This window comes from Dendrobium catenatum, unplaced genomic scaffold (assembly GCF_001605985.2).
Source record: "Dendrobium catenatum unplaced genomic scaffold, ASM160598v2 fragScaff_scaffold_1284, whole genome shotgun sequence".
Taxonomy (NCBI): domain Eukaryota; kingdom Viridiplantae; phylum Streptophyta; class Magnoliopsida; order Asparagales; family Orchidaceae; genus Dendrobium; species Dendrobium catenatum.
In genome coordinates, this window is record NW_021319746.1 from 2,257,093 (window position 1) to 2,329,181 (window position 72,089).

The 72,089-nt window shown below is 34.6% G+C and overlaps 3 protein-coding genes across 3 annotated transcripts in view; 2 read left to right on the plus strand and 1 right to left on the minus strand.

Moving 5' to 3' along the window:
- The window catches only part of LOC110094833, a 5,034-nt gene extending 1,804 nt beyond the window's left edge, over window positions 1-3,230 (plus strand). Inside the window, exons 2-6 of the mRNA XM_028699421.1 lie at window positions 242-481; window positions 571-702; window positions 2,469-2,588; window positions 2,668-2,754; window positions 2,826-3,230. Of these exons, the coding sequence (XP_028555254.1) occupies window positions 242-481; window positions 571-702; window positions 2,469-2,588; window positions 2,668-2,754; window positions 2,826-3,230 (984 nt within the window). The remainder of the gene's footprint in view (window positions 1-241; window positions 482-570; window positions 703-2,468; window positions 2,589-2,667; window positions 2,755-2,825) is intronic.
- A 16,653-nt stretch (window positions 3,231-19,883) lies between these two features.
- LOC110094829 (ras-related protein RABA4d) lies at window positions 19,884-47,770 on the plus strand. The gene is made up of 2 exons (XM_020820163.2): window positions 19,884-20,421; window positions 47,118-47,770. The coding sequence occupies exons 1-2, from the start codon at window positions 20,192-20,194 to the stop codon at window positions 47,557-47,559; spliced, it is 672 nt and encodes a 223-aa protein (XP_020675822.1). The 5' UTR covers window positions 19,884-20,191; the 3' UTR covers window positions 47,560-47,770.
- A 15,500-nt stretch (window positions 47,771-63,270) lies between these two features.
- Window positions 63,271-72,089, minus strand: part of LOC110094832 (probably inactive leucine-rich repeat receptor-like protein kinase At5g06940) — a 14,696-nt gene continuing 5,877 nt past the window's right edge. Inside the window, exon 2 of the mRNA XM_020820164.2 lies at window positions 63,271-63,740. Within this exon, the coding sequence (XP_020675823.1) occupies window positions 63,394-63,740 (347 nt within the window). The 3' untranslated portion in view covers window positions 63,271-63,393. The remainder of the gene's footprint in view (window positions 63,741-72,089) is intronic.

Genomic DNA, 72,089 nt, shown 5'->3' on the forward strand with positions numbered 1-72,089 from the left:
GCGATTTTTATATAGCACCGGATGTCCTTTTCGTCTCTAGTTCAGAGCAAGATCGAAGTTTTTGGCTTTTTTTGAATTTGAAGCATCAGGTTTTTCCTTGCTTGTAATTTATAAGCATACATGGTCGGCCCGCATGTGACGTAGGATGAATTATGTGTCATTCATTTGAATAAATTTCTTCCGATGCTATACTTTTCTTAGAACAGACATGAATTGTTAGCCTTTTGCATCTCATGAATAGGATGAGATGCTAAAGAACATGCAGATGAAACTTGATAATTTGTTGGAGCAAATGAGCTTTGTGAAAGATCATTCTCCATCATCAGGCTGCAACTTTCCGTTCAAAAATGAGCAGATTACTATTGCAGAAATGCTAAAGAAAAATGGAGCTAAATTCTTTCATGGCAGTAGTCGGGTTGCTCATTTCAACCTAGATGATGGCATTCTTCCTATCTGTCATAACCAACCCATTAAAGCAAAGGTACAGGCTTTCACAGTAGGCTTTGTGATTACTTATTTTCTTGTTTGATGCTTCTGATTAAATAATATCTAACCGATATTTGTCCATAGGATGTTTGCATGACTGAGCCGAGCAAAGAAAGATCTATCGAGAAGAATTATGAGATAGTAACTGAGCAAGAGGAACGTCGAATGTCTGATCTATCTGATTTTTGGAGTGTTGCATCTTCTGTAGATACTCAGGTGAGGCAACTAAAACATTTTTGTTCTATTCACGAATGAGATATAAATTACCTTTGGTTGGCCAGTTTTAGTGCTTAGTATTTATTTCTGTTGCTGTCAATCTGTTTTGTTTTGTTTTTTTTTCTTCTTCTTCTTTTCCTTTTTTCATCTTGTTATTCAAATTTGTGTCTTCCGCAACTGTTCCTCTCGCTTAGACATGGATTATCAATCCTTGTATTTTGGTTTATGTTATTTTGTCAACAACTATATTATTTGCAGCATTGTGATCGTCATTGAGAATATTTGTGAAAATGTTTGTGCATTGGTCTAGACAAGAGCTTTTATATTAATGTATGGCACAAGTACTTGTCTATACATAAGTCAAAGTACAAACTATACACATTATTCACATCTAATGCAAATCATAATTCTTTGCATAAAACTTTTGCCCTCCATTATAGCTCTAATTTACAGGAGATAGTGTGGAGGGCTGGCATGTAATAATAGAACATAATACCATGGTGTATTTGGCTTGACATGGCATTAACAATATAAAATGTTAAGAGAATAGTATGCTTAATTTTATGCTGCATAAATGTTTATTTAGTAGAATTCAAATTGGATGGTTGAAGTGGATGAATGCATTGGGCATGTTGTGTTATAGAAAACTACCTCTCAAACTTAAGTAAAAATTCTATAAGATTGTGGTGATACCTACATTGTTTTACGGCGTAGAATGTTGGCCATTAAAAGAGAAGCATAAAATTAAGTCAAGTGTTAAAGAGAAGAGGATAAACTGCTGTTGCCAGGTCCCATGTCCTGGATGAGAAAAGTGGAGGGTTGTGTTAGGTAGTCGACAGTCAGCATAAAACTTTTCAAATAATCATGACATTAATCTTTTAAAAAATTATGTTAAAGAGAGCAGGATGGTCAGGTGGATGAGTTGTTTTACTCTTAGAGACAAAATGCAAAACAATTATATACATAAAAAGGTTGGAGTAGCTCTAGTGTCAATAAGACTAGAGAGAATCGCCTTAAATGATTTGGTCACATAATGTTGACGTTTCGATGAACCGGTTAGAATATTAAATATGTTAGATCTGTTGGATCCTATGTAGTTCGGTGGATGATGATTGACAGTACTTGCCTTCACATGTGAGTTGAAAGCTGCTAGGGAGAATGTAATAAAGTTTGAGTATAGGATATGAAAGAGAATGAGTTTGAAAAATGTATATTAGGCAAAATCTTTATTATCCAAATCAGGAATACAAGAATAGAGAAAAAACAGTAGATTTTGAATGATAGAGCTTGTGCTGTATAGAAGGAATAATGCAAGGCATTAAGGATATTTCTTTGATGATCATAGTTTTTTGACTTTTTTCTCCTTTTTCTCTCTAATGTGTGAACTCTTCTTAGTGATGAAAATTAGAATTCCGTTGGACTTCATTCCTCTATCCAAGACAAAAAATCCAGAGACCCCATTTTCCCCTTCCCCCTCCTTTTATAGGGTTCAAAAAGTGGGGAGGAGTTAAATCTCAACATGTAGTTCTCCCATCAATCGATGGTAATGCGGTATAGGTGTCGAGTTGGTCGGTGACTGTAGATGAGTTAGGTGAAGTTGGACGAGGATAAATTTCTCAAATCCATCCGTCTTTTCTTTACTTTCTTTCCTAAACACATAAATTGATCTTCACTTGCTTTTGATGCATATTTATCTTTTGAGATAACTGGGGATCATAACCAAATAATTTATAACAATTGTTTTTTGAATTTGTTAGCCTGTACAGCTGAGCACATTGGCAACCGAACAGGAGCTTTACAATCTTAGAAAGGAATGTGAAGAGAAGGACGACACCATTAAGGAACTGACAACTGCTGCTCATGCTTCCAATGTTACCTACTCTAAGGTTGTCTTTTAATACAAAATTCTGCATTTTCTGTTTGTTAAACCTTTCTCTTACGTTGATTTTATTTCTTCTTAAATAGAGGATTACAGAACTGGAAGAAATTATAAGAAGAAAAAACATGATAATCACAAAGTTGAAAAAGGATATGCTGCTTTTAGAGCAACAGGTAAGACCCTCCATAAACTTCAAAAGTACAATGTTTTACTGAAACTTAGCGTCAGTGCAAACTTGTTGCAGATTGTCAAATTCACGAGGCTTCGAAGACCATCATATAGGGCCTCTTCACAGTCAACCACTTATCATCCACCGCTTATGACTGACAATATTCTCTATGATATGAGCAGCACTAGCCCATCATCTTCAGACTCTGATTCTCCTCAGAAGGGTGGTGTGAATCTTTCATGTATTCCAACTAATGAAATTCTTCATAAGCTTGATATAACAAAGCTTATGGGCTCTTCTGTCTCAACGCTACAGAAAGCAATGAGCCCTTTCAAGGAAAATTGTGTGAGCATGAAAGATGAAACAAATGCTTCGGTAAGACCAAGGAAGATTGCTTCTTCTATCACAGATCAGAAAAAGTATCGAAGGAGAAACTTGCAGGAAGAGAAGATGATGACTGCGGCAAAGAAATGGGTTTAGATATGCAGAGTCCTTCCAGTGAGCTTGTATTGTTTCAGATCTTAGCATATGCAGAGAACTTGCTAATTAATGTTACGCCTGTAAAACTTCAAGGCATATTTTATTTTATTTAGGTTAAAATCCTTTTCAATGAATCAATGAAGTTGATTTTTTTATAGTCAGTTGGTCATAATTATATTGCCCTTTATCTGAAAATGAAATAAATTCTTCAGGAAAAGGGTCATTTCAAGCTGTAGTTTTAATTCAGCTGGGTGGTGTTTGATTTCATTCAAAATCGATGTGTCATAGTAGTGATTGTAAATGAAGCATATGAGATCACAGAAAAATTCTTGAATTTCTAAAAGTGGTCAAAATTGCTATCACAGATCGATTACTTTGCGCTAACAAAAAGGTCAACGTTCCGGTACTTCTGTGCTATGTAGCAGAGTTACTTCTATTTACGAGACATCCTATATTGGACACATGTTGGATACAGCTTTGTCGTGTCCAATTAAAATATTTTTTAAATTTGCTCGAACACGTATCAGATATGATATGTGTGTCCATATGTGTGTCCTACTAAGAAATAATAAAAAAAAAGTGTCCTAACTCGGTACCGCTCAGTACCTCTCCGCAATGTTCGGTATCATGCTCAGTATCAAACAGCACAAATAAGCTAGAGAAAGGTTTAACACAACTCTTATAATAATAATTTGTTCCGGGAGAGCGCTGCCGTCGGAAATCCCAGCAGGAGCGTTGCCCCTTGATCCTGCGACCTGACCGGGCAGATCGAAATCGCTAAGGGCCCCAGCATATCTGCTACATATCTACACTTTTACTTAAAAATTTTTATGTTTTAAATTCATGTGATTTAATTGTGTCGATCCTTCGTAGGATAATGAACTCTAGTGGCGTAGGAATTGGATTTGATGATGGTCCATCAGAGACCAATTCAAATTTTTTTTTTTTCATTTCAAATATTACGCTTTGATTACTTTCTTAATTTTTATGTATGATTTATATATTATAATGTCGTATCTACATCATATTCGTATGCTTTATTTTTAAGAATTGACGTGTCTCATATTCGTACCGTGTCGTATCCGTGTCGCCATATCTATATCGGTGCAACATTGATTCTGCGTTGTGATAGTCATTTTATAATTTTAATATATGGAAGAGAATTTTAAGTGAGAATTTTACAAGGCTTTAGCAATTGGTGGTGAAAGTTAAGGCAATTTGGACTTATAGGGTGTCAAAATGGGTATTCGGGTCGGGTCGAGTCGGATTAGGTTTGGATCGAACTCGAAACTAACGCCCTTTCAACTCGAATCCGACCTGATTAGGAAAAGAGGTTAAGAATTCAGACTCGGATTTAAGTCGATGAGTTATCGAGTTGACCCAACCCTACTCACTAATGGCTAACTTGAGTTGCGAACAATAGCAAGTGAGCATGTACTGTGCTGCACATGTACGAGGTGTGCAATGTAAGAGGGCGAGGGTGAGGGTGACGGCGAGGACAAGGTGCTAGCATGAGCTGTGCAACGTTAACATGAGTGCTAGGTTCGATTCAAGCACAGGTATAGGGATGCGAGGTGTGAGCGCGAGCTGCTCGAATGTGAGTGCGAGTGCGAGTGCGAGTGCGGATTGGGTTTGGATCGAACTCGAAACTAACACCCTTTCAACTCGAACCCGACCTGTTTAGGAAAAGGGGTTAAGAATTCAGACCCAGATTTAAGTCGATGAGTTATTGGGCTGACCCAAACCTACTCGCTAATGACTAATTCGAGTTGCGAACAATAGCAAGTGAGCAAGGTGAGGGTATGGATTGTGTTGCACATGTACGAGGTGTGCAATGCAAGAGGGCGAGGGTGAGGATGATGGCGAGGACAAGGTGCTAGCACAAGCTGCGCAACGTTAACATGAGTGCTAGGTTTGATTCAAGCACAGGTACAGGGATTTGAGGTGTGAGCGCGAGCTACTCAAAATGCGAGTGCAAGTTCGAGTGCGAGTGCAAAGCAAATGTGCATGCAGTAAAGCACGAAGCAAGCGAAGTAGTGTGGGTGCATAAGTAGAATGTGAATGGGCAACCAGATATCGAGTCAATTTTGGGTTAGCGGATTGACCTAGACTTGACTCAATTTTTCAAACAGGTTATAAACTGGACCCATTCGTTAAACGGGTTGACTCGAAACTTGATTTTTTGAGTCTTCTTCGGTTGGATAATTGGCTCGGGTCAATAATTGACACCTCTAACTTAAAGCACTAATGTGAATTGATTAAATTACAATATTTGTGTTTTAAAAATCAGGTAAAAGTAATAAAATATTCTAATTATGTGTGTGTGTGTGTGCGCCTATAGGAAAATAATTCTACATTTTAAACAGGTACTCCTGAATACTCATACACATATTTCTTGGCGTGGTGAGATTGAAGAGTTCAGCCGAGGTGTCGTCTAACACCTATCATACACACCTTTCTTGGCGTAGTGGAAAGGCTCAAAATCTTGGAATATCTCACAAATAGGGAATATGCTAGGAGGCTACCAAAATTTTTAGTGAACAGCGGTCTTGAAATTGGATCAAATGACAATGAACTGGGTATAAAAAATGAACAAATAAGGGATTTGAACTCGACTCGAACAAGGACAGCAGGGAACCAAACTAAAATGATAAGCATGGAACTATATTTTAATTTTTAAAACACTCAATCGCATAAAAACCAATTCTAACTAATAATCTTAATCATCCAAATAAGCATAAACAAACAAGACACGACGCAAGTGGAAAATAAACTCCCAATTCATATGATTGGTGGAGAATGAACATTAAATTGGCTTATAATCTTCAATCTACCAAGTTGCAAATAGTAGCAGGTGATTCATAGGCACTACGAAGGAGGAATTTTCCATGGACACATCAATATGCTTATGAGTAAAAGTAGAGGATGTGTGACAAATGTGGTTGCATTTTAATCAATGTGCTTACAATCAATAGCATGAAGCTTTTAATAAATATTGAAAACCTTCATGCCAATCAAAATGCAAATGTTAGCAAAGATGTACATGGTATGATATATGATGAATGTAAGCTTACAGTGATAGTTCATCTATAGGCAAGAATCAAGAACTATCATGCATAAAACAATCCATACAAAAAGCAATAATAGGCAATGCATAAGTGTATTATATACATAGAGCATGCGAATGCTAACAAGCATCAATAACAACAAATGAGTTACATATGTGATAGTCTTCCTATATACAACATCAGATAGATTACTAAATGAATGCATTAGCCTACTTATTGATGATGACGGTAGATAAGCTGTGAAAGAAACGATATCCCTACAACTGACATCAGGTGTCTTATAGACCCACACGACAATTCCCACAAGAGCAGAAGGGCATCCAAGCATATATAGCAAGTTTGTCAACTAGCATGCAAGGAAAATTTAATAATGATTGTGACTCAATCCTACTGTCAATATCAACTAGTTAGAAAATGAAAGCTATAGCCCCTTAGAAGCACTGAAAATTAACATGCGATGAATGTAGAGACTTGCTGCTCAATATACATGAAGAAATCGACGATGAATGTGACTTAACCTACATTCAACATCAGAACATAAATAAATGCAATAGCTCACAATTCAACAGTAGGTAAATACACTAATCCACTATAAGGAAAGGTGGATGAAGAGAAGCACATACCAAACACCAATAAGTTGCATGGCAAGAGGTAATAAATGCTACAATACTTTTATTGCCCATAACTATGTAATAGCAGTAAGAACCCTCGATATTCTACAACCAAGGGAAGATAATATGCAACAAATGCATGTATTTGTGAGTTGTTGCAAGTGGCCCGTCATTAATTCAATACGCCATCAACAAGCAGATACGAAAGAACTGCAGTAGATAATTAGCATGTACGAGCTGCCACATGAGGATTGTTAGTGCACGTCAGTCTACATGTATAAAGTGACAATGAACTGCAATACAACGCCACACCACCAAATCAGCAACATGCATACAAGAAAACATAAGGTATGTGCAAAATTTTAAGTGAAATCTTATGCATTTCTCAACAATAACCCATCTGCATGAAGAAACAAAAAATTTAAGCTGTAGTGTCATGCCACCAGATACATAACATGTATACAACCAGACAAAAGGTATTTACCAATTCCAATGCACAACATATCAACAAAGACAAGATGTAGATGATGAAATTAAATTCGTAATGCCATGCCACCGGATTTGCAACATCCATACAAGAGAATATAAGATGTGTGTAAATTCTTAAGTGAAATATTGTGCATTTCTCAACAACAACAACATGATGCAACAAATAACTTATTATGTAGTATCATGCCATCTAATCTATAACATGTATACAAGTGGATAGAAAGTGTTTACCAATTCTAATACATAGCACAACAGCAAATACAACATGTAGAAGATGAAACTTAATTTGCAATGTCACACCATCAAATCTGCAACATGCATACAAGCAGACATAAGGCGTGTGCAAATTCTCAAGCGCAATCTTATGCATTTTTCAACAACAACCCATATGCATAAAGTAGCAAACAACTTATGATGTAGTATCATGTCACTGGATCTGCAACATGTTACAAGCAGACAAAAAGTGTCTACTAATTTTAATACACAACATATCAGCGAAGACAACATGTAGAAGATGAAATTCAATTCGTAATGTCAAGCCACCAGATCCACAATACTCATATCAATAGAAGATATCTGCGGACTTTCAAGTAGAACATTACGCATTTACACACATTTAAATAATAGTCTCCAGTACAAATGATTTATGCAAAAGATTTTAAAATGCCCCCTCATGCGTCGAAAGAGTGATGACGCATTCATGCATGCATAAACATAAATATGTTGTACACACTTATGTCATTGCATACATATAATTACTACACAAATACATCTTGCAAAATATATGCAAAATCATATACCCGCATGGGCCCCGATGATCGTGTTATAGGGGCACATGTGATGCCTGAGGATGTTGTGCGAGTTAAGTAATAAACTTAGGCTCGAGCGCCGGCCAAGATATTTATTTTAATACATTTATATTAGGCCTTCAAGGCCTATTACTATGAAAACTTATTAACAAAGGTATAAAGCCTACAACGAGCCTGATCCTTCTATATGAATATATAAGAGTAAATATGGCTCGAACCGTCAAGCAAATATACGGTTGTAGTGCCAATCAGGATTTTTATTTTGTACATTCATATTAGGCTTTCAAGTTATATAACAAGAAAGATTCAATAATAAAAACATAAAGTTGGAAACAAACTCGATTCTCTGTCAGCAAGTAGATAGAGTCAATATGTTTCAACAGAGAAAATGAAATGCCTATAAAAAATTTGATGATGGTCATGTTGATGGAAAATATAAACTAGAAGGCACCCCAAATATTTAGAATACCTTCTAAAAGCACATTAAATTTTTATTTAAAATATTTAAAATTAAAATTAACCATCCAATATTTTAAGCAAAATCCATCCATTCTCCGTAATAATTTATCAAGATGGATAAATTTTAAAATTTCTTTAGCTTACAAAGAGTCAATATATGCTCGAGATTATCACTAGGACTCATTTCATTTATTGCTAGTAAGGACATAGAATTGGTCCTTTGATTGGTGGTTTGGAAAGATAGCTCCGCAAAGAACTCGTGGTTTTTTTGGATGAATCTGCGTGCTTAATGATTATGGACGCGCCCCTCTGACTTGGTGGCTTGATCAAACGACTCCATTGTATTATGGTTACGATCATATCCCATATGTTCCCTAATGGATTCAAATCCTTAATATATGAATCATGAATGAATAGGATATAATCAATAGGATACAAAGTCCTATGTTAGCTAATGTGGATTCAGATTTATTCCCTTAGATAAATATTCACCCCAAGTCTATAAGGTTCTCTTGGATGATGCAACCCATGATTTCCATCAAGGATCCTTCTATTAGGCTGGATCGACTACCTCCGCTGACTAAGTAGACCAACGATAATGATTATTTGGGATGACGGAACCATGGAATCTTGTTCGGGTCCATCATAATCCCCCCATCATCTTTTTTAAGCGCGAGATGATGAAATTTTCAATTTTAAATATCAAGTCTCAAACGTTAAATTCATGCTGCTATTATACACTAGACTACATATCTCTATGTATATGTTTGACGATTAGTCCTAATAAAAAATTCTCTCCCATTATCGAAATGGGAGATTAACTATAGGGGCTTGCGCCTATAGGAAACCTGAATCAAGATTATAAAGTTCTCGCAAACTCCCTAGGTAGTGTCTTATTCAAAATCTAATCTACCTTATGAAAATTTACCCAAAAACCTACTCGTTAAAACTTTCCTCGACGACTTGAAATAGAAAGGGGCCCGCGGAGAGACTGTGGTGAGAATTTTTGAAGCCTATACAAAAAAATCTTTATTCATATAATTAATAACTACATACCACTCGTAAAATGTCCCAAACTAGCCTAAATTATTTAGCTAATTCATTACCCAAATAATTAAGATATTCGTAAATTGTTTAATTTCTTAATTAATTGTTAAATGACTAATTAAAATATGTTATTTACTTAACCAATTACTAATTATCTTATTGAACAAACTAATAGTTAATTATTTGATTGATACTTAATTAATTTAATATTATATCTTGCTTATTGTCATTTAAAATCTAATTAGCCTGATAATTATTTATTAAACAATTTAAACTATTCATTAATTATTTACAAACTAAACAGAATTATTATTCTAATAGTTATCTAATGATTATATATTCTTAATCATTAATTAACTTGATTGATCATATTATTTTCAAATTAAAATTAATATTATTTAGCCTTATTGCACGCAAGAAATTAAGCAGAGAGTGAGGATCAGTGCAAATTTTCTTAGCTTTTCTTGATCTCACATATAATAAAGAAAGAATGTGAACAAAAGATTTTTTATATGGATAATTTAAAAGGAAAAGAAAAAAAAAAAAAAACAATTTGTCCAATTAAACCCCTACAATTATAAAAACATTTATCTTTATATCTATATAATTTTGTTATATTATTTGTATATATATAAACAATCACAGAGCCAAACTAAAGAACAAATGTCAGCATGAGCAGAAAAAAGATAAAGGAGAAGGAAAAAAATTCAAAATCTTATGATCTGATATAGAGCTTTTGAATCAATTCAAGAAGTTCATCTTTAAACTTCCATTTTCTTCTTGAAACATAGTTTTTATACCTCTAATAACAGCTTTCTAAGCAAATATAGCAAATTTAATTGCTTTGAATCATATGTGATTGCTCCAATTGACCTTAGGAGAGTTGGAAAGAAAACCAAGTGAGCATATTTTTATAGGAAAATCTGTCAACTCCCCATGGGTAGCACTATAAAGAGGTGTTATGTATTTGTATGTCCTAATTTGTTGAATTTGTAAGTTACCATTGGCACCTAATGAATTGATTAACAGTGGCACCTTTGTCATAGTTAAGCCAAGTAAGAAGTAAATCACCATGGTCACTAATTAATGATTGGACATTTATCCATGGGTCATGAAAGAAGTAAAGCTAGTTCTCTTGATTGGCTTTATATTGGAGCCAATTATAAATTTGAGTGCAACTTCACATGTGGTTGTCCATGATTTGTTGTAGAATGTGCCATAGTGGTTGTATAACAATTAAGCAAAGCAGGATTTAATATTTAGAAGCCTAAAAATTAGTTTTGCTTTGTTCATAATAATTAAGGTATCTAGTGATGGGAGACGCAAGCGAATGTTCACTTTAGATAAAGTAGTGGTGTTTTAGAAAAACGGTGTAAATTTCATTTCTTATTCCTATTGCGTGTCAGAACATTCATGACATTAGAAAGATATAGGGTTTAACATCCTAGCTTTGTACAGAGATCCAACACACACACATATATAAGAAAGATGTGTGCAAGAGTCATAAGAGATACTATATTTTTTGTGGAAACCCTAAAAAGGAGAAAATTATGGAACCTTGCCCAGTTAAAATCGTTTCACTAGTGTTTATTATTGGTTATAAAGGAAAACATTTGTCGGGGGAAGGCATTGACACAACGTATAAATATACATCATGTAGAGCATATTATATGGTTGGACTTGGCAGAATCAAATGGCATGAGAATTTTGCTTAAGAGAAGGCTGGCCTAACTTTGGTTGGTAAGATTTTAATCTAGCGATAGAGGTTAGACGGATCACAGTTGATGGGCTATGATGCTCAGAGGGACTGTAGTCAAGAAACGAAGATTGATGGTATTTTAATCGAGCGACTGAGGTCGAGAGGACCATTGTCTGATGAAAGAGGGTTGAGCGACTAATGTTGAAGGATCAATGTATGGTGATGCAGGTCAGAGGGATCGTAGTCAATAGGTGAAGGTGGTCGAAGAGATCGTAGTTAGGTGATGGATATTGGAGGGATTTTAGTCAGGCTATTGAGGTAAAGGGTACCATTGTCAGGTAATAAAGGTTATAAGGACTGTAATCATGTGATGGAGGTCTAAGGAACTTTAGTTGGGACTGTAGTCGAGTGATTGAGGTTGAAGGGATCGTAGTTAGTTGGCGACAGAGATTGGAGGCACTGTAGTTGGTGGAGGACAAAGGTATAAGGGATCGTAGTTAGTGGGTGATGGAGGTTGGAGGGACTCTAGTCGATAGAGGATAGAGGTCGGAGGGACTATAATTAGATGATTGAGGTTGATGTCACTATTCTTAGGTGATAGAGGTTTAAGGGACCTTAATCAGTGGGCGAATGAGGTTAAAAGTACTATATTAGGCAGGTTGTAGAGGTCGTAGGGGTTATAGTTGGGTGACTAAGGTCAATGGAACAATTGTCAAGTGATAGAGGTTAGATGGACTATAATTTGCGATCAATAAAGGTCAGATGGACTATAGATGGTACATGACAATGGTCTTAGGGGTCATAGTGAGGCAAATGAGGTCAAAGGGACTATTTTGGGTGATAGAGGTTAGAGGGAGCATAGTTGGGTGATAGAGGTTAGGTACCATTGTCGGGTAAAGGAGGTTAAAGGTATTAGAGCTGGCGGGCGATTGTAGTCAAAGGGACCATAGCCGGGTGATAGAAATGGGGGGACAGTGGTGGTGTTATTGAGGTTGAATGAATAGTTATTGGGTGATAAAGGTTAGAATGATCTTAGTTGGGGGATTAAGGTTGAAGAGACCATTATTCAGAGATAGAGGATATAGAGACGGTTGTTAGCTGACAGAGGTAGGAAGAATTATAGTTAACGGGCGATAGGGTTGGGTGGGGACCTAGCTATAGTGGATGGGTGGAGGTCTGATGGAGATGTTCAGGGGAAGATCCACCAACGATTGCTGATCTATTAAGATTTGCTAGCGGTGGCTCCTGAGTGGAGTTTTGGGACTCTTCGAGCTTCAAAGCTCTCTTAAGTCTCTACCGCACGGTCCAAGCCTCCAAAAGTCCCCTTCATGCTCTATAAATATGGAGAAGATCCAGGAAAATTTTGGAGTGCTTTATCCGATGACCCATACTGATTCCCTTGATCATAGAGTGCTTATTCAACATTTAAGTACCTTAATAATATCAAAATTAAGCGATCTTGGGCCTGTTGGATTTGTCTCGTAGAGATGCTCGGTTTGCTTATAAGCATATCATAATTTGAGATCATTTGGTCATCTAATTAAGTATTTGAAGCATCCAAATATACTTCTATCCCTTAATTTAATAGGCCCATTTGGGCTCATATTGAACTGATTTTGGTGTTGCTGAGTTCATCTCACTGAAATGTTCAATTTGAATATAAGTTTGTTGAAATTAGAGTTTGGATAATCCTAAATTTAATTTTGAAAGTTTTTTAATTCAAATATACATCAAGATTTACTCTCGATCAAAGTGTTTTTTGGTGATGTATCAATACCATTATTGTGCAAAAACTATTGTAAGGCTTGAATTTTTTTATAAGGTCCCTAGGAAAAGTTGTAGATTAGAACCATTAGTGAATATAGCTCTAAATGGTTAATCAAACCAATTGAAACCTACCTACAAGGGAAAGTATTTTTTTTGCTTCTTTCCACTCAACCAATTTTATAGTTTCTCCATAATTTTGAGGCAATAACTTGCTTTGATTTTAGTGGTAGAAAGCATAATACCAAGATAATCTTATGCGAGGGTATTCAAAGTGAATCCCAAGATATTATAAGTATCATTTTTAAGGTTAGTCTCAAAGAAGAAAACATCAAATTTATTGATATTAACATAGAAACACGAGGAAATTTTGAGAGTTTCAAGGGTTCTATTAATGTACCATATCATTTGTATATAGATAATCAAGAAAAATCATGATTACAAGAGTTAAGAATAAAGCCAGAGAAAATATTAACAAAAAAAAAAAGATAAAGAAAAGGACCAATTACAAGAACACATAATTTAGAATATCATAAATATAATTTATATTTTATTTTCCATATAGAAACTCTCATGGCCAAGCATGACTTGGTTTGATATGGATGAAGGATTAAAAGAAGGTGGTTGGAACTCTTACTCATTAATGGCAACAAACCCTTCTATTTCCTTCTATTTTTTCCCTCTTTTTTTATCAGCTAAAAGTGCTTATCTAAGAGTCTTGTAATGCCTATAAATATGAGAAAAAATAATCTATATTTTTTATTAATGAATGATCTATTTTGGTTGAGAAATGTTCTTCATTTACTTGGTGGATTGTAGCTTCAAATAGTTTGACTATCTTCACTAAGTTAGATAGTTATCTTTATATTTTTATTTAAGTTACTTATTATCCCTCTTACTCTAAATTCTTTAATCTCTTCATCCATCCACTATATCAACTACTCTAAAAAAATCAAGTCATGATTGAGGAAGTATGGGGGTAAACTCAGCTACGACCTAAAAAAAACAACAATTTAAGAATTGTTAAGTTTGGAAAACTCCACCTTTCTGTCATCTATTGTTAAATTAGTTTAATAGGAAGCAATTCAAGGCTAAGGGGAAGTCTTAACTATAGCCTTGAAAAGGCATTCATGCTAAAATCCAAAGCAAAATTAAAGATGGGAAAATCCTTTTATTTATCATTCTTATATTCATCTAAAATAACTCTATTAACAATTATCATTCTCAAAGCTTCCTATGAATATAAGAAATCTCATAAGAAAGTTTTAAGTGAATTTTGATCTTTATATGTAGTCCCTAGTAGTACTAGTTGTACAAGTTTACATCAATGATCTCGAAAAGTACATAATGCTCATAGATCAACTTCGAGTTTTCATGGAATTAAAAAATGTTCATAAATGTTCTACCCTATCAAAAGATAATTTTTTTTTTGTGAAAAAAAAATCATTGAAGAATCCAAATATGTCAACAATATTAGGAAAAAAAAGAATAAAACTTTTGATGATTGGCATGATGGCAAAAATTCAATGATGATAAATATGATATAGTTCTAAATTTAGGCCATTTAAAAATCAAAATTATGTTAAAAATTAAAATGATAGAATATTGCAACAAAAATCATTTTGAAACATACACACATACTCATGATCGACAAAAAAAAATCATACTAAAGTATAATAAAAATAAGCATGAAAGAGCTAAAAATAGAAAAATCAAGCAACTAAACAAAATTATTTGAACTATCTTAATTGATTTTTGTTGAGTTTTTAAAAGTAATATTTTAAGTGTGTAAGTTTAGATAGAAAGTTTCATAATTTCATTATTTTGTGCAGAAAATCTGAGAAGAATTAAAACATAAAAGAATTCAACTTAGCGCCATAATGCCTTCATCTCAGTGTCACAATGCTCCTAGAGGGAATTTTTAGGGTTCAAACAAAGAAGTAAGCACCGTAGTGCAATATCCAATGTTGAGAAACTTATTTTGTGTTAAGCTAGCAAGCTTGATGTTGTTGAGCCAAAGTTTTAGTACCACAAAATTAAAATTCCAGTACCTAAACACTAAAATTCTAACAACATGACACTTTCAAGAGAATATTTTTTGTTTAATACAAGGAGTAGCATTGTAAATCCATCAATTCAAAGTTCTAGAGCTAATTTACCTTAGCAATTCCATACCAAATTGCCCAAGCACCACGATGTTGTATATGGATATGCACATACACAGAGACACGATGATTCATGAAGCACCATGATAATTAACATAGAGTATTGTAGTGCTACGATCATAATTAATTAATGTAGCACTACACATTTTATGTTGTGGTGTTGTAAGCAGTTAGGAAGTTAAAATATAAATAGGAAGTCAAAATTCTTATAAAGGGGACTCTTTTCTTTTATTTTTATGCATGTTACAATAGTTTAGGGAATGAAAGTGGGAGAGTTTGAAAGTAGATTTGAGAGCAACCCTTCAGAGGAAGGTAAGACATGATTTGTAGCATGGATTCATGGTTATATCTTTCTCCTCTTATAGTTATTACATAAATGATAAGAGAAAAAGTATGAACTATAAATTGTAACTTTTATTATTATTATTACTACTACTACTACTACTACTACTACTATGCCCTTAATTCCTATCTTTTTGTGCAAAAAATGGGTCAACATTATAAAAAGGCTCCAACACCACAAGGCTACATATATAGTGCCGTAGGGCTACAATTTACCCAAGCGCCACAATGCTACCAGAATGGTGTCATAGTGATCGAAATCCCCAATGATTGTTGGAGAGCTTAGAGCTGAGGAACTACTCATGGAGTGACACAGCTCCAAATGAGGCGACACAGTGCAAAATTTCCCCAACGATGCACTGGAAGATAGTTGGAGATGATTAAACTAAAAAATGGATGCAACGAGTGGTGAACTGAAATATCATATCAACAGCACTGCAAAGCTACTTGGTCAGTGCCATGATGCTAGTTCTAGTATTTTGGATTTCTATAAATATGAAGCTTATATTACATTGGCATGTTGAAGAGACATGAGGGTGTGTGTGTGTGTGTGTGAGGCTAGTTCTAGTGGAGGTTATTCCTTTTGTACCTATTATGTTAGAGAAGAAAGGAGTCTATATTGCTTACAAAAAGATTTATGGGTCATTTCTATCCATATTTTGTACCATGCACTTTTATATTATTCAATGAAATGAAGATGTTTGTTATGTTTGTTTTTACCTCCATGCTTCATGTAGTTTGTATAAGCCTTGTATAAACTTTAAATCTATAGTGATATATAACCTTGATGGAGAAGTAGATGAATATATAGAGTATTTAAAGCATAATCTTGCCATGGTTAAACATATGGCGGTTAGGGCTATGGAATCCTAAGGAGATATTAAAAGTGTAGTTGGGAGGAATCTTAGCTAAAACTCCAATGAGCCCAATAGAGATAAGGAGTGCTTATGCTCTAATTCATAGAACCATTAGGAAGAAATCTTTCTATTACAAGCATGTGTTTTTAAATATCATATGTTCAAATCCTTAAAATAATTGAATTTGTATTGGAGAATCTCTATTTTTTTTCTTTAAATTGCATCACTCATTGTTAATAGTCTGATAGGATAAATATAAGAGTTTTATTAAGTAATACTAAAGTGATTTAAGGATAATTCCATTCCTTGCAAAATTAGTACTCATGTCGTCATTTTATTCCTTAACAAGACACATATACTTGTGTAGAATAGGAGTTACACTATAATATAGTATACCATATTTATAAAGATAAGTAGTAGGGTGGAGTCCTACAGTGTCATTGCCAAGAAATTGAAGTTAATTATCCTATCTTGTATTTTATATTGTGGAACAAACTATTAATTTAATCTGCTCCTTATTTTTATTTTACTTGCTCTACATTGCCACTAATAGAATATTTTGTTGAAAATTAATATTATTATTTTATTAATTGTTAATAATTTTATGTTTACATATTGTATTATTTACTATTGCATGTGTGGCAAGAAATAACTAGTAGACATTTTGTATGACACTGAAATTGAAAAAGACTATTATTAAAAAAAATTACAAGAAGGTTTAAAAATGGCTAAACAAATTCAAGAGAATGATCAACCTAGACTGCTTAGGGATTATGCTAATCTAATGGTTTAAGGCATTTACCAAAGCATTAATAGACAAAGTATTTAGGATAACAATTTCAAGCTGAAACTTGCAATAATTCAAATGATACAAAATTCTCAATTTGAGAGAACCCTTATAAACGATCCTAAGTATATAACTAGTTTATTGGAAATATGTTCCACCTTTAAATACAATAGTGTGTCTGATGATGCCATTAAGACTTAGATTATTTCAATTTTTAATAAAAGACAAAGCAAAAATGTTGTTAAACTCATTACCCCCATGCTCAATCACTGCCTAAAATGACTTAGCTCGCAAATTTTTAGCTAAATAATTGTCCCCATCTAAAATAGTTAAGCTTAGAAATATATCACCTAATTTACCCAGTTAGGTGGTGAGTCCATTTACAAAGCTTAGGAAAGAATTAAATAATCACTTAGGAAGTGTCCCCACCATGCATAAACTGATTGACTCATTATTTAGATTTTTTGTAATGGTTTGGTATTAATGTGGCTATTGATGGATTGTTGACGTCCAAACCCTTCAATAAATCTTACACTTTGATTAAAAAATGGCCACCAAAAATTTTTAATAGCTTTCTAAAAGAGTTAACCCTAGAAAAGTAACTAGTGTTCATGAATTAAAAGCTCTATAAATTTTAATTATACAGGTAACATTATACCTAGGAAGCAAGATAATATTGGAGTCAATTCATCCTAGAGTATGTCTTCTCATATAGAGGATAGTATGTTTGGATCTTCTAGTGACTCAAATGCATCAGGAGTAGAATCACATAATGCCATCAGCATTAGACCTAATAACCCTTTCTCAAATACTTATAATACTGGTTGGAAAAATCACCATAATTTTAACTGGAGTAATAATTAAAATGGAAATAATAATGGGAACTCTAGGTAGCCAAATCAAGTAGGAAAATGGAACCAACCTCCTCAAAATTATGCAATTACAATGCCTAATTATCCACTTGAATTTAATTCAAATAATCAAAGTAAGGATAAAAATCCTTCATTAGAAGGCTTACTTTGTAGATGGGTACTTAGTTGAAAAGACAGGCTATTACAATTAGAAATATTAGAAATTAGTTAGGGTAGTTAGCTAGCTCCTTAAATATGCCTGGTATTGTAATTGCATATTACAGTTAGCTAGCCCCAAGGAACCTTGCCTGGTAACACTGAAATGAATCTAAAAGAAAAAGGCAAGGAACATAAATAAATTCAATTGAGTGAAAATAATTAGAAGAAGTGGTTAGGAAAGAGGAGAAACCCATAAATAAAATTCTTGAGTAAGCCCCATTGAAAGCAACAAACTCTAAGGAGCCATCTCAACCCACTAAGTAAATAGAGAATCCTATTAGGAAGATAATTGAGAGACCCTCACCAACTTCTCCATAGAGATTGTTAAAAAAAACTTAGATAGGAAGTTCTCTAAATTTTTATAGATACTTATAAATTTAACAATTAATATCACCTTTTTTAAATCCTTAGAAAAAATGCCTATACAAGAAAAATTAATTAAAGATATTTTAAGTAAAGAGAAAAAATTAAGAGACTTTGAAATAGTAGCCCTTACCAAGGAATTTAACATGATCAATCAAAAGAAAACCCTACAAAAGCTTAAGGATCCTTATAAATTCACCATACTAATGGCTATAGGAGATATGTTTTATGGGAGAGCATTATTTGGCTTGGGTTATGACATTTATATCATGCACTTATCCATCTTTAAAATATTAAATCAAGGAGAAGTCCATTCCATCACTGTTACCTAGTACTTAGTTGACTGTTCATTCACTAATCCTAAGGGGTAATATTAGATGTTTTAGTGAAGGTTGATAAGTTCATTTTTCCTATAGATTTTATTATTTTAGATAAGGAGGAAGATATGGAAATACCTATCATCCTAGTAAGATATTCTTAGTCTTAAGTAAGGCCATGATTGATGTTAGAAGGGAGAGCTAATCATAAGAGTTTAGGATCAAGGAGTCACCTTCAATGTCCTAAAATTTTTGAAGTTTCTTAAGGATCAGGGTGAAGATTATCAAAGAGTGGATTCAATTAATTCTTGTGTCGAGAAAGTTATGGAGGAATTGCTGAGTGATAGACGTTGGATATGTCTTTATGTAAGGACATAGAAGAATTAAATTGTTGAATGTGTTCAACCAAATTGATACATCACATGTAACTTTAAATTAAATTTGATTTTATATATCCATATCACTTTGTATATAAGATCAATGAGACCTGATTGACTTCTTTCCATTCTGCTTTATACAATATAAGAATATTAATATTTGATTCACTTTAAGAAAATAATTTGTTAATATATAACATATGTTTAATGACTTAACTGGAATGTCTTCTTCCAATATATTAAACGTTTTTTTAATTTGAAAAAACCTTTAACTTATATATATATATATATATATATATAAATATAATTATATTCCTCAATTTTCAAAATTATGAAGCATGTAAATTAAAATATTTCTTATTTCATTATATATCACTAAAAATTTCTTTTTAAAATTTAAAAGATTTTTGAAAGAAAAGAACAAGTAGTTTAGGCAGCGCACGAACGGTTTCCATTTGTCCGCGCCCCTCCTTGTTTCTCGGCCTGTAACGTTTTCCAGTTCTCTCCTTCCCCTGAGCTCTTTCTCTACCTGACGGCATGTAGAGAATCCAGATGAGAGATCGAATTCTGGTAGTATAACAAAGCTGCCAGAGGTCAACGAGCAGGATTAGAAGCTAGATTGGATAAATAGGGATGAAGATCTCATGAGAGGCGAGTCTTCCATTCTCCTGTCTTGATCTGCTCCGTTTTGCTAGTCTGAGGATCTATTAGGGCTCATTGGATCGATCGGATTGATTATGATGGCGAACAAGCATGGGGAGTTCAGCCAGAAGGTCGATTACGTCTTCAAGGTAGTGCTGATTGGGGACTCCGCTGTGGGCAAGTCGCAGCTGCTGGCAAGGTTCTCGAGGAACGAGTTCAGCCTAGACTCCAAGGCCACCATCGGAGTGGAGTTCCAGACGCGGACGCTCACCATCGATAACAAGACCATCAAGGCACAGATTTGGGACACCGCCGGTCAAGAGAGGTATATAGATGTTTGCGATTCCTTTTTTGGTGGCCTCCTTTCCTCCTCCTTTCTGATTTATACATGTCGATCCATGATTTTCTTGTGGAAAAATTAGATTTTTTTTAACGTTAGATATATGTTGATTTTGACTTATATTTTGTACTGCTTGACGGATATAATGTGTGATTCATTGATTTTGGTGCATAACTTTATATTTTGGTATTTGTTGGATTTATTGCATAGCTTATACCGTGTGGTTTAGGACTGGATGGGCGGGAAACTATATTATGCTTCGTTTTTCTAACTTTTATTTTGAACGGTCTTTTATTGTGTAATTGGACCTACAATTTTGGGTCTTTTCTATTTTGGGTTTCAGGTCGTGTAACTGATGATATTAGTAAATAATCAATTATCTTATGTTCTATGATGCAAAATAGATTTCGTTGTTTTCATACATCTACCATATCCGTTCAAGTTCTTGGTCTTCTTCCCCTGATTCCTGGAAATCTTTCTTTCCTAGCCGGTGAGAGGAGAAGGTATTTGTTTCTGAAGAAAATATGAATTCTGCTTCAAACACATGGGAACCTTCAGTAAGCTATTGCGTTGACAAGTGATCCTTCTATGCTGCAGTAACATACTTTGTGAAGAAATTGTGGTGAGTGAAGGGTGAGGCGATTACAGTAGTCATAGAAAATGAGTTTTTTTGCCTGTTATGTAGCTCGGAGCAGGGTCTTCAACATGGGTGAGCTATAGTCGAGCACTAGGGGTTTTTGCCTCCATTATCCCAGCTTAGTTCGACCTAGGAAATTTTTTTTAATAAAAACCAAAGAACTAAATTCACTTGTCTTGTGTCCGTGCTCGTAGCCATAATGCAATAGAATCTAGCGAAATGTTATCATCGTTGATTTGTACAACTACATCTCCCACCCTAACTTGGGAGTTTAAGGTTCCAAAATGGTGCCCTGTGATTGTAGCCGATAGCTTTACCATTGAATTTTTTTTTTTTGGGGTTAGAGAGCCTATTTCAAATCAGTAACTCCTTTAATGTCAATTTGAAATGATGTTCTGAGATTTTGTCATCAATCAAGGTAATCAAGCCTCCGCGTTATCTGGGATTCAAAAATTCTTGCTAAGAATATGATGTTCTCATCAAAAATTTGTGTGTGAACATCAAAGAGAAGGTTGGTTGGTTATACAAGTCCAAAATCGATCATGGTGAAGTCTAGGGATAGATGCAGATTCTTGATGAATAAAATGATTGAATAGTTTGGTGGTTCCTATATTTATCGAGACATACCTACATATGATGGACACAATATCTTTTTCATTGTTGAATATCTTCTGTTAAAATCAGAAATTTCATGCTACAATTCAAAAAGCAGTAGTTTATAATCTAGAGTTGGAGTGAGGAATCAATCCTTGATGAGGATTTGTCTGGATTGTTTAAAATAGAGGCTTCTTTTCAAGTTTTTCATTCATTGTATTGTCTCATTGTTAGTTGGTGTTATTATTTTTATTTTTATTTTCAACTTGAAGTACATAGATTTGATCTTTTTGTTGTTTTTTGCAATTAAATGTACGTAGATAGGTTATCATTTGTCAAGTGATGAGTTCATCATTTTGTATTTGTATAGGTGTATATATGTTCAGGAAAATCTTATTTTATTGTGTTAAAATAAAAATTTCTAACAAACGATACCCACCCAACTCCTTAACCCTGCATGAAACTACAAAGTCTCAGCCTTTCTCATTCTCAACTATAAAGATTGTAAAAAGTTTGCTTTCACAATTATATGAAGACTTTTAGATAAATGATTGTCAATGGATTTTGACTTAAGCATGTTTATGAAGTTGCAAATGACTATCACTTTGAAATAAGTACCATATGAAGCTTTACTACTCTTTGGATTGATTCTGGGTCTTTGTTTTTTTTTTGATAGACTAGGTGAAGAACAAGTGACTGAGCAGGATGGGTGGAGGAAACTAGTGCTATGTTGCTAAACAAATAGGACCTAGTACTGCACATTTAGGCTAAAAATAGTTGAGTCACTCTACATGGACTCTACTTCAAGAATAGGGCTTGAAAGTAGCCTTTTATGACCTTTTCTTCCATAGATGGACATATTTGTTATATATCTGATATGGGGTTCAATGGTGTCATTTTACAAAATTCTCTCTCATTGATTGAATAGTGCTACACATTTTTTCTTTGTAGAATGAATGATGCAGGACTTAAATGATTAGGCAATGTTAGATAAGGATTTTGCACGCTTTAATTTAGAGAGCAATATTAATTAGTAAACTTGTAGTGATTTAAACGATGAAATAAAACAAACAAGGGGTGATACTAGCTTAGGCCAAGTCACACAACTAAAGGTTAAGATCACAAAATAATTAATTACTCAAGCATAACATACATGAAATATTTTCAACGAAAAATTTCTAAGTTAACAATGAGACTAGTCACTATGAAATAGATCCCTCACTCAACTTTCTAAATTACTAGACTTAACAAATGGAGTTAACACAACCTTTATGAATCAACTAAGACCACAAGTTAAGGTAAGACTTAGAAAAAAAAAGATTTTGGAGAAGAACTTCACCTTTGCCAGAGTTTAGAACTTCGGGACAGCAAGTAGTGGATTTCCGGAGACTCTTCTTGCTGGAATTCCCTGGACAACAATCTAACAATGTCCAGGAAAGTCTGTACAGCGAACGGTGTCGTTCCGGAGGACTGGACAGTGAAACTCCTCTCTGAAATTCTCTGGACAACAACCTACAATGTTTGGAAAAGTCTTGGACAGCAACTATAGGATGTTGGGAGCTTTTGGACAGCAAGTCGTGACCTTCATGGGTGCAGGACATCAAGAAGATCTGCTGAAATATGTGGATAGCTAGCATGAATTTCAGAGAAAGAGAGGGAAATGTGAGGGAGAACTTGGGAGGAGGCGGTTAGGGTTGGGAAAGATTAGGGAGGGTTGATTTGAGAGTTTAAGGGAATAATTTAATTAGGTAGGAGAGATGAAGGGGGGGGGTGGGCAGCTTTGATTGGGATTGAATGGGAATTAATGTGGGTTAATTGAATTGGAGAGGGGGTGGGCCGGCCATGCATGGGGTTTGATTGAGGAATTTTAAAATTCTTTCCAAACTTAGGATATTAATTAAGGAAAGAGGATTAAAGGAGAATCCCTAATTAATTTCAGATTTGAGAAGATTGAAAAGTTTTCAAATTAAATCAATCTTATTTTAGGAAAGGATTCCAAATTCAAATTAATTTGAATTTGAAAATTTGAAAACTTTCCTAAATTAAGACATTTAATATAGGAAAAGTATTAAATAGGAATTTGAATTTTGGAAGCCAAGGGAGGGGATGGGGGCCGGCGGTTAGAGGAGTAGTGGGGGCTTTATGGCTAGCGGTTTGGTGGAGGGGGAGGTTGCCGGCCGTTGTTGTTGGGGGAAGGGGGTTTGGCCGAGAGGTAGAGAAGAGGAGAGTTGTGCGGGCTTGGCCAGCGGCTATGGACGAGAGAGTTTGGCCGGTGGGCAAGAGAGGAGGAGGGGAGAAAGAAGGAATAAGGTAACCACGAGCTCGGACGCTTCCTGTGGCTGGTGCGTGATCCAATTCCCTCACATAGGGTTCTCACCAAAACGATCTCTCTCAAGCACTCAAGGAGCCATTGCTGAAATCTTTCATAATATTATTCATTAACCCTCAAAGGAGGGGGAGGCTTTTAATAGCCAATACAATGAAGAAAACTACAAAAACCAACTTGTCCCTTGGGCATACACATGACTAGTCCCTCAAGTGGGGGCAAAAAAGGAAAATATAATAAAATACATAAATAAGTACATCAATAATAACTCTAATACAATGATAATCAACAGTAAAGCGGCGCAATCATGGCCGTAGATCGATGGCCACACCTCTGGTAGACTCTCCAAGGTCGGATGTCTCGGGGTGAAAAAAATCTCGACTCCATCGAGTACGCATCCCGGGTACCCTCATAAATCTCTAATGCATTTGGATCAATCCATTGGAGCTTCTCGCTCTCTAGATAGGTGTCCTCTGACTCTGAATTGCCTTTCCACCTGATCAAATATCTTCTTCATCCACCTTCTTTTGTGAAAATAATATCATCACTCAGGATCATGTCAACCTTCTCCGCAGTAGGTATTTTGGGAATATTTGGGAGTGGAGGTAGGCTTGGGTTCTCATAGGGTGGGGTCACACAAGGCTCATTTTGCAGTGGTGTTGACCCCTTAGCTACAACCAAGAAGTAACAGACAAAAGAAATAAAAAAAATATACAAATCATTTCCTGTGGCCAAGACCTGCTGCAAATCCCTGGCAAAATCGCGCCCCACGCCTCTGGAAACGGTGTCGAATCCATTCTCCCATCCCTCACATGCGTAAGTCAGTTGGATTGCCACCAGTTTATGTCCATAAAAGGAGAAGAATCGCTGCTTCTTCGACTCTCTCGCGTAAAAGCTCCCACTCGATCCAAACCTTCTCCTCCTCCTCCCCAAGCAGCCAAGCTCCTCAACCCATCATCCCGTAGCCTCCGTCAACTCTAGTCCACGCCAAACCCCATCAACATATCGAAGCCCTTCCTCCCTCTTTCGACCGAGCTCAAGCTTTTGATCTCTTCCCATTTTCTATTGAAGCCCGACTCTAGCTCTTGCCCGAGTCGTTCGGTCCATACACAGAGAGAGAGAGAGAGAAAGAGTGAGAGAACCGACCTTTCTTGCTCCTCCAAAGCCGAATCCTTCATTGCCCTAGATCTCCTGCTCGATCTCCTTACCTGTAGCCGAACCGAACCCAAACTCCTCAATCCCGTAAGCCTCTTCAAGCCGCTTCTGCCTCAAATCCTTGCCCGACTCCATATCTATTATTGTTAGTAATTAGTATTAGTTTATAATTTTGTTTTATCTTATTGTTAGTAATTAGTATTAGTTATTATGTTAGTAATTAGGTATCATTCTGTTAGTATTAGTATTAGTAATTAGATATAATTATGTTTTATCTTATTTGGTTAGTAGTTAGTTTTATTAGTATTATTATTATTATTATTATTTTAAAAAGAGATTTAAAAAAGAGAAAAAGAGATAATTATTTTGCACTTCGCCGTCACCCCGTCGCCCCCGTGCAAAGGTATAATCTCTAAACTCATATTTTCATTCTCGTCTTTGGCAGCGAACTAGCAAACCCCGTACGCGCTCACGTAGCGTTGTGGGGAGGGAAGCTAGTGCGACGCCTATGACGAGGCGGGCCTTCTTCAATGCTAGCGATGGGCCGGCAAATCCCCTACGCGTTCACGTAGCATTGCAGGGAGGGAAACCGGCGCGGCACTTGCGGCGAGGGGGATAAAAAAAAAAGTTTAATAAGTACCCCCAAACGTTCATGTAGTGCAGAGCGGGAAAATTTGTGCTCTTTTCAAAATGTGCTCGGAACCCTTAAATGCTCACGTAGTGGGCGGGGATTTTAATAAAAATATGCAACCGCGGTGTCTTTTGACACCTACCTTAAGCGCTCACATAGTGTCGAGGGGAAGGCTGCCTCTTGGTTTTTCCCCTAAACGAGGGAGACGCCGGGAGGCTGCCGAATTTTTGTCCGAAAAAGACAAGGACTTGAACAAAAAAATGAGCTCGGACTTGTATTTGGACACAAATTGAACCATACAATACTTGAATAAATTATGAACTCAATTTGGACTTGATTGAATGAAAATAACTTAAGTGAAACTCAAACTCAAGCAGTAATGACTTGAATAATTTGGATATGAAATTGAACTTGCAAGGACAACAGGGGACTCGAACGGAAGAGGCTCATTTTGAGCGTGAACTCTATTTGAACATGCTTTTGGACTTGAACATTTGAACTCAAGAGGACATAACTTCAACTACAAGGAGAATAATATAATATTCAAAATAAAGCTATAATTTTTGAGATAGCAAAGTACAGATTAAATGCAAAAGAAGGGTACACAAGACTGTAATGAATACAGAACTTGTAAATATCATTCATTCACTAAATGATGATGAAGACTCATGCAACTGTCTAACTTGTACTCAAATGAAATAAATACAATCTTGATTTGGACTCGAATGTGATATGAGCTACAATGACATTGAGTTCAAACTTGGATTAAAGTTTGAACTTGACAGAGAAATCAAACTTGAATCATATGCAAAATGATGAACTTCTAATTTGAGTGCAAGTAGAATGAGTTTCCAATATGACATACTTTCAATCAATGAGACAAAGTCTTCAATTAATTTCAAGGTATTATTATGTCAACCAAAATACAAATGCTAATGGGCAAACAAAAGACTTGTCTAATACAAAGAACGATAAGTGCATCGTTTATGAGCAAAAGCAGCGGGCATGTCAATAACAACCACCAATAATGATCAATGGTGAATGAATTCCCTATATCTCATTTAAAAGCAACAAACACAATGACATATCCACGAGTGCTGCAGTGATATGATCATAGGTAAAGTCTAAAGGTTTGATATCTCTATAAAGTATGAAGAATATAAGAGTTAATGACAATCATGATTGTTCAAGCCATAGTTTAAAATTGCGCTATTTGACGCGCGCCTTTACGCAATTTGCTTCAAAATAACCTCAAAGTCTATGCAATTCTCAGGCAACATGAGGCGTACGCCTTAGGTGGAGTGAGGCGCACCTCACTAGCGTTATTGCGCAATTTCCTTTGAGGCGTACGCCTCAAATATATGCTAAGTACCGCTCAGTACATGCTCGGTACCGCTCAGTATATGCTCGGTATAGCTAGGTACATGCTCGGTACAGCTAGGTATTTGCTCGGTACTGCTAGGTACATGCTCGGTACCGCTCAGTACTGCTAGTACATGCTTGGTACTGCTAAGGAACATGCTCGGTACCACTCGGTATCTTCCCATACAAACAACTTACGAACCAGGTCGAACCTCGCCAGGGGGCAGCGCCCCCTTGGACCCGCGACAGTTCGGCATATTGTTCTATTCATCATCTTTAGTAATAGTTGTTAGTGTTAGTCTACTTCTTCATGCGTGCATGCTTTGATTGGAAGACATTGGACTCTATAGGAGAGGAGGAAGGGGTGAGAAGATTCTCTTGAAGACCCATTTAGTGATGGGACATGATTGGATTATATATTTTCTTTCTTAATTGTACTTTGGGAGTTTTGATAGACTAATATTTTGTGGTTTTGTACTTTGTGACATGATTTTATTGCTTCTATTTTCTTACTTTCTCCTAATTTTAATTGTCATTTAGATGTTTTTATTGTATGATAGAATCTTACTTTTTTTACTTGCTAAAACTCTTAAATTCTCATTTACGCAATTTTTCGTCGGTTAGGCTTACGCCTCACACCGCCTCGAGGCTTACGCCTCACCTCACGGACGAAAAACGCCTCGAGGCTTATTTACGCAATTTTAAACCTTGTTTTAAGCGAAGATCGATTGAAGGATTTATGACTCACTCATAAGCAACAAATGAGTTCTATAAACAATGGAAGGAAGCATACGATGAACATAGTAGGTTCTTGACAAATGTATGTGAGAAAATTAATAACGATTGTAGTCATTCCGACAGTCAAAGATAAGCTACAAATACACACATCAATCTCTAATAGATTATTGAGATCTTTGTGCAACGAGTTCAACGAATCATTAGCAAATACAGAGGGGGAAAGTGTAGTGCATACAACTTACCTAGAGATCTATCATGAAAGCAGATATATCTATCTCCATCAAGGTGGAGAATCAGATATGTAACGAACACAACCTTCTTACAAACAAAGATCAAACTGAAAGGATAACAAGTGCTTGCGATCAATCGATAACATAAGAGTTCTCAATAATTCTTGGAGATCTTCTAGCTAATCAAAATTCGAAGAGTGTCAAAGGCATTTAGCAGATGAAACCATTGTTGTACAACACTCCGACAATCAATATCAAGATGCAAACAAGATATTAATCCGCTTGTAATCAATAGTATGAGGTTTTCATCCAATACTAAGAAATTATCAGGCTCACAAAGAAATGTTATCACCTGCATACAAAGTGAAACAGCAAATTCCTGATGAATTTGAACTCCTACTAATCACTGTAGGAAGCATCTTCTATGAAGTATGGTGTTTATGGGTAATAGTGAAAGATCTGCAATACATATAATCTCTCTACAAATACAAGATGTACGTGCCACATGTCACTGATGGGTAGATACAGAAAGAGTTCAGTAAATGCAGTATCATGTAGTTAACTTCAATATATAAATGAATACATTTGCCTGCAGTAGTAGTGGATGTGCTGTAACGACCAAGATTATAATAACTCCTACGAGCTGTTGTAGGAGATCCATTATACATCAAATATACTGCCTATAGACAAAATGCAAGAAAACCATAGCAATTGCAAGCACCTAGGGGTTAAAGTAGGAGATTAGTTAGTGTACTACCATCTACCTGCATAAGTCATGTAAGTAGTGCACGACAGTCTACCTATACAAAGCAGTAAATAACTCAATCCAAAAACTGTTACAACATGCCACTAGATCTGCAACCTTCGTACAAGCAGACATAAGGCATCAACAAAGTCTGAAATACATGCCCCTGCATATGTACTATAGTTTGTATACACGTAGGTACACAAAAAGTGCAAGTGCAATCATTCACTTGTATGGGCCCCGACGAGCGTATTGTAGGAAAACACGTGACGTCTAGGGATGTTGTGCGGGTAAATGAATTCGAACCCGATCCTCCTAAGTAGGTAAATAGGAGTTGACAAGGTTCATCAAATAATCATAAAATGCCCTCAAACACCCGTATGGGCCCTGACGAGCATGTTATTGGTACACACATGACATCTAGGGATGTTGCGCGGTTCAATAAGTGAATTCAAGATCGATCCTGATCCTTCTATGCGGATTAATAGGAGTCGACAGGGTTCGAACCTTCAAACAAATACACGGTTGTGGCAACCGGTGTATTTGTTTAAATACATTCATATTAGGCCTTCAAAGGCTATAATCAAGAGAATTCACTAATAAAGGGCATAAAGCCTACAAGACTCGATCCCCTATCGGCAAGTTGATAGGGTCAATAAGGTTCAAGCTTTAAATGGAAATAATCTCAAACACCCCGATGATGGCTGTGTTGAATGAAGATCTCAACCGGAGGGATTCACAAATACTTTCAAATGCCTCCCAAAAGTCCATTCCAAATAATCCAAAATTCCAAAATGCCCAAAATCCAAAATATTTAAAACTAAAATTCAACTATCAATCACTTAAAGTAAAATTCATCCACCCTCCGCAACAGTTTGCCGTGATGGACAAATTAAAATATACTTCAGCTCACATAGAGCTAATGCCTAGTCGAAAATATCACTAGGATCAATTCTCAAACAATCTCCTACCAGTAAGGACGTGATACGTGTCCTCTAACCGGCGATTTTGCCATCAAATGACACCGTAGGATAAACGATTATGACCCGGGGCCCTCTGAACCAAGTGGTTTTGCCGCCAAATGGTACCTTGAAATATCGGTTATGGCCAGAGCCAATATGCTCTTTAGTGGCATCAAATTCTTGAGATATGAATCAATAGGATATGATCGATAGGGCACAAAGCCCTCTGTTAGCTAAGGTGGATTCAAATTTATCCTCTTAGACAAATATTCACCCTTGGTCTACAAGGTCCCCTTGGACGAAGCAACCCATGGCTGCCGATAAGGATCCTTCTATCAGGTTGGGCCGACTACCTCCTCTAACTAAGTAGATCAGGAACCACGATGGCCCGGGACGACGGAACCATGGGATTTTGATCAGGTCCATCATCCATTCCCCTACCATCCGCTTTAAGTGCAAGATGGTAAAATTTCTATTTTAAATATCAAATTTTCAAATCTCCAAACTCTTTAAATACCTATACCCATGCTGCTACTATAGCCAGATACCATGTATTCTCTACGTATCTGATCGACGACTAGCCTTAATCAAAAGTTCTCTCTTGTAATCGGGTGGGGTAATTAATTATAGGGGCTTGCGCCTATAGGAAATCAGAACTCAGATCATAAAGTCCTTGCAAAAATGAGGGTGAAATCTCTGGGTAGTGTCTTATCTACAAACCCATATGCCTTCCAAAATTTACCCCAGAACTTAGTTCGTTAAAACTCCCTCGCCGAAGAAAAGCAACAACAACGGGTGTAGGCCGGGGCCGAATTTTTGGAGCCCACAAGTGGATTTTGTGGGTTGAACTTTGGACCTACATAAGCTACTAAATCTTCTATGTTAAAGAAGGGATTAATGTTGAATTTTATAAGCAGATCACCATGTAAGCATTGTCATTGATTTTCCTAATTGTTTTGAATGGTCCCGCACTCTTAGCATGTAATTTCTTATCTGTTTCTTGTGGGAACCGTTCTGGCCGAATCCGTACCATCACTGAATCACCATCCTCAAAAGTTTTAAATCTTCGCTTAAGATCAGCATGAGTTTATAATTAGTATTGCTTTGTTCAATTTGACGTGCAATTTTCTTATGTAGTTCATGCAAATGTGGTGCAAATGAGCATGCAAATGTGGTGCAAATGAGGATGCACATTGATAAATCCTATATTTAGAACACATGGGTATAAGGTCTAATGGTTGTCTAAGTTTGTACCCATAAACAATTTCTGCAGGGCTTAAGCTAGTGGTATGGTTCACAGAATTATTGCAGGCAAATTCAGCTGTGGAGAGTTTAGAATGCCAATCCTTAATGTGTTTACCTACTAGGGACCTTTATAAATTATCTAAACTCTTATTGACCACTTCAGTTTGGCCATCTGTTTGAGGATGAAAGGCTGTGGAGAATTACAACTTAGTGCTCATTTTCATCCAGAGAGTTTTCCAGAATTAATTAGTGAACTTAACATCCTTATCATATACAATGGTCTTGGGTAAACCATATAATCTGACGACCTCATTGAAGTACAATTTGGTAATATGGGAGGCGTCGGATGTCTTGGAGCAGGGTATGAAATGGGCCATTTTAGAAAAGCGACCAACTATAACATAGAAGACGTCATTCCTACGAAAAGGTTTGGGCAAACATAGGACAAAGTCCATGCTAACATCTTGCCATGGACAACTAGGAACAAGAAGAGTGTAGAGACCAGTGTTTTGTTTATGTTGCTTGGCCAGTTGGCAAGTGTGGCACCTACTGACCATTTTGCCAACATTCTTTTTCAGGCTGGGCTAGAAGAAGTGGTACTCTACGGCTTTTATAATCTTAACACGACCGAAGTGTCCGGCGAGACCTTCGTCGTGAAGTTCCCAAAGAAGGAATTCCCTAAAGGAAGTGCTAGGGATGCAATGTTTTTGGACTTTGAAAAGATATTCGTCCTCTAAGAGAAAATCATTCACAAGGCGTGTGTTACTTATGGACAAAAGGGAGTAAATCTCTTTAAAGTCGGGGCACTCCAAATAGTTTTCCTTAACTTGCGCAAACCTGATAACTTCTGCCCTCATTCAGTGGTAGTCATCATACGACAACTGAGGGCATAGGCAGCTTTATTTTTAACTCTTGTCTTATGCCTAATGGTATAATTGTATTCTTGTAAAAATTCTACCCATTGATCATGACGTGCATTCAATTTCTTCCAAGAGTTGATATAACGTAGAGCCTCGTGAACCAAAAAGATAACAAACTCTTGCGGGAGCAAGTAGTGTCACTAATAACGAAGAGATTGGATCACAACATAGAACTCTTTGTTATATGTGCAATAGCGTTGTCGAATGTCAATTAGCTTCTCGCTAAAATAAGCAACATGTTGACCTTCCTGGGATAGGATTCCTCTAATTCCGACACCTGAAGCATCGCAGGTAACTTCGGAGACTTTGGAGAAGTCAGGAAGTCTCATCACTGGGGCTTCCACCATTCTTTTCTTAATTTCTTCAAAGGCTTTGGTGGCAGCCGAGGTCCAGTGAAAGTCCCCTTTCTTGAAACAGTCAGTGATAGGAGATACAATGGTACTAAAGTTTCTAATGAATCTTCTATAGAAGGTGGTTAAACCGTGGAAGCTGTGGACTTCCCGGATGTTCTGAGGAACATGTCATTCTACAATGGCTTTCACGTTCTCGGGGTCTGCAGAGACCCCTTGGGCTAAAATAATAAAGCTCAGAAAGATAACACTGTCAACAAGGAAGGTGCACTTCTTAAAATTTGCATAAAATTGCTCCTTCCTTAAGATTTCACTGACCTGCCTTAAGTGGTTTAAGTGCTGACTCACAGATTGACTATAATAAAGATGTTGTTTAAGTAGACAATGACAAACATTTCCATGAAAGGGCGCAGCACTTCGGTCATGATCCTCATGAAAGTATTCGGGGCGTTACTCAACCCGAATAGTATGATCATCCACTTATATAGACCATCCTCGGTCTTAAAGGTAGTTTTCCACCCATCACCAGGTCAGATTCGAATCTGGTGCTACCCACTCTTAAGGTTGATTTTGGAGAATAGAGTGGCTTCCGTCATCACTTCAAGCATATCGTCTAACTTCGGGATAGGAGAACGATATTTGATAGTGATTTTGTTAATAGCACGGCTATCAACACACATTCTCTGTGTACCATCCTTCTTTGGCGTAAGAAGGGACAGTACAACACAAGGGCTAAGACTTTCTTTGATAACTCCCCGTTGTAGTAGCTCGTCTACTTGCTTCTTAAGTTCAACATGTTCCGTGGGGTTCATGTGATAGTAGGGCAGGTTAGGGAGGGAGGCTCCAGGGACGAGGTCTATGGTATGCTTAATGTCTCTAAGTGGAGGTAAATAATCAGGGAGATCATCAGGGAAGACATCAACAAAGTTACTTAGTATATTTCGGACCTGCTGAGGGATAAGTTCATCAAACTCAGTGGAGTCTCACGGCCAATTAGGGCTTACAGAGGAGCTCCTTAGGCAATCTCAAAATCCAAGACCTTGGCTGTCACAAGATTTAACCCCTTCTTGGGCTTGACTGGATTGGGTTTAGGATCATCCTTAACCCTGGGTTGCGATGACAAAAGCTTGATATTTTTACCCACATGTTCAAACAGGCAGGTGTTTGAACGCCCATAGATGTGAACTTCATTGTCAAATAGCCAGGGACTCCCTAGAATGATTTGTCCAACATCCATAATCAGCACGTCATACCATACATTCTCCTTATAGTCAACAAAAGAGATTGTTATGAGGCTTCGTTCCTTCACCTCTAATGCAGTGGAGTTGATCCAGGCTATCTTGTAGGGGTTGGGGTGAAGAATGGCAGATAGTCTAAGCTTAGACATCATGCTGGAGGAGAGAGCATTGATGCAGCTTCCACTATCCACCATGACTTTGCAGTTCTTATCATTTATTTTGGTATATGTGTGAAAGATTGCAGTCCTATGCCAGTCATCAATGGCAATAGGTTATGACAGTATGCATCTCACCACGCAGATGGGAGAGGTGTCTACTTTCTGAATGCAATGGATGACAGCAGTGTCATCATGCTCCTCAAAGAATTCACCCTCATCTTCAACTTGGTGAATTTGATCGGCCTCGGGTTCAGGTTCTTCTTCAGTGATCTCCTCAATAATAGTGACTTTGTAGGGGCTAGAACATTGAGAGGATATATGCCCATACCCCTGGCATCGAAAGCACTTGGTTCCTGGGTGGGAGGCTTACTCCTAAAGTCAGGACAGGGTGTGGTAGGACCAAAAGGTGGTCGGTCAGGGTTTCTCGGTGTTAAGATAACAAAATAATCAATTATTTAAGCATAACATACATGGAAGATTTTCAATGAAAAATCCCTAAGTTAACAATGAGACTAGTTACTATGAAAATAGATCCCTCATTCAACTCTCTAAATTACTAGGCTTAGCGTAGGGAGTTAACACAACCTTTATGAATCAACTAAAACCACAAGTTAAGGTAAGATTTTGAAGGGAAAAGATTTTGGAGAAGAGATTCACCTTTATTAGAGTTTGGAAGTTCGGGATAGCAAGTAGTGGATTTCCGGAGAGCAGGACAACAAATTTTCTTGCTGAAATTCCCTAGACAGCAATCCAACAATGTCCAGAAAAGTCTAGACAGCGAACGGTATCGTTCCGGAGGGCTAGACAGTAAAACTCCTTGCTGAAATTCTCTGGACAACAACCTACAATGTTTCGAAAAGTCTTGGACAGCAACTATAGGATGCTGGGAGCTGTTGGACAGCAAGTCGTGACCTTCAGGGATGCAGGACAGCAAGTAGATCTTGTTGAAATATGTGGACAGCTAGCAGAAATTTTAGGTAAAGAGAGGGGAAAATGAGGGAGAACTTGAGAGGAGATGGCTAGGGTTGGGAAAGTTTAAGGAGGGTTGATTTAAGAGTTTAAGGGCATAATTTAATTAGGTAGGAGGGATGAAGAAAGGGGGGGGGGGGAAGCTTTGATTTGGATTCAATGGTAGCTTTGATTTGGATTCAATGGGAATTAATGTGGGTTAATTGAATTAGAGAGAAGGGGGTAGGCCGGTCATGCATGAGGTTTGATTGGGGAATTTGAAATTCCTTTCCAAACTTAGGATGCTAATTAAGGAAAGAGGATTAAACGAGAATCCCTAATTAATTTCAGATATGAGAAGATTGGGAAGTTTCCAAATTAAATCAATCTTATTTTAGGAAAGGATTCTAAATTCAAATTAATTTGAAAATTTGAAAGGGGTTAGGCCGAGAGGTGGAGAAGGGGAGGGTTGTGTGGGTTTGGCCGACGGCTACATATAGAGTTTGGTTGGTGGGCAAGAGATGAGTGAAGAAAGAAGGAAGAAGGTAACCACAAGCTCGGACACTTCTTGCGGCTAGTGGGTAATCTGATTCCCTCACCTAGAGTTCTCACCAGAACGATCTCTCTTAAGCACTCAAGGAACCTTTGCTGAAATTTTTCATAATATTATGCATTAAGCCTCAAAGATGGAGGGAGAAACTTTAAATAGCCAATACAATGAAGAAAACCATTAAGACTAACTTGCCCTTAGGGCATACACATGACTAGGCGTTTAAGTGAGGGCAAAAAAGAAAAAAGTACAATAAAATTCATAAACTAATACATCAATAATAAATCTAATACAATGATAATAAAAAATAAAGCGGCGCAATCGTGGCCGTAGATCGACGGCCACGCCTCTGGTAGACTCTCCAATGTCAGATATCCTCATCAATGAGTTAAATTTTTTTATTGGCTTAGCTGTTAAATTGTTGTAGTCGATTATCTCTGTCGTAGATGTTGGTTAGCTATATCTCATTTTTTGTTATAATTTTTCCTAATTGTGGGAGCATTTATGCTATGCTAGATGGACACATGAAGTTGTAGTTAAAGCACAATTTTTCTTATACTTAATAATTAATAAGAGAAGTTTATGTCTTCTCTCGTATTGATAATAATATTTGATTTTTTGAAGTTATAGTTGATGGTTAGAGAGGCTTCAACGAAAATAAAGTATGGAAAAACTATTGGATCTGATGATATTCCAATATAAATATGGAAATTCTTAGGAGAAAAAGAAATTTGTTGGCTTACTAAACTTTTTAATATTATTTTTGAAGACTAAAAAGATGTCATATGTGTTGAAAATAAGTGTGTTGATTCCTATTTTTAAGAATAAAGTTGATGCACAAGATTTTGTGAATTATAAATGAGTTAAGTCAATATGTTATACTTTAAAATTATGGGAGAGAGTTATGGAGCATAGGTTAGATGTGTTACTAATATTTATCAAAATCAATTTGGATTCAAGTCGGGTAGGTCTACTATTGAAGCTATGCATTTATTGAGAGGTTTGATGGAGAAGTATATTGAGAATAAGGAGGATCTACATATGATATTTATTGATTTAGAGAAAGCATTTGATAAAGTTCCAAGAGAAGTGTTATGGAGAGTTACAGAAAAGGGGGTGGGCCGGCCATGCATAAGGTTTGATTGGGGAATTTGAAATTCCTTTCCAAACTTAGGATGCTAATTAAGGAAAGAGGATTAAACGAGAATCCCTAATTAATTTCAGATATGAGAAGATTGAGAAGTTTCCAAATTAAATCAATCTTATTTTAGGAAAGGATTCCAAATTCAAATTAATTTGAAAATTTGAAAGGGGTTTGGCCGAGAGGTGGAGAAGGGGAGGGTTGTGTGGGCTTGGCCGACGGCTACGGATAGAGTTTAGTTGGTGGGCAAGAGAGGAGTGAAGAAAGAAGGAAGAAGGTAACCATAAGCTCGGACACTTCTTGCGGCTGGTGGGTAATCTGATTCCCTCACCTAGAGTTCTCACCAGAACGATCTCTCTCAAGCACTCAAGGAACCTTTGCTGAAATTTTTCATAATATTATGCATTAACCCTCAAAGATGGAGGGATAAGCTTTAAATAGCCAATACAATGAAGAAAACTATTAAGACTAACTTGCCCTTAGGGCATACACATGACTAGGCGCTTAAGTGAGGGCAAAAAAGAAAAAAGTATTCATAAACTAATACATCAATAATAAATCTAATACAATGATAATAAAAAATAAAGCGGCGCAATCGTGGTCGTAGATCGACGGCCACGCCTCTGGTAGACTCTCCAAGGTCAGATATCCTCATCAATGAGTTAAATTTTTTTGTTGGCTTAGCTGTTAAATTGTTGTAGTCGATTATCTCTGTCGTAGATGTTGGTTAGCTATATCTCATTTTTTGTTAGAATTTTTCCTAATTGTGGGAGCATTTATGGTATGCTGGATGGACACATGAAGTTGTAGTTAAAGCACAATTTTTCTTATACTTAATAATTAATAAGAGAAGTTTATGTCTTCTCTCGTATTGATAATAATATTTGATTTTTTGAAGTTATAGTTGATGGTTAGAGAGGCTTCAAAGAAAATAAAGTATGGAAAAACTATTGGATCTGATGATATTCCAATATAGATATGAAAATTCTTAGGAGAAAAAGAAATTTCTTGGCTTACTAAACTTTTTAATATTATTTTTGAAGACTAAAAAGATGTCATATGTGTTGAAAATAAGTGTGTTGATTCTTATTTTTAAGAATAAAGTTGATTCACAAGATTTTGTGAATTATAAATGAGTTAAGTCAATATGTTATACTTTAAAATTATGGGAGAGAGTTATGGAGCATAGGTTAGATGTGTTACTAATATTTATCAAAATCAATTTGGATTCAAGTCAGGTAGGTCTACTTTGGAAGCTATACATATATTGAGAGGTTTGATGGAGAAGTATATTGAGAATAAGGAGGATCTACATATGATATTTATTGATTTAGAGAAAGCATTTGATAAAGTTCCAAGAGAAGTGCTATGGAGAGTTATAGAAAAGAAAGGGATTAATAATGCTTATGTTTAAGTCTTTAAGGATATGTATGTATGAGTTGTTACTTGTATTCAAATACAAGGTGGTTTGACCAAGTATTTTCCTAATTCTGTTGAATTACATCAAGGATTAGCCTTAAGCCCATATCTTTAGTCATGGATGTTCAAACTAGACATTTGTAAGAGGTTGTACCTTGATCTATGCTTTTTGTTGATGATATTCTTCTTGTTGATAAGACTAGAGAGGGAGTTGAAGGTAAACTTGAATTATGTTTGTCAACCTTAGAGTTTGAAGGCATTCATTTGTATAGATCTAAATCTGAATATATGGATGTAGGTCTCCGAAAAGACTCTGCTCGCGTGTAATAGAATACAAAGGGTATGACTGCACTATCACGTAGTACAAAACAATCATAGTTCTTTACACCCTATGCAAGTAGACCAATGGGATGACATATGAGATTATATATATGATTAACCATGGAGGATGGTGACTTTCACCTACACACCTCGATGGGTAATAATATATATAACCTAATCAAAAGCACGAGATTTCCCCCATTCGATACATTAGCTCAATTTGGTTTAATCAACATACGTGGCTCAATATCATCACCCGGCCGATCCAGAGAAGGGAAACTGGAGAAAAAGAAAAGATAATTGCATTCAAGCATGCGTGAGAGAAAGACAGAGGTGACGTCATCCATGTGATGCGGATATATAGAATTTATAGCCTCCGAAAGAATAGAGAGCTTACTCACGGATAAGGCGTATAACGGCACACTTGTACCACTAGCCTTAGATTCTAAATCTATAAGTGATGTAGTATCGTATACACTATAGTAACATCCACGATCTAATTAATGCAATATAGGCTTATACCTTGCCTGAAAAAGAAATCACCTAAAACCACCTAGTCGTATAAAATCCATGTTGTCTGGTCCATATGAAAGATGGGTAGGTGGATAAGTTTTTTGGAATTCGAGGCCAACATCTAAAGAGGTTCCTAAATAGCCTCGTACTTATGAGTGGTATTTGCATCTAAAACTAATGCAATTAAATTTTAATTTTAATTAGTTATTAATGCAATGCATGCTAATTTAAAGTATCCAAATCAGATATGCTTGAAATTTTAAAAAGGAGTTATAAAATATTTTTTAAGAAAGACTAAACTTCCCCAAGTTCAGAACCTCATCCTCATAGGTCGGATTATCTGAACTCTACCCGCACGCGGAGAAGTGTTTAAGCAAGGAAGAGAGGATGCATTGATATGCATACGACCCCGGATGATTTCGGCTATTTCATAGATCGTTATATTTCTATGTTTTTTAATTTTTAAAATTTATTATTAATTGCGAGTAAAAGAATTTTATCCCTAAGAGCCTAGCGAGTCAGCCACATGAACATGCAAAAAAAGAAATCTATGAAAAATATACCAATTCTACTGCGCAAATAGATTAAGCAAACCATCACAACAAAAACAACATAAAGAGCATCTAAAGTCCATGACAAGTGCTATATAATATACATCACAGAGTACAAAAAAGTAGTGGTGGCCGGGCTCCACTGACAACAATCCAGATTCTACTCCTAGGGAACGACGCAAATCCTAAAAAAAGCATTTTTATCTTGGTCTTTATATTCACTTTCTTGATTCTTTTATGGATTATCTTTCTTCCTTCGGGTTCCTCGTAGTGTGTCCTCCAAAAGGATGCCTAAATGAAAATGAAATTCTCTATAAGAGACTTTCTTTTCCTTTTGGACCCTCTATATTTAAAAAATGCCTCATTTTATAGATTTTCACAACTCTTGACATTAAATACATTACATCATAATTATAAAAATAAAATTTAAACTCTCCACCAGGGTTATCCTAAACAGTTATAATTAAACATCTCAAACAGTTATATATATGAAAATAAAAATGCTCAAACTAATCACATTTGACCGTGTTCTTTTTTATTTGGGGGCTAAGCAGCTGAAGCACCTGTGGTAGTTATATATATTTACTTTATTTTTAGCCCCCTTTAGCGCTGTTATGAGCACGACCATCTATAGGAAAACATCGTTAGTATCAAAAGCATTCTTAACATATGGGTAGTTTATCACTCACAACAAAGTACAAAAAAGAATTAGTAATCATCACAGAAAATATTATAGAAAGCTAAGACAAACAACAAAACAAACAACACATTTCCCATGCAAGGCGCCACAACATAGAGGCAAAAAGAAAGAAAAACACCAAACTAAGCTAAAGCTAGCAGTCGTGTTCTAATAAACAATTCTAGGTGTGTATAGCAGGCTGTGTAGTTTTAGTTATGTCCTATATAGGATCATTTAATTATAGTTGCTTTCTGTTTAATTTGTTAAAGGCCAAAAGAGAAATTTTAATTTAAGTTTAAATATTAGTATTTTAAGATTGATTTTAAAGGTTTTATTTTAGTATTTAGTTGATTACCATCTTTGTTGCTCACTGAGACCGTGAGGTTTATTTCACCCTTCTTAAGGCTAACTTAATAGTCTTGTAGGTCTGGGTTACCAAGTGGTAACCAATTTTGTTAAGTTAATTTAGTTGATTAAAAATTAAAAAAAATATGAACTAAGTGATTTATTAATTAAGAGGTTTGTTGATTGATTTTTAAAAGGTTAGCTTAAGGTTTGAGCTTTAGAAGTCTTTTATTCTAGCAAATTTTAGTTTATGTTTGCTCTCCTAATATAGTCTACATCTTTTAGATTTTAAGTGTGTTGAAGGATGATTAATAGATTGGTTAGACTTAATTTAAGTTTTGCATTTTAGTGATTATACACTTTAATTATGATTTGATTAAAAGTTAAATGTTTTAATATATTTTTGAGTTGGATTATAAAAATTATTTGGTTGGTTGATTATTAATAGATTAAGGCACACTAATCCTAGGAAAATGTGTCACTAAATTTTTTATGTTTAATGTCTCTATCCTTTAAAGAGCATGCATCTTAAGTCTATGTTATTTAAGACATGATTCTTAATTTTTGTCCTTAGGTGTCACTAGAGTTATGGGACAAAAATGAGTTTTGTTTCTAACCCTTTTGGACATACGTGTGTGTAAATATATTTAGGGATATAAAAGAAATTAGAATATCCTAATGAAATTGAAGTTTCTATAATGCCCTAAAAGGTGGGGAGCGTACAACCATGAGGGCTTCTAAAGGATTTCTAAGTTTTAAGAAGACTTACAGCACCGGGGGTTATGATCCGGTGGTTTTGCCCGTAGCGCCCCCACCATACTGAATGGGGGAGACTGATGCTCGGATCCGACTGTTCATGTTCCTTCGTCTAGTGCTCCAATGCTTCCTCCCTTTTGCTTTCCAAAAGCACCTCACAAAAAACACAAAAAAGAGAGAATGGTTATATCAGAGCACATTCATATATAATAAGCAGATAATAAAAAAAATGAAATTCAATAAATTAAGAACGTATTTTTTTCGGGCTTTTATAATGATTGAGTCATTTATCTTTTAGCTTTTTCCATTTTTGTAAGCATTTTTACCACATTTAATCTCAAAGCACAGGTAGAAAAATAGTAGAAAGAAGAGAAATAAAGAGAAATGCGACAAAAATGCTAAAAGAAATGAGTAAAAAAAAAAGTAAAAATAAAAATGTAAGCATCTCACTATTAGACATGCCTCTTTAAGGCTAAACATGCCTCTAAAACACCATTCACTCCAATTCAAAGCTCAAGCCAAACATGAATGAAAGAAAATGGGTCTTGATGCTATTTTACTCTTCCCACATTCCAAAAACAAGCACTCGAAACACCCACACTATTTCCCAAATAAAACTCAAAGTAACGAAGGGGAAACAAGTTTCCAAAACTAAAATCCAAACAAGTTTTTTTTTCGCATTTATCCAAACCTATCTTTAAAAGCAAATACAAATAAAAGAAAGACAACTCACACATGAAAGATCTCTTCATTCTAAGAAGACTTAAAGAGACTTGCAACACAAAGCCATTCATAGAATTCTTAATACCAACATAATTTGTAAAACCTCCCAAATGAAGCGACAGATAAAATTTTTCTCATAAGAAATCCACCAAAGCTCTTTTCGACATAAACAAACGAGTTCTTTTTCTTTTGGCGTGGGATAGAACTATGAGAACTCTCCAACAAGAAAACTTCGCAAGAGAAACTTTTGTCATAAAATATTCGCAAAAACTTTTTAATATAAAGTGACTCATAATACTTTTCCCATATGAAGCAATTCGTAAAACTTTTCAACTCGAAACTGTTCATAAAACCTTCCAACATGATGCTGGCAATTCATTCCAAAGCTAAAACAAAACTACTTCATGAAGCATGTCAAGCTTTTATTAAATCAAGTTAAGCTCACAAATAAACTACAAAGCACATGAAGATTCTCTAATAAACCCTCATGATGATACTAACAGGCTAAGTATAAGTGAAGTTGTACAAGTGCAAGCACACATATAAGATTTTCTAATCAAAGCATTTTTAACTATACATGAGAGAACCTTCAATACATGAAACTAATGAAACATAAAGCTTGATAGAGAATTCAGTATTGTCATCTCAATTTAAAAGGTCCAATAAAAAAAAGGTTTCAGCTTTCTTATCTGAATTCTATAAAGGAAACTGATAAAACTTGTTGCTCATTTTAAGAAAGAATTTTATTCAAGTACCTTCATTCTAGAAAGATAGTCATTGCGAAACATACACTCAACACCTCTATAAGAAAGAAAATGTGAAGGAAATACCCATGCTCATAACAATTCGCATTGCATAAAGTTATTCCCAACATAAAATTTGCATCACATCAAATCAAACTTACAAAAGAATCATAAAATATATGCATGTTCTCCCACCTCAAAAAGATGCATCAAGTGATCATGAATGTATGTAAATGAAAGTTACAGAACTTTTGTGCTCATTCACTTCTTTGACTCGCATTAAATAAATCTCATGATAACAAATCAACACAATCATGTAATTTTTCCAACGAACTTGCATAATTAGCATGAATGGGTCATTCATATTAAGAAATCATCTCCAACATATTATTCAACTCATCGCACATAACCTTCAACATCTCAAACATTTCCAAGAGATTTTCAAGACAAAACGAGTCTTTATGACATGAATATACATAAAAGTCCTCTAACAAGTTCTCATAATGATACTAATGAATGGAGTATAAGCAGAATAGTAAAGATGCAAAAGTTCCAAATCTTCCCACACATGCAAGCATTTTTCATGCAGTAGATTCCCAAATCTTCCTGAACATTCAACCCACTATATGACTTTAACCATCAAAATATTCATCAAACTAATGCATTGTAACGGTCTAACGGAATTAACTTCATTTGCAACCCATCTATTGCAAGCTATCATAGAATCCAATGTGAGCTAGCTTGTATGCATGTAACACATGTAAATAAACATACTTTTCATTTTAAAAAAAACCTCTAAGATCACTAAAAGCATATGTGAAATAAAGTACGGATGCATTAACAACCCCCAACATTTTTTTAACATGTATCTTTTCCTAGCAAACATTATCACAAACACTTTAGACGCATATTTTGAAAAGAAATCAACATGGCTTCTCACTACCTTCCACAATCTACACAAAGCTCATTAATAACAAACAATCGATTTGACAAATAATAAAAGAGTTAGAAACAAATCAACATTGCCGAGCGTTGATATAATCATCTCCCAAACTTTTCCTTCAACAAAAACCAGTGAACCCTCTACACCAAAAATCATTCAAATGCATTTACTAGCAAAAGATGGAAAATTTCCTTAAGGAAAGAAATATATAGCTCAAACTACTAAATCTCCTTATGAAGTAAGGTATTCGCCAATTGTTTGCAAGGAAAATAGGTTTAGAACGTATGTTCTTCACCCTATCGGAACTTCCATATCCATAAAAGAGAGGCATAGATGAGACAAAGCATAAATATACTAGCTATCTTCTAGTATGCATTACTACAAACATCTCATGTGCATATTTCGGTAAACAACAACATGACCTCTTATGACTTTACATGATTTACACCTAAAACTCAAAATCACATGACAAGAAGCAAGCGTAAGTCTCATATACCGATTGTCTATTCTAAGACAAGACAAATCAACATATTTGAGAGAAATATAAATTAACACATCGTGATAAAATCACCTACTATCATTAGTTCATCACAAGCCACCATTGATTTTAACATAAGGAGTGAATGAATTCCATGGGAGTAAGAGGATTATAGATGTAAGGACATAAACCCAATAAAGTTGCACTTACACTTTCAGTTTTAGCCAAAAATCAACTTTGCATAAATGTGACTTATCATTGATTAGACTATCCGCAAGATTCTAGATTAAAATGAGAAGAAGTCATGGTAGCTAAGGTAAAGGAAGGAGATTAAGAAGGAGAAGAAGAAGAAAAAAAAAATCAGTGAGAATGAGAGAAAGGAAAGAAGAATGGGATGTGTAAGAAGAAGAAGAAGAAGAAGAAGTAGGGAAAGGGGTTACCTGCCTTAAAGAAGAAGAATGGGCTTCGATTGAGGCCGGGGAGGTGGGCGAATCCGGCTTCGGGTTCGGCTGGAGAGCGTCGGAGTAGAGGAAGATGGCGAGATGGAGATTTTGCCTGGGCCTTCCGCGAAAAGGGCGAGAACGAGAGAGGGGGAGGTGAACTCCTGGAGCAAAGAGACCGAAAAAGGGCAGGGTGTTTGGCCCTTGTGTGCGAAAACAAGTGTGAGAGAGGGAGAGTTCGGATGCCAGGAGCCGAATGGAATAAAAAAAAACCCTCCTTCGTCTAAAGCCTTCGTTCTTTGGTAATTGCACGTTGATGCCAAAAGGAGAAGCCCGCCATTCGCTATCCATCCTCGCATTGGCTTTAGCATGCGAATGGAGTCTGCAACTGCCGAGGATCAGATACGAACCACTGCAGCTCGTCGTTGGCTCTCTGATTAAACTTCCTGATTTAGAGAAGAATTCAAACTAAATAAAAAGGGATTTGGAATTTAATCAATATTAAGCTAAGCCAATTGAGGCTCAAATTGAACCTGAACCGGGTCTAATTTAAGTTGATTTAGGTCAGTTTGGGTTCAATTTGATTTGATCAAATTAATACAATTAAATTTAAATAAAATGACAACTTGAATCAAATCAAACTCGACGGGGCTAAAAAAAGAACGGATCTAATTTAATCGAATGCGATCTGGTCTAATTTAACCCAATTTCAAGTGGATTCAAGTTCCATTGAATTTTTATCGAGTCAATTTTAATGGAATCGAATTTGAATCAACCCCATCAGATGTAAATCGGCATTGATCTGGATTAAACTAGACTCAAAGAGGTTCAATTAAATCAACCCAAGTCCCTCGAGGGCACTTGTACGAAAATCGAGGTCAACAATGGAGTTTAACTTTAGTAGTGATAGATCTAGTGGAGAGATTGTGACTTTGGGCGATCAAGTCATTAATAAGAGTAAACGTTTTCGATATCTTTGGTCTATTGTTCAGAGTGATGGTGAAATAGATGGGGATATTATTAGTAAAATTTCAAGTTGGATGGTTAAAGAACATGAATGCATTGGGCTCGTGAGATAGAAAAGCCCGCCTCAAAGTTAAGGGAAAATTCTATAAGATGGTAGTTAGACTTCAAACAACAAACCTTCAAGAAGGGTTAAACCCTTGTTGCGACCCCATCAGTTTAATTTAGCAATCATGCTAAAAAGAAGAACACACATCAAATATTGTTTTTATTATTAATTTTAACTCAGTTAAGAATTTTAAATCAACTATTAATGCTTATAATTAAAAGATTTATAGTATTATATTAGTAAGAGTTAGATGTTGAGGGTGGTATGTCTGTAAATATGAAGATTTCTGATGGTATACAAATAAATTCTAAAATTAATAGGGAGATTGCATTTATGTGAAGTGGATATTAATGATACTTAGTTGTTTTAACTAGTCTTTATGTACACATCAAAATTTGATGGATGGTTCATAATTTTATAAGGAAAAATGCTCCAGTCCCATCAATAGGATTAGAGCACATTTTATATCAAATCATAGATCATCCTTCATATTTTGGTGTTCTCATGATGATAAGAGCTAAAACATCAAAGAACTATCATTATTTTACAATTTATAATTACATACTCTTTCTAACACATGTCAATAAGGAGCATGTAATATTTTTTTCCTTAAGGATCGTGTGGATATGTGATCATAAATTAATAATGTTTACTTAATTGTTTCAGTTATGATCATCATTCACTGATTAGATGTTAAGAGTGTTATGCTTGTATATATGAAGGTTTTGGGTGGTATACAAATAAAAATTCCAAAGTTAACTAGTAGAATGTGTTTATGAGAATTGGACGTTAAAGATTCTTAGTTGTTTCAACTTTAGTAATTATGCAAACTCAAAAATTGATTGATAGTCTATATTTTGATAGGAAAAATGCTCCAGTCCTATCAATAGGATTAAGCACGGGTCTATGTTTTTGCTTAAAAAATGCTTTGATTCTATTGATAAGATTGGCGATTTTCTGTAAGTGTCTTTATAGATTTGAGTGAAAAATGCATCCGGAAAAATGATGGAATTTTAAATGCACCGATTCCCAAAATATATTTTCCAATTTCCTGCAACCAAATGGGCTTTGAGAGTAATTTCTTGTCTCTAAATGCTGGTCTTAGCTTGATCTTCATTTATGACTACTTGTCCCTCTCAAGTTACAATAATGAGAGTCTGTTTCATTTAAAGATCGTTAAAGATGCAGTTTGAATTAATTAGTGGCTGATATTTTATCATTTCACGCACTAAGTAGTCTTACATTATATTTTATTGCTTTGCAAATAGTGATATTTGGCTTACTCTTTGGGAATTAGATGTTGATCACAAGATAGATTCCAGTTTAGAAAACCTTCCCTATACCATTCCCTCTTGATAGTACTAAATATTAAGGCACGGCTATCCAGGCATGGCTGTATCTGTAATAGCCTTTATAATCCAACTAATATCATAACTAAATCAAAACTAAGGCTTTTAAAGCTTCATTTGGGGCGACTTTCTTGCTGCTTCTTAAAACAATTTTCTAGTTAAAAAAATTTTAATTTTTATACTAAAAAATTATTTTATGAAGCAACAGGAAAGCCGTCCCAAACGAGACCTAAATCAGGTGATCTTTTGTTTACGTTTATCATCATCTTTTTGCGACAAAATCAGTCAATCTTTCGAGCACCCGTAAATTTGCTTTGAAAACAATAGAAGCCCATGAAAGTCTTTTATTCGCATAAAATTTTTCAAAACTATTATGTCATTATAATCTCTCTTATCATCCTTTGATTTTTAATCGTCAGATACCGAGCGGTGACTAGTGCTTATTATAGAGGAGCTGTTGGAGCCATGCTTGTTTATGACATGACCAAACGCCAGTCTTTTGATCATGTGGCAAGGTGGCTAGAGGAACTACGCGGCCATGCTGACAAGAACATTGTTGTTATGCTTGTGGGAAACAAATCTGATCTGGGCACTCTTCGAGCTGTCCCCGCCGAGGATGCCAAGGAATTTGCGCAGCGTGAGAGCCTCTTCTTCATGGAAACTTCTGCTCTCGAATCTACTAACGTAGAAACTGCCTTCCACACTGTTCTAACCGAGATTTACCGTATAATCAGTAAAAAGGCTCTTGTTGCCAATGAAGCAGAGTCCAGTGGAAACTCAACTCTTCTTAAGGGAACTAAGATAGCTATCACTCCCGAGCAACCAGGTGGAAACAAGACTGCTTGCTGCATGTCCTATTAGTCAGTTTTCTTCCCTTTTTTATGCCATTTTTCATTGTTATACCTTCTCAAAATTTTATTCTATAACTTAGAGAAGGTATGGAGGACACTAAAGATCATTTGGTACTGGACTTGTGCTTGTTTAATGGCTGACATTGTGGTTCATTTCCTCTATGCTCCACACTATAGGAAATAATAATCAAATCGAGAATGTCAATCTTCTTTCATTTGCATTATGTAGTTCTCTTGGTCAGTTGATTTATTCCTTTTAAGCTTGAGATAGTGGGAGGAGTATTTGTTTGGATTCTTTTCAATTTAGTTTATTCATTTTAACGTTCAAGTTTTTTTATTTGAATTGTTATTGGTTTTATTTATGAAACTGATTGTTTTGTCAATTTGTTCATTGAATACTTCATTTCTAATGGATAGAAGTGTAGTAATTAGATACTCATCAACTACTAAGTCAATGATTTTCTATGTAGCTAAGACTTTCTTTGATACTACTGTGCACTTGTTTAAGAACTTGTTGAAATAAAAATATTATAATTTTTTTGATCATAAATTTATAATTAGATAATAAGGATATTTAACATGAATTGTTAGATTAAAAAGAAAAAATATATCGGATAAAATAAAGATTGCAATAGCACACTATAGGAAAAATGTGAATTACAATTGGAATTTTTTAGGGGCATTTCAAACGGAATTTATGATGGATTTCAACTAAAAATTTTCCTCTAGAATTTCCGACAAAATGTCTGTTGGGAAATTTTCCGTTGGAATTTTCGGTGGCCTTTTTTTTCGTTGGAACTTTCCAATGGAATTTCCGGCAAAATACCAGTGGAAATTTTCCTAACTATTTTTGGCGGATTTGTGAAGAAATAAATTAATATTATATTTTATTTTTTCTTAATTTTAATATTTAATTCTAATTAATTTGTAATTTTAAAATTTTATTTTAATTAATTTTAATTTAATTTATTATTAATTTTAATATTTTATTTTAATTAATAAATTCATTTTAATTTTCATATATTTCTAATTTAAATATAAAAGAGTAACATTCAAAACATTTTTTTCCTTTATAGTGGAGTGCTTGGGCGTTTGATGACCTTCCCGATTAGTAGAGTTCAAATCGCACACGTGTCACGCGTGCGAGCAATGCTGAAGGGCAGCCAGTGAGGCTGAAGCCAGCACAGACAGATGCAGACAAGTTAGGGGCATTGCCGGCGAGGAGGCGAGCATATAGTCAGCTACGACGGGCAAGGCGTGTAATGCCCCAAGATTTAATTTTGAACAATTGTATATTTATCATTTTAAGAATATACTTGAGCTTCTATAAATCATCAATATAAATAATAACCAGTGAAAGCAATTAAAATCATATACATCAAGATATTTTATTATTTATTCACCCAAATTGTCATTTATGCTAGCTAGGAGATCACTACAATCACTAATCTATTACAAGCTCCTTACTATAAAAGAATAAATGAAAATAAATAATAATTAAAAAACCTGAGGATCTTTAACAATCTCATTCCAACTGGTTATGAATCCTTTCCTGGCCTGAAATCATTAAAATCCACATAATGAACTCAAAAGCCCAACTATATTTCAAAACCCACTAAAGTTTTCAGTTTAAGGACTAAAGAATCAATATGATATGTTTATTAATAAAACTCATTAGCAATGATCTGGATGTGTGGGCATAATAATTAAAATCCACATAATGAGCTCAAAAGCTCAGCATTTTGATTCTAATATAATCAATAGCAATCAATATAGTTAATGATCAAATATTATTAATAAAACTCAAAATAATCAATAATAAAAGTAAGGAATCATTATAATGAATCTAAAAATTCAATAAATCATTAAAATAATGATGTGGAAATCATTCATAAAGCTCTAAAAGATTCTATCTTATCTATTCGTATGCGTCATCTATTTATATATTATCAATGCATCCAATATTATCAATGCATCTGTCAATATCATCAGTGCTATCAATATATGTATGCATCAATGTATGACTTAACAAGGCAAGACATCCAGCTTTAATGTTGTATTTTCAATATCTTTTATCCCAACTGATTCTCAGTTGGTCATAAGTTATATCAATTATCACTTATCCAATTAATCAATTATCATATTCAATTAATCAAGTTTTATTACAGGTGACTTCATTAAATCAATAAAGAGTCATCACTCTCTGCCCGTCGGCGTAATCGATCATTTGTTACATGCTACAATAAGGATAACACCACAATCATCTTTAAAGAAAAGCTCGTCGGCCAACCTTCTTACGTAGGGTATTATGTTTTAACATCCAACCCATTTTATAGTGTTAATAGCCAGCCTTTCTTACTTATGCAAATATCACAATCAAAATATTGTAGAAATTAATCAATTCAAATCAATATAAAAAAAATCTATATAATAATTAAAATAATTGAAAACTAAATTGATATTTGAGTTACTTATAACAAATAGATGAAATCTCTGAATAAAATTGACGAATGAAGAAGCACTGAACAACATTCTCTCTCTCTTCCCTCTCACTTCTTTGATAAGGTACGACACTAAAATTCAATTTTTTTATTAAAAAAATCATTTGAAAAATCAGATTATTTTAGGGAGAGCGGGCGCAGGCAGCTCAGGCTACAACGACTTGGTGGGCACCTAGGAAACAGGGCTGAGAGGGCTGCAGAATTTTTTTGCTGGAAGGGCTGCAGAATTTTTTTTTTTTTTTTAGATATATTTTTTGTTGGAAATCAAACATTTTCACATAGTCGTACAAGAAAGAATCAAAGTTTGCAATTCACTTTGTTGGGTCACCTTCAAGCTTGGTGAAAATAGGAGAGTGGTAATTTTTTTATTTCTTTTCATTTAGGACTCAACTAATGAATAAGAAATGAAAGTACCTATTATTAGCACCTTATCACCAAGTAGTCTCCTATCCAAATCTAGAGAGTATAGTGAATCATGATCATTTCATACTTTACCCATATGAGGAATATGAGGAACTTAGGATGTGGATTAATATGTAAGGTATTATTTGCAAGTGGTGTTAAAATATAGCTATAAACTAGCATGGGCAAACAAAATAGTTTTAGCTTCTAGAGAAAAATCACTTAGACTCTAATTTTGAGTGCAAATCTCAATTGATAAGAAAGAATAATAATAGCCTATAAGATAAGTAAAGATTTGATCATTTGAGCATATCTCTTAATTCTTAATATAATTTTTTTTTAAAATTTGGATGTGCATTCAAGTAACTAGAAAAATTATGGCTAAAGATTATTGCATAATGAGAAATATTAAGAATGCCTTAAAATGTAACATTCTCCCAACAATTATAAGATAATGCACCTATCAACACATCCTTTTGAATTCAAGAAGTAACATCAATTTCTACTAGGACCCTAGCCATTGAAAGCCTAGAAAGATGACCAATTGCACAATCAACTTACAAAAGTTTATCAAAAATATATCCCAAAGAGTATAGAGTTGATTGATTAAAGTGTTGTAAATATAACAAAGAAAAAGTCACCCATGGAAGGGTGATAGGTAGTTCCATTAAAGCAATAAAATGAGATGATATTTCAACAATATATTGGAAAGCTATTGACATAGTAGGTACAATGGGTGAAAAGTCTGTAGTAGTATGATTTTAAAGAAAAACTTATAATGATATGATGATAATAAAAAAATCTAATTGAATATTCACAAACCAATTGAAGATTTGATTAGAATTTATGAATGACATCCAAGTTGGGATGACCCACAAATAATTTGCTAGCAATAAGTAAGAAATGATTTAGCAAGTTCAAAGACATCATCATGAGTGCAAATGAGCACAAGTTTGTCTTGAAACATATATGCTTGCTTATGCAAATGTGAAACTTTGTTTTGTTAAAAAAATAATGAGGATTGAGTGAACAATGATGGCAACATACTCAAACCAAGGTACTTACTCCCCCCCTCAAAGATGACCATATCGATTGAAATAGGGGGTGGTAATAATGACATGGAGGGAACCATCATAACCCTATGACCTATGATAAAGAAAGATGATTGAGTAATTAGGATAAAGGAAATGGAAAGTTGAGAAGGGCAGAGCAAATGAGGTAAGCACACATATAAAGTAGATCTAAAATAAGGAATTTTAGGTGATGTTCAGAGGGGAGAGCAATGTTTGGTAAGTGAAAAGGAGGGTTAATCTGCAAGCCTAAAAGATTCGACAACAACCCTAGAGGGAGCCATTAGCTTTAGAAAACCTAGCCTATACAGAAGAGCTAATGCAATCATGTATGTGAGCATGGGATGAGGAAATAAAGGCGAGTGACAAGGTTGCTTTCTAGAAGAGAGTTGAGGAATCTTGGCATGGATGCATGCTGGAGGGAACTTTCATGTGTAGTCGGGGATTCACATCAAGAGATGCTCGCAAGATGCATTAAGGGATAATGGTGGAAATTGCTTCCAATAGTTGAGTTGCAGGAGCATGTTGTTGAAGGGCATTTGAGTGAAGGCATATTCAATTATAAATATCATATTTAACTTTATAGATATATAAAAGATAGGATTTATTGGTAGTGAGGGCACTTACTCTTTTATTTGTTTTTTTCTAGCATGCTTGTTATTTTTTGCTGCCCAATTGTTATATTGATGGTATTTAATTCTTTTCCAATGCCATCAGTACGCTTGGCTATCAATACAAATCTCTCTTTCTCCTTACTTCTTGATTGGTATTGTGATGTTAATGGGTAAGGGTCATTCTAATAACTATATTAGATCTTATGCAAATGCGATTAGTAGAAATGCTTCAAAATTTTGCTCTTCCTCTTTTAACTAGAGGATTTGGGGCTCTTTAGTAGTTAAAGCATCATTTGTTAACATTTTTCTCCTTAACTTTATCTTTCATGAAATTTACTATATATCAAGAAAAGCTTCCTCTCATTACTTTAACATGATCTAAGATACAAATTCTTATTAAATTTTTATTTTTCTCTTGTTTGAACATTCTTTTGGTAAACTAATATGGAAGAGATAATGAACGATTTTCAATGGCATAACTCTTTTTTCTCAATTTTTGTTGGCTTAATTGAGTATCCCATTGTCTTAAGAATGGAAAATGAAAAAAAAAAGTATTTATGATTTTTCTAATGTTATGTTTGGTTTTGGGATTTTTTATTCAACTCATAAAATAGATTTAATGCCTCTTTAATTTACATTTTCTTAATTTTATCTTAGGATCAATACAAATTGATCTAGTTCCCTAATAATCTTTTCCCTCTACATCCTTGGAGGTTTGTCATGTGACATCTAGTATTCCTTATGTTTCTTTGGTTGATTGTGTTTGACCTACTTAGTAACTATTCATATCTTTCAGTATGATTTTAAAATTTTTTCCCAATAAAAAAAAGTTTGTGTTGTAATGTTGTGAAGCTTTGGGTAAGCACCAAGGTACTCTTGCAAGTCCTTATATTACATTATGTCTAGGGTGCACCATTATGGCACTGTAGTCTAGTGCGTAGGTGATATCTGCTATATCAAATTTTTAAAAGTGAGTGCCTAAAACAAAATAGGGTAGCGACTCAACACTATCAAGCACGTAGGTGTTGACTAACATGGTGTTTATTTGTTACAAGTTAAATCTTGAGCGTGCTTTATCATTTGTTGAAATTTCATTTCCTTTGTCCTTGGATTCTTTTATGATTTATTTACTCAATTTTGTTTTTTGTAAGTTGAACCTATTTCTATCATAACATAAAATTGACTCTAAATTTATCTCATTTTACATAAAAATCCACCACTCATTGAGCCTTATAATGGAGTGGTTGTTGAGCTTATGTGAGCAATACCTAGTATTTAGAGAACTTGAGAGATTATTGGTATATTATGAGCCTAGTGTTGCAAATCTAAATTTATGGATTAGATTTTTTTATGATAGCAAACATTCATAATTGTCTGTGACTGCTTTGCCTACTAACTTTTCAGGTCCATAAGATCGAATGCAACTCAAAGTCAGCTCAAGATTGGGTAGATTTAGTTTGAGTCAGTTTGTAATTTTTCCTTTCTTGAGTCCATTATAAAGTGGTTCCTGATGCTAAGTAACCTTGCACACACACACTTGAGGGTTTTTCTGTTGTTTTCTGTTTTGAGTATATTGTCCTGGACGATGTTAATATCGGCCAGGACTATCCGACTAAAAACAGAAATCCTAATTAGGGCATCCTGGTTAAGACAGCAATCATTAAGCACATCATCCTGGATGATCCTTGTATCAGCTAGGACGATAGGCTCAAATCAGAAATAATCAGCTACCATATCTATTTAGGTAAGAATTATTTTTGCCTAGGCCAATCCATTACATCGGTGTGAACGATTTAACACAATTATGCCTAAATTAATCTGGTAATTAAGGATAGTAATTAAGGCTTGATTGATACGAAAACATTATCTTAGATGATCGCAGGATCATCCGGGATGATCAGTTCAAAAAACCTTGGTTGCACCTGCACGATAAAACATCGGCCAGCTCTTTTCCTCTGTTTTGAACTAATCATTTGGGACGATTGTGAGATCGGCCAGAACGATCAAGCTAACTTTGGATCATCCAAATCCCCTTTTTGAGCGATTGTCTGGCCAATAATATGTGATTTAAATAGATCGTACAAGATGATATATTATCATCCTGGATGATGTGAACAAAATTTCTTCTGATCGTCCCATATCGTCTAGGTTGATTGAGCTTAATTTGTACGTATCGTATAGAAAGATAGAAATATCATCATGGACGATAATTTCGGTTCTTGAAATTCTATTTAAAGGACCTAAATTTTCTCATTCTCAAGACCTTGAGTGTTGTCTTGACCTGAGAGAGCCTAGGGAGAGGGAGAGAGAGAAGAACTTATGAGGTCGAGTTTGTGAGAGGGTTCACAAAGGTTGCTCCAAGCAAGATTCCAAGTCATCTTCTCCATTCTTCATCCTTCATCCTTGGGAGGTTCTTGGGAGGTCTACTTCAACAAATGGTCAGGGTTCTCTGCCCACTTCAGGAGAAAGCAAAAGGAGTCGGTTCTCTGGCCGCTTCAAGAGGAAGCAAAAGGAGTCGGTTCTCTGCTGCACTGGGGTTGGTGAAAAAGAGTCTGTTGTAAAGGCTTCTTTACCTAGCTGTGGGATCTAAAAGAGAGACACTTAGTTAGTTCAATACTCGGAGGGTGCCTCCAATGAGTGGACGTAGGTCAAGGTCTGACCGAACCACTATAAATTTGGTGTGATCTTTCTTTGTTTTATTTTCGCATTTAATTTCTGCATCAATTACCCTTTGTTGTGAATTGTTTTGGTTTTAGTTTTGTGATTTGCCTAAGAAAGATTTTTAAAAATATCAATTCACCCCCCCCCCTCTTGGTTATCCTCAGACTAGTTCTTAAGGGCTTAACATCCCTAACGAACTTTCACTTAGAGTCAAAGTGTTGACATAAAATCCAATTTTTAGGCCTATTTTACTCACTCTCCATCCTTCCTTACATAGACTCTTCATAATTCCTTGGATAAAAAAACTATCTTCTAATGTGTACATCACATGTGGCTATTAGAATGTGAAAATTATGAGAACATGGTGGAATGCATGCTGAATACTAGAAGAATGTGGTGTTAGACTCTCTTTGCAAGTTATTATAGGTTAGAATGCCATAGTATTATGTAGCGAAATGGTAGAGGAAATAGAGATATGAGCTAAGATCAACATTGTGTTTACGAGTAATGGAATAAAAATCTTGCTTTTATTTATTTATTTTTATTTTTTTTTTGGAGAAAGTGACTATAATGATCAAAATGGCATGAAATTACCTTCTTGGAGTTTTCTTATTAATATTAATGCATCAAATCTTTCTTTATCTTGTACAATTTTTTTTTAATGGGAGAGAAAGGGTAAAAAAAGTTGAATGGGAGAATCTAAGTAAATAATGGAGAAGCTAGAAAAATCTTAGAGGCACCTAAAATTATTTTACATATCCCTTTAGAGGACTAGTTCAAGATGATATTGACCTTTGGAAGGGCATGCTTTTGTTTTTTTATAATAATTGTATGAGGATGCATAATCTTTTGACTATAGAAGTGAAATGAATCATCAAACGAAGAGGTTGGACATGTTATTCTATACTTGTTGTGGGAATGATAAGCAAAGAAGACAATGGGAAGAGGAGGGCTTGTGGTTAGCATTACCATTTTAAGAAGAAAAGATAATGAGCATTCACGATGATTGCATGAGAAAGATATGTGATGCTTGAGAAAAGCTCTAAATGATTCCTCCCTATATCGCAACGTAAAGCGATAATGGGAAAACTTTACATGTGGGAGTTTTTTTTTGCAATTGTTGGGGATTTCATTAAGAGAAAATACGTGGATTTTTAAGTGTGAAATTTATTTTGACACTGAAGGGAGAATTGGATGAAGAAGATGCTAACAAAAAAAGGAAAATACAAGGTGACTTTGACCACAAAATCAACATGATGCTATTTTCCTTCTCTCTTCTTCATTCTTATCAATCTTTTTATGATGAAGTTCATGGGTTTTATGAATTATATTTTCAAATTCACCATGAAATAGCTTATATTTCTAGATTTATGATGTAATCAAGATAAATATTAAAAAAATAAGTTTGATTCCTTATGTTTAATATTTGATTTACTTTGAACTTGTTAGAGTTAATTTAGTAACCATTGATCAATTTAAATTTTACATGAATTGATTTTTAAAGATTTATTTTGGGATATAAAGTACATTAACAAGTAATTAGTTCAGATAGAAATATCCTCAATTGGGGCTTGCAAACTTTTGAGAATGGAACTAAATTTAATAATAACTTTATATCTAATTGATGGCCTATCTTTCTAATAATGTAATCAAATCAAACTATTGAAGAATATGGTTTTGATGAAAATATTATTAACCCCTTGAGCCATAAACTTTGATAGATTTTGTTGAATCCCATTTTATTTGGTGGAAGATACCGGATCATACTTCATGCCACCTATGAACTTAAGGCCTGTGGAAAGAATGTAATGATGTTTGAGTATGATAGAAGAAGAAAAGAGGTGAGCTTGAGAGAGGTGTGGAATTAGTAAAAAAAAAAATTATTATTTAAGCCATATGTAAAAGAGTAATCCTAGTGAGTTCTCTCCGTTATAGAGCTTGAATGAAAAAGGAAAAAAAATGCTACAATATTTTATGGATCTAATCATGTAATTTTAGATATGACCTCTCTCATTCTTCTCGCTATTGTACTATGTTCTTACATATGTTTTAGAACAAAGAAGAACCTTCTTCAAAATGAATCCTTTTCAAAAGAAAAGTTGTTTTCATGAAGAAAAATAATAATCCTCATCCCACAAAAAAGTTTTTATTTTTTTATTTTTTATTTTTTCCTCTTTTCTCTCTATCCTTCCTCCCCCTTTTATAGGATTCAAAAAGATGTAGAGATAGTATCCTAGATATGGGGGTTGTCCTATCAGTCTTTTATTTAAGTCACATGTTGGTGCCGAGTATAATGGTTGTTGAGAAGGGCGAGTCAAGTCAGATCCGATGAAGATCTGGAGTCGTCCTTCTAATGTGAGGAGGGGTGAGTAGAATCTACATGTAGTCATCAAGTTGACGTGAGAGAGGTCTTTGAAGAGGTGATGTGTGTCATTGGCTTCTTGGATATATCTCGCATAACAGGGTTGACTATGGCTTAGAAAGATAAAGATATGTCTGGCTAAGCGAGGAACTTATGAGGTCACCCCGGTATAGTGGGGGACAGTTGCTTCAAGGTTGTGACCAGTGTTGTTCCTCTATGCTCCAATATTAATCTCCTTTCAACTCCTAAGTGAGTCTCTGGATAAACTATCCTAAGAGAGGAGTGGGTCCTCCTTCCGCGTAACCCACACTTTACTTGCTTGATACTTGTGAATGTATACATGCATAAGTAGTCATGAGTGTATAATTTTCATAGTAACAAATTAGAACATGATGATATAAAGGATACTTCGAGGAAAAAAAATTGAAGAATATATCTCTCAAATGCTACAATATAAGTGATAATGGTTCATCATCCTTAGAAAATGATGACGATGAAATGGCTCAATATATTTGACAACTTGGAATGATGTTAAAAAAGCCTTTATAAAGGAAAGGGTAAAATGTTCAATAAATTTTTTTTAAAAATAAATTAAAGATCCGCTCTACATGTGAAGATGGGCATATTCTAATGTGCCAAATTAAATACTTGTATTGTTTGAAAATTTTTAGTAGAATTGCAAATCATGGCTCAACTACCTTTAGAAAGACTATACAATATAGACCATATGCACACAAATATTTTAGGTGCAATACTTGTGGTGTCTATGATATGTTTCTAAAAAGTGTAAGGGAAATTTTGCACATAAAACACCTCAATATATTTGGATTCCTAGGCACACATATAGATTGGTAGCTAGATTCCTTCCTACAAATTTTGATCATGTCATTCTCTCCATCGATGGATGTAAATTAATTTTGGTTCTCAAAATGACATATTAAATTTTGTGTAGGTAAGCCTTCACTCTAAGACCTATGAAAGTGTATGGTACTTGAATAGTGGATGCTCAAGACATAGGATGGGAGACTGTCAATATTTACTTTATTGGAATCAAGAGATGATAGTTAAGTTTCATTAGAAGATAATGCCAAAGTGAAAACAATTAGAGTTGACACTTTAGCTATTGGCTCCAATACCATTGGGAAGGTCCTACTATTTCATGGATTAAAACATAATCTCATCAATGTTAGCTAATTATTCGATAAAGGGTATGGCATCCAGTTCTCTTTTTCATAATGAATGATTAAATTCATGGTTGAATTTTACTTTACTAGTCATACATAAATAATTTTTTCTTTCTTAGTATGATGTTTAAGATTGACATATGTTTGAAATCTAATTTTTTAAATCCTTGACTTTGGCATAGACATTTCTATCATGGAAGCATGCATACCATATCTAAACATTCTAGACAAGAATTGGTTGTATGCTTGCCCAAACTTGATTCTTTTAAGGACAAATTGTGAATTGATTGTTAGTTAGGAAAATAAATTTGTATATCCTTTAATCCCAAATATCAAATTTCTACCTCAAAACCTTTAAAGATATTGCATAAGAGCCTATTTGGACCAATCTTACACATTATTTTAGGAGGGAAAAGATATGGATATATCATTATAAATAATTAATCAAGATTAACTTCCGCAGCATTCCTAATTATCTATAGTGATGTAATTTTGGAGTTTATTAAATTCGTAAAAAAGATTTCAAAGAGAAAAGAAGTTACCTATCACATAAGTGATCATAGAGAAAAGTTTAAGATTAAAAAATTGAAAATTTTGTATTAAACTAGGGATTACATATGCCTTCTTATGCTTAGGAAACCATGGAAGAATGATGTAGTTGAAACGGAAAAATAGAATCATATCAAATACAACAAGAATAATGATTAGTGAATATTTCTTTCCTAAATTGGGTTGAAGCAATGAATAAACCATGTTATGTGATGAATACTATAAAGATTAGATCAACAATCAAGAATACCCAATATGATATTTTGAATGAGAAAATATAAAATATGTCATACTTTTATGTATTTGGATGTAAATATGTTATATTAAAATAAAAATAAAAAGACTAATCAAATTTGTCATGGGATTGGATGAAAGAGTGTTCTTAGCTTACTCAAATTATAATAATGCTTATAGAGTTTTTAATAAAAGAACCTTAGTTGTTGATGAATCTATGCATGTGAAATAAGATATGATATTATCTAGGACGAGAGATTTGGATGTGTGGGCATTAATGTGTTAGAAATCTAGCTCTATATATGCTAACAAATAGTAGTGAACTTCTTCCTACACTTGAATTTCCTATAGAATGGAAGTACTCATTAAGTCATCCTAAAGAGCTTATTTTACATAGTTAGGATTAGAAGCCAAATTAGAGAAGAGGTTGATCTTTTGTATTCATTTCCCATGTTGATCCTAAGAATATAGATGATGCATAAAAGATGAATCGTGAGAAATTGCTAAAAATGAAGAATTGAATCAGTTTGTATGAAATGAAGTTTAAAGGCTAGTGTGTAGGCCCAAATATCAACATATAATTGAAACAAAAGAGCCTACAAAATTATGTCTGAAGATTTAGGCATTAAATTTAGAAATAAGGATAGATTAATAGCTCAAGGGTATAGTCAAATTGATAGGATTAATTTTGAAGAATCATAAGTTTTGGTAGATAGATTAGATGTCATTAGATTTTTATTAGCATTTACTTATTATAGGTTTTTTTACTATACCAGATGGACATAAAAGTACTTTCTTAATGGTATTACACATGTAGAACAACTACCTAAATTCATTGATCTTTTATATCTCAACCATGTGTTCAAATTAAAGATGGCACTTTGAAAGCATTTCTGTCATTGTCTGTCCTAATTCTATTATGAGAGATTAAGCTTATTCTTCTCTAGATTAGGTTTTAGTAAAAGCATGGTTGATAACGCTTTAGAGCATTAGAAATAACAACATAGTAACTTAGATCTGTGTAGATGATATTCTATTTGGAGCCACATAAGAATCATTATGTCATGATTTTCCCACAAAAAAATGAGTAAGGAATATGATATGAGTTTAATGAGAGATCTTATTATTTTCTTAGACTACATGTAAAGAAAAATGATGATGGAATTTTCATCTCCCAAACTAAATATATTAATGATCTAGTTACAAGATTTAACACGAAAGGATTCAAATTAATAGGCATCTCTATGAGCACAACAACAAAGATAAGGTTGATAGTGGAATGTTAGTGGATAATATATTATATATAGAGGTATGATATCAACCTTATTATATTTGACAATGAGTAGATTAGACCTTGTGACTGTTATAGGAATTTGTGTTGATTTTTAATCAAGTTTTAAAAGTGTCCCATTTGTTAGGTATAAAAACAAATGTTCACCTAAATTTAGATTATTGTATCCTAAGTATGAGTTATCATTTAAATATATAGAGTACATTGATGCCGACTATGTAGGGTGTAGAGTTGATCAAAAAAGCCATATACTTATTAATTCTTATGACTTTCACTTATATCTTGGTCTAATAGGAAGCTAAATTCAACTGCTTTATCCACTATAGAGGCATAGTATATTGCTTTAGGTAGTTGTTTCGCATAGTTACTATAATAACCCATATTCTAACCTAGTGAAATAATTTTCTCATGAGACCTTAAAAGTCCAAATCATAAATTATATGTTTTATAAGATAGATATAATTGTGTACTAATAATAATAATTTTTTTTTATATAATTTTTTGGTACTGTTGTAAATCCTTAAGAACTTGACACCTCTCCATACAAGTATAGATTTTGGGACTGTCATGTGTCCATTTTATAAACTGATTTCATTTAAATTTTTTAAATTAAATGAGCTATTTTATAAGTATTTTTTATAATTTTTGAAGCCCTAAAAAGATGTATATGAATTTATACTAAAAAAATTGATTAAAAATATAATTATAAAATATTATATTATTATTATTTTTTAAATATCATAAGAGATTAACTCTAATTATTTAAATTCCTATTCCCTATTCAATCATTTTAACAGAGACCTATTATGGGAAAAAAAGATAGGAAAAGTAAAGAGAGAGAAAGTTAAGATTTAGAGTCCACAAAGTGATTTTTGTCCGTCAGACTTGTTGGGAGATTTTCTTATCTCACTATAAGGAACCATTATCCTAATTTCTATTTCAATAATTTGGTATTTTTAATATTTTTTATCAAATTTATATTTCTATTATAGAAAAATAAGGATAATTTTGTATTGGTAAAATTTTTACCACATAACTTTTTGTATGTGATAGATGTTGTCAATATAAGTATTTTGACTAGAACATATCGAATTTTCACCTGTTAAATTAAAAGTTGTGTTTTTTTGAAGTAAATGCATAGTAGATAAATTTGATAGATTTCTTAATATTTTTTTGTTATTGCATTTCATATATGATATTAACTTACATCATATAGAAAATATAACATTTGCGTGTAAGCAAAAAAGGCTAGATGCTAATATTATAATGAATATAGGTTGGCTCTTAAAAAATAATACCATGCATATGAGGGTTGGCGATTGCCTTTCCTTTAAATAAAATGTTGATGGTGTAATCCTAGTTGTAGTCTGTAATCGATTGACCAAACTACACTGACGGGTAAAATGTGACGACTCTTAAATGATTATTGAATTTCACTTGTAAAAATAAATGATTAATATAAGATAAGATTGAAAGATTGATATATATGACAGATAACAGATGTAATGAAGAAAATACCACAATAAAGTAGCATACTCTAACTTGATTTTCATAATTCTCATGATGATATTTACCTGATAGTATATTAAACTAAATGATGGATATAATTAAACTCATAAAACATTAATATTTATACAATATAGCATAACATACTATCATGACTTATTGAGTGATAGTCATCTTTACTAATTTTTCTTATATTTTGATAGTTGATAGATATCTTTTTACGTTACTGATCATATTGATTTTATTATTGATTTTAGATATTTTTATTACTCATATTAAGTGATGATTGATATTGACTAGAACTAAACATACATATTGATTCTTTTACCTTGCATTAAAAGAAGTGATAGAATTTGAAAGGATTTTTTCTATTTCTTAAAAAGAAGAATTCGGCTCATGTTGTGGCAAGGCAGTTGAGGGCATTCGTGCCTCCTGCTTTATCCCGCATTCGAGTCGCTCAACCTGCCAAAAAAAAGAAGGAAAAATAAATGATGATAAAGAGATATAATATTATTAATTACCACATTCCATGCCTGGAAGAATATATATATATTAGATAATTTGTGTATGACCAATTTAGTCTTATGTTTCATTTGAGACGGCTTTTTTACTGCTTCTTAAATTAGCTTTTTAGCACAAAAATTTAATTTTTTTGCACTAGATTGTTGCTTTAAGAAGCATAAAAAAAAAATCGCTCCAAACGAAACCTTAAATTATCACATTCCTTTAATATGATCCATCGATCATATAAAATTGATCCAAAATAATGATTCATGCTGTAATTGTGATATTTAATTGATGCTAGTTTAATCTCTTGATTATACAAAATTGATCCCAATTTAATTTCAAAGAGATTATTTTTTTTATCAATTTTGTATAATTGAAGGATTAAATTAGAATAATGTGACATTATGAGATTAAATTGACCATACACTAATCAGGAGACACTTTTAAAATTTACCATATATATAGCATGGGATATAGAGCTTACAAAAAACCAAGCCTAAATAAAACTACTGAGGTACCAGAATTCAATGAAAATGATGTTAACTTCAGCCTTGTTTTGTTTTGTTTTGGCTGAAATCAGAGCTCATTCTCAAATTAAAATGCAGAAAAAAAAATCATCAAACAGGTCCACTCATAAAGCCACATATCTCAGCTTTATAAAGTCATCGTATAAACGGCTTAGGCTTCATTTGGGGCGGCTTTCTTGCTACTTAAAATAGCCTTTTAGTTTAAAAATCAAAATTTTTGTGCTAAAAAGCTGCTTTATGAAACAGTAAGAAAACCGTCCAAACGAAACCTTAATGATAGTAATAATATATGTAAAATCAAAAACAAAGAAGATAGCACCAAAACTAAGAATAATAAACACTAAAAAAATAGCCATTTGAACCAACTTTTACATCACCTTCATAGGTAAGTTGCATACTAAGCAATCTATTAATACCAGTAGCAGAAAGTTATTAATTACTCAACAGAAGAAATCATTGGAGGTTCAATAACATCTTGAAGACAATGCAGAGTTCTCACTACCTCAGCCATTCCTGGCCTCTTTTCTGGCATAATTGAAGTGCAATGGAGAGCAAGATCTAGTGCACCAAACATCTCTTTCTGGGAAGAATTTGAGACCTTCGGATCAAGAACTTGGAGAGGCCCATTTGTCATATTAATTTTTCTTCTCACCCACTTGACCACATCGACAGATTCTCGAGAATCTGGCTGCTCTGCTGGTCTTCCTGTAATGAGTTCTAGTAGCACAACGCCGAAGCTGTAGACATCCATTTGCTCAGTGGCTTTCTTGCTGCAGCTGTGTTCTGAAAGTAATGACAAGGAATGTGACTAAGTATCATCAATACTCTAGTTTGCTTTTGATATATAAAGAATGAGGTAATGCTGATAAAATTTTATCAACAACAACATCATATAAAGCCTTTATCCGACTATGTGGGGTCGGCTACCTAAATATTTTTTCTCCATTTTTTCTTTTTAAGAGTCAAATTCTCATTTAAATTTAATAAAGAAATGTCATTTCTAATATTTTCTAACCAAATCATTTTAGGTCCACCTCTACCTTTCTTAACATAAACAAAATCTAATACATCTACTCTCCTAACCAGGTCAAACCAGGTCATCGAAAGGCTGCCGTTTTATGTGACCAATCTCGCTAATCCTTATCTTCCACTGAAGCTACTCCCAACTTTTCCATTTATATGCTCCTTTTGTATCATGTCTCTAAGAGTAAAGCCACTCATCCACCTAAGCATCATTATCTCTACAACACTTAACTTAATATTATGATTCTCTTTTAATAGCCAACATTTTGCACGACAAAGCATTGTAGTTCTCACCACCATCTTATAGAATTTTCCCTTAAATTTGAGGGGGACTTTTCTATCACATAACAAGCCAGATGCATTCCTCCACTTTAACCATCCAACTTGAATTCTACTAATAAGGTAAAATTTATGTCAGTTACTCACACATTTCCATTAGGAGGGCCTTAAGTTCATGACACATGATATTTTTTAAGTTTAAATTATGTATTTGATTAAGTTAGTTTTGATCCAGTATTTATATGAAAACGTGAAGCCGGTGAAGGTGATTATAGTTATTTTGAAGATAAAATATTGAAGTTTGAAGGCATTTGTGCTCATAAATTTCTGATTTAACATAGATAACTAAACAAAAAATTAAGATATAAAGTACTTTTGAAGATATTTAAATGAAATATGAAGATACGTGACAATGAGATAAAAATACAACATGATTTTACAATAATTCTGACCAAAAACAGATTAGGAGATCCGAACACAAATATTTTTCTCTTGTTATTGAACATTGACATAAAAAAATCTAGAATTCTGCTGATATTTAATAGTTTTATACAACAACAACATCAAGCCTTTGTCCCACTATGTGGGATCGACTGCATGAATCTTTTTTCTCCATTGTGTCATGTTAAAAAAAAATTCTCGTTTAAAACTAATAAAGAAATATCATTTCTAATATTTTCTAACGAAGTCATTTTAGGCCTACCTCTACTTGAAAAGATAGAAAAACAAATACTTTTAGGTCTCTTATGACATTGAATGAGATTTGTAAATCAAACTTTAAAATCAGCAATACCAGTTTTAAAATGTGCGATTTAGTTAGGTTAACCATTGAAATACGCTTGATTAATGTGAATGCAAGTTTAGTTGTGTAAACTAAAATTCATCTGTCACGTTACATCCACAACTTCAATAGCATAAACTAATTAGTCCAACAAATGCCAGTGGGAGAAAAAGAAGAAATGACATCAAGCATAAGAGAAGGCAAACCATGATGAGAAAACATTTCAGGAGAGATTTCATGTCTTTTTGGCCACTTTAGCACAATTGGATGCTCGACAATTAGGATTTTGCCATACAGGCCACTTTGATTTTTTTTTTTTTCTTTTTTATAATAATTAGTAATACCTATTGGCCCTTGCTTGATTTCGTGTTTTTTTGTTGTTGTTGTTGTTGGAGATATACGGGGCTTGGATCATGAACTCCAGCCTCAGGGTTGCCACATTTCTCCTTGTGATGGTGCAAAGCTGCCATCTACATCCATTGAGAAATATGCATGGTTCATTTAGCATTGGAATTCACTACCTAGTTTTCCTACCTTGGAGTTTATAATACCGCTTAAGGAATTGCGCTCTTTTGTTTTTTTCTTGGTTTGGATGTAAAAGGGAGGGTGAAAACCACATATAGGAAATTTTTTATTTTTTTTTGGTTTTAAGGGAGCAATTGAAATATTTATTATGTTTCTCATACATCCTTAAGATTCTAGGCTTTTTTAAGGATGCGCGGTATTAGAAGTGCATGAAAGAAAAAAAAGTTTCTTAATATGATGATCTCTTTGTGTGAGGTTCTTGGGATTATGTTCTTCTTTTGAGGCTTGATAATTGAGGAAAGGCTTATGAAGCTATTGATTTTGTATACCATGATTGTGACTTCAACTTTTTTGCGAATCTCTTATGGATATTATCACAATCCTACTCAAAAACTTCCCTAGTCAAGCTTTGAATGGCCAAACTAGAAACTTGCATAGCATACACAGCTTAAGTCGGACCATTAAACAGTTCAAATCAGCTACTCAGCCAAGCTTGGGTTGCAATTCTTTCTTCTACTCAGCCAAGGCAAAAGGCTCCACTACCTTTAAAGTGGTCATATTTAAGATCAACTATTCAGAATTGAAATAAAGCTTTCAAAAGACAAAATAACAAATGAAAACATGAGATTAGAAGATCAACCATAACCTTAGAGTTATGAAAGAACTCAATTCTATCAAAAATATGTGACTTCAATACTCGAGGACAAAAAAATAGGGCCATAGATTGCTTGCGAGGGGGAGACTAATGGAGACATGGTCTACATCTAGGAAAAAGAATATTGGCCATAATCAAATATGCCCCATTAACAAAAACAAACCCATATCAAGAGAGATTGGATGATTTTCAAGAAGAGGGAGGAGAAGGATGATGTAAACTATCAGGAAGACAAAATAGAAAATAAAAATATGACGAATATAGATTCTAATGACATTCTTCCTGTGAATGTCAGCTACATGACTGGTGATCAATGACTACTCAAGTCAAGAGCATATTATTTCCATGTATGCCATGGAAAATAATTGATGTCTAATTATACTCTATGTAATGGGCATGTGTATTGGAAGTACTGGTATGTATAAGATTGTAGGTCTTGGTATTGTTTGTACTAGGATGCATGACCATGTATTTGGGACTTTAGTTGAGCGTAAATATCTACTTGATATGAAAGTGAATCTTACATCATTAGGTGCTTTGAGCGATACAATATATTTAATTTTTGGACACACTATGATTCTCAATATTTCTAAGGGAACTTCTGTTCTTATGGCAGTCAGAAGAGTTGGAGAACTACATGTATAGTAGGGTGCAACTTCAACAGCTATTTGAGCTTTTCTTAATCTATATTAAAGCATTATATTTTGGGAAAGTAACAAAGTTAGCTTTTAGGCTATATAAAAAGTTCCCCAATAAGTTTAGGAACAAGAAAATAGTAGAGCTTCAGGTGATCAAATGGATAAAGTTTATCTTGTATACTTTATATTGATTTTAAGTCATACTACTACAACATTTAAGGCAAGGAAACAATCACTTCAAGGATATAAGAATTCAGTAATAAGCACATGATCAAGTTTAAAGATACCATTTTAGAGTTTAATATTTATGCTACAAAAATCTCATGTAAGTATTCAGTTCAGACAACATTGGGCCAGACGAGATTTTGTAGTTCCCTTTCGCCTCTAGGGGCTTTGAGTGTTCCACCTAGAGAAGATTCATAGAGGAGATTCAATTTTACTGCATTATTAACTCAAGAAAGAGAAATATACATGGGTTAATTAGTTAATATATCATTTCCCTTATTAATATTGCATAATTGGGCTCATTTTGGATATTTATGCACTATATAGGATCATCATATATATCCTTGTTATGAGTGGAATCTGATTGTGTTGATCAATCGAATTATTTTGTTACCTCGGACCTCAAGTTTCTCAAGCTCGCTGGGGGGTGTGTGGTGTTTACCCTTGCTTGGGTTCCCGATTTTTTTTTTGTACATCTCCCCAATGTTGTATACCCCAGCGCCCCGACGTTGTGTTCCTGAGCGCTGAATGATAGAGAGCAAAGCACTGCAACGGTGCAAGGCAGAGGTTTGAGTGTCGCAACATCCCAAACTGGCTCTGCAGCGCTGCGAGATGCACTGAACAACTATTTTTCTCATTTGTCTCGAGCGTTGCGTCCCTTGGCGGATATAACTTGCTTTCTCTTATATTTTTTTTAATTAGGACAAGAGTGAGAATGGTGCATGTGAGAAGAGAAGCAAGGAGAGAGTGAAAAAGTTGAAAAATATGTACTTATTTCTCTCAATTTTCATAGTGGATTTATTGATGTGGTGTGGCTCCGTGATTTTTTTTCCTATTTTGGGGTTTTCCACATTAAATCCTGGTGTCCTTTACTTTCCGCTGCTTTTACTTTCTTGCGAAGCTACAAATCTATTTCCATCAGGATTTGTGCTGAATTGGAATTCATTTCTAAAATATGTTGGATCAGAATTTATTCCTACTTTTTCTTTTCTAGAGATTTGCATTGCCTTTTGATGTGAAGATGAGGACGATGGCTATATGTAGAGGTTTGTGTCAAGGGTTCTAAGGAATAAATTGAAATATTTCTTGTTTGTTGTAGAGCCTTTTGTTCATAAGTTTAAGGAGCATGGGTGGTTTTAACAGTGCATACAAGAAGTTTTTTTTTTTGTAAGTTACTCTCTTTGTGTGAGACCTTGGGGGCTTTATCTTCATCTTCTTTTTATGAGTATGCTTGAGAATTATGAGAGATCTGGTAAGCTCTCATAATTTTGTGCATCATGATTGTGGATTCTATTTTGTTCTCTCATTTCTCTTGTAGCCGTAGATTTGGTTAGTAAAATCATATAATTTTTTATTTCTTTTATAGTGTTTTCACTTTTAATTTTCAATTTATTTTTGTCAAATCGTCCTTAATTTTGGCAGCAGTTATGCATCATATTTTTAGGCACCCACATTACAAAAAACCAAAACAATCCTGCAATTATTAGCACAAATTTGATATAGACTATGCCCATATAATAAACTCATTATATCCAAAATGTTATATTATGCAATTGCTAACCCATAATTATTAGTTATCTTATGCATGAAGTTCGCACCATTTAAAGTAAAACTATTAAAATATACGTGGACCTTAAAGACACTTTATTTTTACGAAGGGACTATTTAGATTAAAAGAGAGATTGTTTGCTATATTACAATTAGTTTGAAATGGTTGTTACTTTCCTAAAGAAAAGGTAATGTAGCTCTTCTAGAGCAACCATTGAACTAAAGTGAAATAATCTCAAACTCTTCTCTAGGCGCCTATAATGTCATAAGCTTGTAGACTTGGGAACTAAGCTAGATAATAAAAAAAATCAGATGAACCAACATAGCACTTCAACTTGAGAGAATATACGTGCCTTAAAACCATGCATGAGGGGCAGTTACACACCAAAAACAATAACATTGTATTTACAATCCAATCTATTCACCTTACAGGAACTGGACTATCAATTCATAAGAATACTCGTTCAACATTATCAATATTCCTTGCACTATTGCTAATCTTATATTGTAGCATCTTTAATAACTTTATGAGTACAATATTTTATATACATTTTATTTAAAATCATTCTCCCACTCCATCACTTATACCATACTTGTCATTGAACATGCCATTTTCTATGTTTTGTAAACATCCATGCCTAAAAATCTATATTTCTGGTGAGTGATATATACTCCATTTCTTATTATTGTATTGCATGAGCTACTAAACCCAGTCCAAGCAAATCATTTTGCATAACTTCTATCTATATTACTTTATGTGCAGCCCTTTTTTCCCTATATAATGTTGAAAAGTTCTATCCATATTTGCTAGTAAGATTGTATGGATTTCTAGAAGAGGAAGGTGTAGGTTAATGAAAACTATCAAGAAGACAAAATAGTAAATGGAAACATAGCTAATATATATTCTAATGATCTAATCATGTTCTTCTTGTGACGGTAAGTTATAGGTATGGTGATTCTTAAATACCCAACTCATGCGATTATTTTCATGTGTGTCATAGCAAAATATTGCTTTAAAACTATAAGCCATGTAAATGGTTATATGTATGTTGGAAACAATAGCATGTATAGGATTACAAGCCTTAGTATTGTTTGTATTAAGATGAATGATAGTGTATCTTGAACTTTAGTTGATGGTAGATATGTACCTGATATAAGATAGAATCTTATATCTCTGAGCGATCAGAGTGACACGATATATATATTTTTTTTATGAATTGTATGGGCTCTTTTATTCTAACGATAGCTAGAAGAGTTAAAATACTATATGAATTGTAGGTCGCAACTTCAAGAGCAGCTTCAATTATTTCTTCATTTTTGTTAAAGCATTATATTTTGGGGAAGAAGAGGGTTAGCTTTCAACCTATATTAAAGTTCCAAAATAAGTTAAGAGACAAAATGATAGGAAAACTTTAGGTGATGAGATGGATAAAGTTTGTGTGGTCTCTATCCTGATGTTAAGTTGTGTTCTTAGAGCATTTAGGACAAGGGGTGGATCATTTCAAGGATATAAAAATTCAGTAATTAGCGCATGCTTAGATTTAATGACATCATTTTAGATTATAGCATTTATGTTAAAAATGTCTCATATGGGTATTCAATTCAAAAAGCATTGGGCCTGTTAAGATTACGTTGTGCCCTTCAGCCTCTAGGTGCTTAGAGTAATTGACTTGGAGGGGATTCATAGAGAGATCCAATAATACCACATTTTTGAAGTAAAAATAGAGAATTGTTATATTGACTAATATATTATTTCCTTCATTGCTATTGTGTAATTGAGCTGATTTCTGGAGAGTTATGCATTCTTTAGGATTGCCATGTATCTCCTTGGGATGCTTGTTAAGCTACAGATCTATATCCATCAGGAACTGTGTCGGATTGTGCATGATCAAGATCCATACCTATACTTTCATTTCATGAGATTCACATGGCCTTTGGATGTGAAAAAGCAGGTTGATGGCTATATGTAGAGGAGCACTTCTAGGGTATGAAGGGATAAATTTTAATGCCTTGTGTTCCTCACATACCATTTCAATTCTAGGGTTTTTGGAAATGGAGTGTTTAATGGTGCATACAAGAAGAAAGTTTTAGTAAGGTAATTTCTTTGTGCAAGATTCTAGGGGTTCTCTCCATGCAAGAAGAAAGTTTTATGTAAGGTAATCTCTTTGTGCAAGATTCTTGGGGTTGTCTTCATCTTCTACTTTTGTGTATGTACTTGGAAATCATAAAACATCTAGTGAACCATCATAATTTGTATACCATGATTAAGGCTTATATTTTTTACAAAATAAGAACCTCTTTTCTCTCTTATAAATATTGATTTGATTGAAATCTGTTGAGGCTAGAATATACACAGCGATAGAGTTGTAGTTTTACGTATTAGCGTTGCACGAATATCTATCTCACACACAGATAACACAATTTTTTATATGGAAAACCCTAGAAAGGTGAAAACCCATAGGGCCTGGTCCAGTTGAAAATGATCCCACTAAAACATAAACAGGTTATAGTGGGCTGACTCTCCTTCGAGGGCAATCAGATTACAAATATCAACCGTGTAGTTGAAATCTAGCGACCAAAGAAGATGAAGGTCCAGTGCCACTTGGTGGACTGACAGAAGTTCGGTGCTACTTGAATGTTCGGACGTTAGTTGGTAGCCTAGAACTTCAACGTCAGGTCATGTTCCAGTGGAAGTTCGACGTCAGATGATAGTCCAGTGGAACTCCGGGCGTCAAGTGATGATCCGGTAGAACTTCGGATGTCAAGTGGAGGTCCAGTAGAACTCCAGGCATCAGGTGGTAGTCTGGCAGAACTCCGGGCCTCAGGTGGTGGTCCAGCGGAAGTCCGAGCATCAAATGGTGGTCTGGCAGAACTTTGGGCGTCAAGTGGTGGTTCGGCGAGACTCTGGGCATTAGATGGTGGTCCGACGGAGCTCAGGGCCTCAGGTGGTGGTTCGGCGAGACTCTGGGCATCAGGTGGTGGTCCGACGGAGCTCAGGGCCATAAGTGGTGCTCCCGCGAGACTCTGGGCGTCAGATGGTGGTCCGGCGGAGCTCAGGGCCTCAGGAGGTGGTCCGGCGAGACTCTGGGCATCAGGTAGTGGTCCGACGGAGCTCAGGGCTCAGGTGGTGATCCGGCGAGACTTTGAACATCTGGTGGTGGTCAGGCGGAGCTCAGGGCCTCCGGTGGTGGTCCGGCGAGACTCAGGCGGTGGTCGAGGAGGAGCAAGGAGGCAAGAGCGATCTCCGATCTCTTTCTTGAATCCTTTGGCTTGGGTCTCCCTTTTCAGGAGAAAAGTGAGCTCTATTTATAGATTTCTTGGAGTGGTATGGCACGTAAATAGGTGGAAAATCAAGGATAGGGGAGTGGTTGGATGGACGGCCGATGTTGAATCTCTTGATTATGGACCGTTTGATGAACATTTGAATGTCTTAGTGATGTCGGAATTCAGTGATCTTG

What these genes read in the sequence shown, in the direction of transcription:
- LOC110094829 (XM_020820163.2), top strand. Translation starts at nt 20,192, where the DNA reads ATGATGGCGAACAAGCATGGGGAGTTCAGCCAGAAGGTCGATTACGTC. An exon ending in GACACCGCCGGTCAAGAGAG is followed by an intron (nt 20,422 to 47,117) that starts GTATATAGATGT and finishes TTTAATCGTCAG; the next exon opens with ATACCGAGCGGTGACTAGTG.